The sequence below is a fragment of the Pituophis catenifer genome, unplaced genomic scaffold (genome assembly GCF_029215685.1).
Source record: "Pituophis catenifer annectens isolate HBS135680 unplaced genomic scaffold, rPitCat1.0.hap2 SCAF_1, whole genome shotgun sequence".
Classification (NCBI taxonomy): Eukaryota; Metazoa; Chordata; class Lepidosauria; order Squamata; family Colubridae; genus Pituophis; species Pituophis catenifer.
In genome coordinates, this window is record NW_027256881.1 from 110,403,476 (window position 1) to 110,475,564 (window position 72,089).

Here is a 72,089-nt window from a genome sequence, read left to right on the forward strand (position 1 = left end):
ATGGCCAATTAATGACTTTCCTTAATAAAACTCCAGATATTGGGTAAGATCTAGAAATTATTCTGCCATTGACATAAATGAGAAGAAAAATAACTGTCTACATAACATAATCCAATATGGTATAACGTGGCATTATGATGTGCAGCAAGACCTATACTAAGAAACTATATGTCAGTTAGAAGGTACCCAGCATGGGGGTTTGTTATTTTAGGTTCAGGTCATACTTTGTTTCAATCTCACAAGGCAGAAAAGTATATTACTGTGGCTCTAGCAATTTGAATGGAAGAATTCTATGTTCTAGAACAGGGGTGTCAAATTCACGTTGTCACAGTAGCATCACATGACGTAGCAGGACTTCTTCCCCCTTTGCTAAACCGGGCATGGGCAGCATGTGACACATCTGGACTGCGGGCCGGGAGTTTTACAGCCCTGTTTTAGAATGTGACCCATGGTCACTCTGACACATATGGACATTCTGACACATATGGATAAAATTCTGGTAACGGTGCAGTGTAGTGAATTTTCTCAAGGACCACACATACAATTTCTCAAAACATAAAATAAACGATTTAATTAACACATGCAAATAGAAAAGTGCATAAGAATCAAAGTATTCAAATGTTCTCTTTGGGGAAAATTAGCAAACAGATTTTCTTCTGGAGTCAGCTCATTCCAAATAAACATTCAAAAGAAGAAGAAGTATGCAAATAAAAACAAACAGATAAAACTAACAAATAAAGACAGAGTCTATGTTTGAATTAGATTACTTGGGATTCAAGAATCAAAATCCTGATCTTGTAGTAGGATCACAAACTGAGCAAGGCTTGCTATAATCAGAAGTGTCAGTCACTGTAGTAGCCATTTCTCATTTTGAGACATAAATCTGAGGAAATAATCTTAGCTACTGAAGAGACGTTCCCCCCCCCAAAAAAAGAGGGGGGTGTTTCTGCATTGGTCATCTTCATCTTGTCCCTTAGGAGCTAGTTTTGTTGAATTTTTTTTAAAAAAAATTGCCTTGTGAAGGGATATAAAAAATTTCCTCCAAACCAGATTCTATTACTTGATGAATCAGAATCAAGCAAAACAGAAGTTCTGGGTCCTCTGACAGCAACTGCACATACAAAAGGTCAAACTTATATAAAAGGGCTCTATGATGGCTACACATCTCATAACTCTGTAGGAATGCAAGAATTCAAGGGGAAAAAAGCTTTATTCCCCCACCCCCAAGAGCCAGAAATGAGAAGCAGTGCATGCTTAGCCTCAACTTTGGAACATTGTTTATCAAGCTTCTCCTTCATCACACTGACTCAGGGACCCTTGTTTTCTTGAATCTTGCCTCTTTTCTTTCAGGATTTTTATTGTTTTTTTTATTTGTATTCTACTCCCTTGATGTTGCCACCCAAGTGAGGAACTTTTCCTGTTTAACCTCTAAGTCAGGTGGCTCAATTTCCTTCTCTGCATCCACAGCTGGCTGATGATTTGAGAGCTCCAAACCTCCAAGCTTTCAACCTCCAATAAGTTTTCCTTTTTCTGAGCTCCATCTGCAACTATCCAAGGCCCACTTGCTTCTAAATGTTGAAGTCAAAACTTCTTAAGACCTGCTCCTTTAATTCAGAATGTCACTCAATAGACCCAAAACTGTCTATAAATTGGTATGTTGGGGAACATGACAAGAAAATATTGTTCAGTTTCCACTATGGTCCAATAAACAACAGTTTGCCAGGTTTGTCTGTCAGTAACTGCTTCTTTGAGTTCTTTTAAGCTGACATTTATGATCATACTCTTCTTTGAAAATTAGCTAGATAGTTTTTCCTGTCACCATTTCATTTTGTTTTTTTGCCTTTCCTCAGCTCTTTTCACATTCAAGAGATGAGCTACAGTCAGTACTGGACCTTGGTTTTCTTGAATGAATTGAGCTCCACCATCTTTGTTTGCAAAATATGTAGTCAAATGAAGTTGCTCCTGATGATGTCCATATGGAGAGTAATACTTAAGGCTGTTCAAAAAAGGTATTTTCTATAATCATGTAACCATCCTGATAAAAGAGTAGTATATTATCTGGTTTGTTTTGTATGCCAAGATCACATTTGCCCAATTCCAGATTCTATTTAATTTCCATTAAATTAAATATTCCATTAAATTATTAAATTAAATAATTTAATTTATTTAGGATAAATATAACATCTTCGATATTTACATTTCAAACAAAAATTGTTACAATTGTTACAATATTACAAATAATATTCATCCCATCAATCCCGTGGTTCTACGAAAGCATTGATTTGTATTTATTTTGTTTTATTTTATTTTATTTTATTTTATTTATTTATTTGTTAACAATTATGGCTACTCCATTTATTCTATTATTTTCTTGTCCACAGTAAAAGATTTAGATGTCACCATTCATTTTTAACGTTTTTGTTCTGACAACATCAAATTTACCTTGATTCATGATTCTGATATTCAACTTATCAATTGTATATATAACTCTGAAGAACTGGATTTTCCTTTTGCCTCTTAGCATATCAGTAGTTGGATTGTCTTCTGGATTTAGCCCAGAAATGTCAGTTTTGGTCCCTATATTTTTAGATTCCTTCTTGCCTTAATTTAGTATTTCTCAATCTCAACCTTGGTAACTTTAAGATGTGTGGCTTTCAATTCCCAGGATTCCCTAGCCAGCAAAGTTGGCTGAGAAATTCTGTGAGTTGAAATCCATATATCTTAAAGTTGCGAAGGTTGAAAAATATTGCCTTAGCTGTTATCTTCCACTATTTTAGTTGTAAATATTCATTTTAATTTTTGCCACCATACTGAAGTGGATGGCCATTTTCTCCTCCAGTAAGAAGGAACACCCTCCCCTCCAAAAAATGGCAATTTTAAAATATGTAACCTTGTGATGAATTTGTCAGTTTGGCAGGAGTTCAGCTTCAATTTGCTTATCTTTGACTAGGATCATTAATAAGTCACTCATGAAACTGTGTTCAAGTTTGCTTAAATTAGTTAACTTCAGAGATAAGTCAGAGATAACCCTGCATATATTTTATACTTTTCACAATCTTTGATTAAATAGGGAAATTATTCAGACAATGCACTGACAAAAAATCCTTTGTGTCAGGACATAAGCAATCTATTACCCAGCAAGTACTCTATGACATTACACACACACACACACACACACACACACATTTATAAAGTATATTTAGAAGAATGCATTTATCTACCATTACTTTCATTCCTATTGAACCACAAATTCAAATTTAGTATAATATATGTTTTTAAAAAGAATTCAAATAAAGTAATCTATAATTAAGTACGGGAATATTTCTCTCCATTAGTTACTCTTTAGTCTTATAATTTAAATTTTACAGTCTTTCTCCCAACTCAATTTACAAGACCAACCTCCCCGGCTGTGTTTTGTAAATGAGTATATTTTGAAAGCAAATCTTTCTTCCTTGACATCCGAAGTCCAGCATGTTGACAGATGTCTCCTTATTAGGCAAATATGTTGAGGCAAGTTCTCATCTTCATAGGAACAAGAAATCTCTAAGCAACTGTGATCTGCTCCATATTTTATTTGAAGTTTCAGTGAATTTCAACATCAGGTGGTTATTATATTCTAACATATAGGAATAATGTTGATATTGAAATCATAAACAACCCATATAGTATCTGTGCAATAAACTAGCTTTTAAATTTGAGAGAGAACCAGAAAATGCTAAAACAATTTTACATGGATATTCTACAGCAGGATCACACAATTACATCTACTAAGTATTTAAACAGCAGGACACCTGCCAATGATGGTGCAGGAACATATAAAATCCATTAATTATTAAATAAGAAATCCCATGGATATATAAACAATAACCAACTCAACATTGAGCTCACTAGAAGACTTTAGCTCAATTAATTTCTTTCAATTAATCTGCCTCTCAGTATTGCTACTGTGTGGATAACATGAGGAAAGACCCCTATTTATTCCTCTTTGAAAATTCAGAGAAAGGCATTATTTGTGTAGGTATTTATTTATTTATTTATTCATGCATTCATTCAATCATTCATTTTTCAAACTTCTTAACCACCCATCTCCTCATGGTATGAAAGAGAGAGTGCATGTGTGCATGGAGAAGCAGCATTTGGAGCTCTTCAAATGAGTTAAAATTACAATCCCTATGCCTTTCTAGTCGGCATTAATCCTAGAACAAACTGATTGATGGAATGTGGGATTTGTGACTCAACACATTTGAATGGTAGCAGATTCAGGTCAATTATTATAAACATTAGCAGCTAAAGTTGCTGAAACTTTACCCCTAATTTTCCATTCCTCTCCTCCATAGGAGCCTAAATGTTTTTCTCTAGTTCTCTGCCGCTTCATTTGACTGTGGAAGGTAAAGAAACCAACAGCTACTTAGCAGGGATGATTTAATCTACATTTCTACATTGAGCAGATGGTTAGACTCAGAAGCCTAGTGGTCCATCCAGCTCTGAGACAATGAAATAATTCTACGTGTTCTTAAATTATTTAATAGTGAATACAAGGAGGCTCTGCATCTATTCGACTTTCCTGGTAGAAGCACAACCAGGAGTATTAGCTCTATTTTTATTTTAAGTGTTAGAAATTCTATATATAGCCCTACAGAACAGACAGTGCACAGTCCATATGTGCTTTTCTGCTTAACTGCACAAGGAAGCAGGAAACTTTTATTCAGAGAAAAGACAGAGAGTATACCATAGATGCAATTGCAAACTTATAAACACTGCCATCTACTGGTTGAAGAATATACTGAATATATACTACTGGATACTGCTGTAGTTATACAAAATACATGAAAACTGTATTCCAGTATTAAGACAGAACTTTACATTAACACAATTTTGCATGACTTTGCATTTCTCATCCTCCTTTAACTTTCTGGAAAACTTGATAGGATCCCTTCTAAAACATTTCCAATGCTCCCTTCTCTTTCTGTAAGGATATATCTGTGATATATTTTATCTGATGGTGAGTCTGCAACTCTTCTTCCTATCTCCCAAAGTCATTCCCACTTTCCACTTACCATTACAGCAGCTAAGAAAGTTTGATTAGGATTTAATGGGAGAACTCCAGGAAATACAATGGTTGAAAGCTACAGTGGAAAAATAAAAAATAACTAGAACAAAGCAGTAACAACCACTTTCTAAGAGCATGCTTGAGTCCCATATAGAGAGTAAGAGTTAAATTCCATTTGAAGGAAGCTTTAGAGTACAGTGGAATGAAAGATGCAGTCTTTTCTAATCATACATAGCAGCTTATGCCAACTTACTGCACCCAATGTAACAGCAAGCATAACCATTAAAGTTTGAGTTATCTTCAGAATTATATGACTATGATGGGAGTGCTTTCAAGTTAAGCATTTATAATTGTACAGCCTCATTAATTGTACAGAAGATCCAGATAACACAGATTTTTCTGTCTTTTTTTTCCCCTTACCACAGTATTAAAGTGAATTGTCAACAGAAGAAAAGGTGGAAGAATTTTTGGTTAGCAGTCCTAGGAATTTTTCCATTAGAAAGAATGGAGGCTTATAATTTTATCACAGAATCTCAGTATTATTTATCTGGTACTACTGACACTACTGCATTTTAAAAATGAAAGAATAAAGAAAAAGCTATTGTGTTACAGACTGACTGGGCAACACAATTATATGTTTGTGTGTGTGAATTGCTTAGAAAACAACTTCAAAGATATCGTGAGCCTAAATCATAAGTCATGACATGGCAAGTTTGTTGGTTCAAACCAATTATCTCTTTCACAGCAGAATGGAAGTTGTTGAAATTCTCTGCTACCACCAAAGATGATATTTTACTCACAAACCAAGAGAGCGCATTTTCAAGCAGTTAGCAATCTCTCTGGAGGCCAATTGTTGGTTTTTAAGCACTCAGCACTTTGTGGCTCTTATTGACCATTATGCTTAAAGGTGAGTTTTGTTTGTTTGTCTGACATATAACCCTCAACAATTCAACCCATTTGTCCACAAAGGATGCCCTGTGTAAAAGCTCTCCTTCACTGATATAAAGTGCTGACTCCGTGATTTCCAGCTGTATAAAAAGATATTACAAACAGCATGTCAAATAAGTCTTTACAAGAACCACTGAGAATAGGGCATAAGGCCACTTTTTTTTAATCAGCCTATCCAATAAATACACATAGGCTACTACCAGTAGCATAAACAAAAAACCCTTTTTGTTCTACCCAATGTCATGGTTAAGATGAAAAGGGAAAACATTGTAAAATGTATGAACATGACCATACATCCTGTTTGTACTAGTACATAAAGAATCACTGTTGAGCAGCGGCAAGAATGGCATTTGCTCAACTGTGGAAAGATGCAGATACGCCCCCTGACCATCTGATAATAAACAAGATTCTCCGATGTGCTGAGATGGACAGGCTAACGTATATCTTAAAAGACAAGAAAGATTCAGTATATAATAGAAGTTGGGACAGATGCTTTGTCTGGCTCAAAAGAAGGTTAAACCTAGAAGGGTGATAAGATCGTCTAATTAGATTAACTAGATATTTACTAGCAGGGTGGATAAAAATCAATGGTTTTTTTTAAAAAATCAAAAAAATCAGGTTTTTTTGATTTAAATCGGATTTTTTTGATTTTTATCAAATTTATTTTAATAAAAAACTTTTGGGGTAAAAATCTATCGTAAGATAGTTTTCTGTTTAAGATACATAAATAATTTAGTTTATTCAGCATGAAATGGAGTTTAGTTATGTAGCATGAGGCTGTATATTCTGCAACACTGGGACTATCGGTGAGTCAACAGTGGGTCAAAGGAGTAGCAGAGATGACAGTTGCTCTTTAAAAATTATGATTTAAATCGAGTTGATTTAAATCAAGCCTTTTTACTAGTGATTTAAATCATGATTTAAATTGTGATTTAAATCAACTCGATTTAAATCAAATCCACCCTGTTTACTAGGCTATATAATTCTTTATAATTTTGATAAAAACAGGCCAATTGTTTTGTAGATAGTTAAAAGAACTTGATCGCATTGAAATGTTTGGCTAGGATGATATTAGTTAATATTAATTGGAGAGTGAATTTAACTCTCGGTTAATCATGTTTGTTGTCTCGTTTTAGTCTTGTGTTTATGTGTTTCTATATTTCACTTCTTATATTGCTTTCCAATCATTATTGTGTGTTAATTTTACTGTAAATATTTAATAAAGATATTTTTTTAAAAACAAAAAGAATCACTGTTGAGGACTTTGGCACATAATGCTAGCCTCAACCCATCCCCTCAGCTTACCAAAATATAACTTCTGCCCGTTTTTCTTCCTCTTTAAAAGGGTTTCAGCTTCTGCCACTGCACGCCAATCTGTTGCAAATCATTCCGAGTTGGGGAGGGCTGCCCTGTGCCATCTCACACTATGACAAACATGTCCCCTCCAGGTCTTTGTCCACAAATTTTTAATGTTGTCTGCCTTTTGGCAGTGAAGAACAGTTAGGGCTCTTCCATTATGGCAAAGCACCATGACTTCCACCTCCATGGCCAGTCCTTGAAGCAAGGAGAGGAAGACAAGCTTTTGCGCCACTTTGCCCCACTTCTCTTCCCACAAGAAAATGGAAGTAGTGTGGACACAGCTTCACATTATTCTAACACAAAGACAGGCACTGTTCTTTACTAGGATACAATTAAGTAATATGCAGTGAATTCCAACTGAATGGAAGATTTGGGCAAGGTGAATCAATCCAGATATTACTTTGTTTTTCATACTCCTCTTGGAAGATCTGCCAGTGCAGCAGAGTAGATAATATATTGGATTAGGACTGGGAAAGCCAATACCATCATACTAACTCCCCAGTTGGTCAATGGATATAGCCCTCTATTTTGACTTGGGCTACAATACCTTTTGCTTACACAGGGGCATCTGCCTGAATATCTGACCCTTGAGAAATGATGCTATCGTGAACTCTTCTTGCACACAAATCTACCAATCTTCTTTTAAAACCCTGCCTTTTTATTCAGCTATCTTCCAAAAAAACCCAATATCTCTGAACAAAATCAAACTCTGGAGGTGGTTAGTAAACTAAGAAGATCCCACCTCCATTTTGTTTTGTTGGAAGAAACATCCTTCTGGGTTCTGCTCCAAGTGGGGAAACAGACACTGGAAACATGGAGACTGCTTGGAAAGATGGTTTAATGGTGGACAGGATCACATGGCTTGAGTTCCTGAACAGAAAAAGGGCAGATACAGCAAGTTTTCCAGGTTTTATGCTCTCTCTGGCTCTGCATTTCTTGGGGCCCCGAAAGAGTATCCTGATTGGTTGTCAGACTCCCAGGGGGTGGGGGCCTTGCTGGCTGATGGTCACATGTGCTTCCCAGGTCACATGTGGTGAGTTTCTGCTGCTATTGTGTAGAGGGCTAATCCTATCTTTGGCAATTCCTACTATGGCTCTGCCTGAAGGAGGCAGATCTTTGTTATGTAGAATAGACTGGCCCAGGCCTTAATGGCCCATTGACAAAGGGTGGGGGGCAGGAAGGTGGGAGCTGCTTTGTCTGTAAAATATGCTTCTCACATTTCTCATCCAGGGAAATATAATATTCTGCCTTTTTCATATTTCCTAAAATATTTCACTCTTCCAGGAAAGGGGTGGGTGCTAACTTCCTACAGTTTATATATTGGTTCCTTTCTTAGCTAGGTTTTTTTTGTTGTTGTTAATTTTAATGTTTTAACTTTTAATGTTTTATAATGTTGTAAGTCAAAGTCATTCTATAGTAAAAAAGAAAAGGAAAGGAAACAAAGAAAGGGGAAAAGGGGAAAGGAAAGGCTAATACTGGGGAAAAGATCTTGCAGTACAAATTTTTCACTTGTTGCGAGGAGGTTGCCTAAGACCATCTCATACCGACTTTATTATTCATTGGTGATGGGACCAACACCATTTGGGGTTCTCCAATTTTGCCACAAAAGTACATTGAGTTGCCAGCTCCATCTTTCAATTCTATTGCCACAGGTCTCAAAGTGCAGTTGAATCTTTGCTACATAGTAATGTATTTCGTAAGATTGATAAATCAATGTCAAAAATGTTAAAATAGTTGGGGCATGGGAGGGATGTGGAAAGCAGCAGGACAAAACCCTGAAAATAGGTTTGCAAACCCTTCCCACTCGATAGGTTACTTTTCCCTTTTTTTATTACAGGGAATATTGATGTCGATGCAGCTATAGTGTGATCTTCAGAAGGTTCCTATTCCTGGAACAATTTATCTCCTGGCTTCCTTGTCAAGAGAGATGCAGCAGGGATTTGGGTATGATGGGAGGAAGGGGCTCTGCTCTTAAGCCTACAATCCATCTTTTGCTCCATTTTACAATCTCTTTCCTGTCCAGGGCCATCCCTACTCGTCTTTAATTCAGCAACTGTAAAAGGTTACTACAGTACACTTTTTGTCTCAGGCGCACGTCCACAGTCCCCAAGCAATAGAAAGCAGTCGACCCTTTTTGCTATTGGCGGTCGATACAGGGAGGGCGGGAAATGAAACCAGGGTCTCAGCCAATCACTGCACTGAAACACTCCCACGTTGAATCTGTAGGGGACTGCTCTCCTCAAGGCTGCGATGGCCGCGTGGTTTAAGTTGACGCGCTTTCTGCCAGTTCAGCAGCGGACCAACAACGGAGCAAGAGCGAAAAGGCCTTAAAAGTTTCATCTCCCTCGACCAGGGACCTTTGAGCTCTCTTTCCCTCTCAGTCTCCCCCTTTTTTTTTCCCACCGCATAACGTTGTTGCCGGGAGGTTCAACGTCCACAAAAAAGCCTCTCTCGTAGCTTTTTAAGTGAAATGCAATGCAGAAAATAAAGCCGTTTGATTGCCATTTCCGACTGGGGGGAAGAGAGAGGCAGCGAAAGAGGCGGGAGGATTTTTTTTTTTCTTTTTTTCCTTCTCCTGGCAGCCTGGGAGGAGTGAAAAGTGAAAAGCCACGAGATGGAGCACGGAAATGGGAGCTTTCATTTCTGCATTGCATTCCTCGGAAAGTTCCTTTTCCCTGCACAACCTCGTGGCTTTTCATTCCTCCCCGGCTGCTAGCAAAAAAAAAAAAATTCCTTCTGCCTCTTTTCGCTGCCTCTCTTCCCCTCCAAACAAATGGAGCTTTCATTTCTGCATTGCATTTCTCCGAAAGCTCCTTTTCCGTGCTCCATTATCGTGGCTTTTCACTCCTCCTCGGCTGCCAGGAGAAAAAAAAATCCCTTACGCTCCCCAGTTCGGAAATGGCAAACAAGCGAAAACCGAGACTCTCGTCCAAAGAGGTGTTGGAAAAGCGGCAGACCCTCGCCAAGTCTCTCCCCTCCCGAGCCAACCCGCCGAACAGCGGCGACGGCTTCTCTTTTCTGCCGCCTCTCGCTTTTCGCAGCCTTCGCTACCGCCGAAATGGAGCCTCCCCGGCTTCTTTTCCAGAGCGAGGGAGCGGCTCCGGGTATTCACAATCGCGTTTCCCGCTCCCGACTTCCCTCGGCGGCCTTCTGGGAGGTTTCGCAAAGGAGGAAGGCGGCGCAGTTTCAGGAAGAGGGAGGCGGGGAGGGAGGAAGAGGCGGGCCGCCGCTTCTGCTACCAGGCCGCGGTCCTGGTCGGGCCTTTTGCTGGCGGAACAAGAAGGGGGACCGGAGCCCCAAGAGTGAAGAGAATAGCCGGCCCTTTCTCATGCAACTTCCCCAATGTCAGACGCGGCGGCAACGGCGGCGGCTCAGCTCTGAGCGGCGGCTCCCATCCTCCCCATTCAACTCTCCCTCTTGGTCTCTCTTTTTTTTTTCCCCTGCTACAGGGGCGCGACTCCCAAACTGCGACCCCGGCCTGCCCGGTTAAAACAAAAAAAGAGGGGGAAAGAAGAGGATCCGTGGGTGGTTTCCAGCGCGAGTCGCAAAAATGACGAGCCGGGGTCCCCCGGCCTGGGCTTCCCGGCGGCCCCAATAAAGCCCGGGCGGAACAGCCTCGTATGAGGCTATTCCGCGGCCCAGGGGGTGCCTCCGCCAGGCTGCTGTGGTGGTGGTTGCTGAGCAGAGGAGCCGGAGACCCAGGCTGGCGAGGGGAGCCCCTCGAGATCCGCCTGGGTCTCTTCCGCCCAGTCCCCTGTCAGACGCGCCCCCCTTCTTGCACCCCGTGGGAAGGGAAGGCATGTCTTCTCCCAGCTCCGTGGACATGATTGAAAACCCCCCGGTGCTCAACTTCGAAGAAATCGACTACAAAGAGATAGAGGTGGAAGAGGTGAGAGGGTCTGCAATGGTGGGAGGGAGGAGGAAAGCTCGTCCCTGGGGTCCTAAGCGTAACTCTTTTGGAGAAACTCCTGTATTTCGAAGAAGCTTCCTCGGATGTCTGTGTGTATCTCTGATCCTCATTTGGAAGAAATGTCTACTCGGGATATTGGGGGGGAGAAAGGTAGTATTGCAAAAGTGCCACGGCTCAAGTCAAGATGCGTTCTTGACTTGAGTTTTTTTCTCAGTTATTCCGAGATGGGAGCAAACCAATTGTTTCCATTGGTGAAGAAAAGATAAGTCAGGATAAGGGCACTGCCTACGGTGCAAAATGTTGACCGCAAGAGGAAAAGATCAAGGGATAAATTCACACTTGGGAAACTCACTGGGTAATAGTGAGCCTCTGTTTCTCAGTTTGACAGAAAAAAATGGAGTTTTTTTTTTTTTTAAATGTGACAAAACCACATGTCCAATGGCTTTTATTTAAGTGCTTAGGGCCAGGCTTTTATCCTAAAATCTAGTTTTAAAGTTCACCTGTTGCAAATTGATATGACTGAACAGACAACAACATATTGCAGTTGCAGCTCCTATCATGAAAATTGCTTCATCTTGCAGTTACAGCATATATCTAAAACTTATAATTTTTAAAGAAAAGTCTGTTACATTTAATATAATAAGAACAAAACAGATGTTTGCTTTTAAAGAAGAAAAACTTCTGGATCTAAATGGCCAAACAAATGTATAGATCATACATTACCAGTAGAAATTATATGTACATAGAATTTTGAAAATCACTCAGGATAATAAACTCATTACTAAGACGGTACTTGTATGTCCTACAGAAATAAGTGACAACTACTTAAAAATATATCTGCATGCTGGTTTTAGCCAATTTAAAATGATTCCAAAACTATGTATGAGTAGATGTTTTTTCAGACAGATCTAATCAATATCTCCAAATCTATTTTCTACAAGGAAAGTGATGCCAAGGAAGATCTTAGTAATAGCATAAGTGAAGTCACACTTATAGATAAGCTGTATTATACGTATCTGATAGTAAATCTTTTAAACAGTGTACAATATTGTGGAATTAACAAATGACATAAGAAAAGCTTGTAAAGCTTTTTTATATAATGTTTTGAAAGGTGCAGATTTGACTGGTTTTAACACTTAAAATTTGCAACTTATAGTGTTACTCTACAATATTAACATTGTTAAAATTGTATGTTTATATTATAAACCACTTTCAGAAGTTCAGAATAACTCAGTTTCAGAAGTTAACTAAGAAATGTTTTAAATAAATTAATGCATATATATGCACAGCCCTATAACATGTTTGCCAGTTGTGTTACCTTCTCTATATTGAATTTGGAAATGTTAGAATCATCTAAGCCCATATGAAGAAATAATAACCATGCAGTTATGTTTTATAATAATGGCACTCCCCAATAAAATCCTTTTAATTTGTATAAAAAAACTTTTGGGGATGTTTTGCTATGTCAAATCTGATGCTCCTTTTGCTGTAAAGATACACTCCTATGAAACATTTTTGGTGAGTATATCCAGTGGTGGGATTCAAGTAATTTAACAACCGGTTCTCTGCCCTAATGATTTCTTCCAACAACTAGTTTGCCAAACTGTTCAGAAAGTTAACAACCGGTTCTCCCAAAGTGGTGCGAACTGGCTGAATCCCACCACTGAGTATATCTCATTAAATTCTGTGGGATTTAACTCTTCTTTCTGGGCTGGATCTGGCTAAGTACACATCATCATGCTAATTTTTTTGGATTTCATTTTATAAGATGTGAGAACCAGGCCAATATTGTTTGTTTGATAAATTATGGCTAAGTCTTGGTTTAATATGAAATGTGAATATAGTGTTAATTTCACACTATCTGAGTTGCAGTTTTCCACAGGCATACATTTTAGACCCACAATAAACAATGGCTAACAGAAATTAAATATTTTTGTGTTAAGCTTCCACACTGCAATGGATAAGAGAAAAGGAAAAGGCCTTGGTTAATATATTTCCAGCATGCTCCTCTCTTCTATGGTTCTTTTTGGGTTTGTTTCTAGACATCATAACAGAATCCTGCAAGTTATTCATCCCATCAATTGTGTCTAAAAGTTAAGTAAAAATCTCATGATTTTGTTGCTTGTCTTAGACTACCAAAACTGAAAGTTGTCAAATGCTTAGCAGGCTACTATAAAGAGCTTCTCAAGGTTGACAGATTATAAATTTGGACAGACCTTTTGCAGAATATAAATATGTATTTTTCTATGACATTGTAGAATATTAAGAAAAGTTGCAAGTTGTTTTTAATAGTTGCTTCAAAATTTCCAATTGTCTTTTTATTCAGGTTGTTGGACGAGGAGCCTTTGGAGTAGTTTGCAAAGCAAAATGGCGGGGAAAAGATGTGGCCATTAAGCAAATAGAAAGCGAATCTGAACGGAAAGCCTTCATTGTAGAGGTATAATTTCATTCTAGAATTTGTTCAAAAGAATTTGATAGGTACCAGAATAATTTAAAAAAAGATGTACAGTGAAAATTTTACTGTCTGTAAGCTGTAATTAGAACTGGTATTCATGGATTTATTCAGGGGAGATATATATATATATATATATATATATATTGTACATACATAGTGTTTTTGAAATGAATTTGAATTATAGATAAGAGGGTGAACTGGGAATAAGAATTCAAGAGTTCACTGAACTGTACATTCCCTGTGTACTTTCTCTTTTGAGGAATACTGCATTTTCTAAGTGATATCAGCATGGACTCAAATAAGTGTTCTGCTTCCTTGGTCATATTGACCCAAGCAAATTAATATTTTCCCTTTTGTTTTCAATAATTGCAGAAATCTCCTCTTCCTCCTCCTAGTGATTTGATATGCTTACTACTAGAACTGAACATTTGTAACTAATTCACACAGAATGTATGAACATGACAGTATTTTATTTATGTCATTTTTAAAAAATGTCATTTTTTCAGAGACTCCATTTAGGATCACCATAATCATAATTTCAGGTACACCTGAAATTGTTCAAGCAGTTTATCCAGAAATAAATCATATTTCTAACATACTGCTTAATATCTATGAGTGACCTACTTTCTTTCCATAAAATGTGAAGTATATTTACATAGGATTATTGCTATTTAAGTTATTGAGCAGAGACATTATTTGAAAATACATTAAGTAAAAAAGTTGAATACATTTAGGTTGACATTTAGGGGCAGAACTTTCCAATGGGAAATACTAATGCATACATCTTACTCTTAAAGCTATCCAATAAATTCTATTCCTTTCTGTCTAATACTTACGAGTACTTTATTATCATACCATTCAGTTAATTAATATTCTAAAAGGATTAGGACTATACTGTGCTTTGGATTTGAAAATAAAATGTTTGTACAGAGGCAGAAATATAGCACCTTTCTGTAACTCTTAGAGCAGCTATGGCTAGTGTGTGTCTTTTACAAAGTTTTAAAACACACTCAAAAAAGAATTAATGAATAGAATAGAATAGAATTTTTTTTATTGGCCAAGTGTGATTGGACACACAAGGAATTTGTGCATATGCTCTCAGTGTACATAAAAAGACAAGATACATTCGTCAAGAATCATAAGGTACATCACTTAATGATAGTCATAAGGTACAAATAGTCAAGAAACAATATCAATATAAATCGTAAGGATACAAGCAACAAAATTAGTCATACAGTCATATGTGGAAGGAGATGGGTGGTGGGAACGATGAGAAGATTAATAGTAGTGCAGACTTAGTAAATAGTTTGACAGTGTTGAGGGAATTATTTGTTTAGCAGAGTGATGGCATTCGGGAAAAAACTGTTCTGGTGTCTAGTTGTTCTGGTGTGCAGTGCTCTATAGCATCGTTTTGAGGGTAGGAGTTGAAACAGTTTATGTCCAGGATGTGAGGTGTCTGGAAATATTTTCACAGCCCTCTTTTTGACTTGTGCAGTATACAGGTCCTCAATGGAAGGCAGGTTGGTAGCAATTGTTTTTTCTGCAGTTCTAATTATCCTCTGAACTGTTCCAGAAACAACATATTATATAAAAGAAAATGCATCCCGCAGAGGCTCCGTCTCCATTTTGTTCGAAGTCTGGAAAAATAGCTAAATCTTTAAAAACTTCCTGAACATGGCACATTTGGATCTCTGTGAGGATATCATCCCAGAGGGCAGATATTGCAACAGGAAAAATGCAGATATTCTTGCTTTCAAAACTAAAATCTTTCATATTTCTAATTCATATATACATATATAACAAAATCAACAACGTAAAGGTTTATTTTAAATTATGTGAAGCAAATTGCTGGATCCAAGACACATGTCTCTTGTTAGCATCTTAAGCTTACAAATTCAACATCAGCCTGATGCGGCTGTATGCGAGTTGATCTGTAATGTTCATTTGAATTGATCTAAGTCAAAACTGATTGCCTGAATGTATGTTTTTTTCCCAGCCATAGTAGGGATCTGTAGTTAACCTTTTTTTTTTTCCATTATAAAAGATAGGAATCAGTCCTTAGTTTTATTTATAATCATAAAGCAGTGAGAAGGGTTTTTGCTGCTCTAGAAGCCTCAAAAAAAATAATGGAATGAAGTTGCTTTTTCCTTAAATCTTTTGGCAGTCTGAAAGGTGCCCAGTCCAGTAGCTTTCTTTGTATTTGAGTTTGCAGAAGCTCAGAATTAGGAGTATAGTATTGAAGGAAGTGAAAGGCAACCATTCTACCTTAAAATTATCTGCACTTGAAAAGAAGGCATGTGGTCTATCATTTTCTCTTGATAACAAGCCAAATATTCCCAGTCTTCCAAATTCCAAATTCTTTGTTGAAAATTTGTGGATGTAGGAGAGTCTTTCTAAAAGATGCTGTAGTTTATAAAACAATTGTACTACAGCATTATCTCAAGATAGAACTAAACATATTTCTGGAATCAAGTGTAGACACTGTTAATTATCCTGATCCTATGCTCCTAGCATAGAGAATAGATTGAGAGAGCGGAAAGACATAGGGAAGATTGTTGAACTGAAATATGAATCAAGGTAATATCATCATAGGCATTTTAAAAAATCACATCTGATAAATTAGCATACCCACATCCACTTATAGTGAGACAATTTGCCCAGTAATTTTTCAGAAATTCTTTTTAAAAGGTAGCTTCTACATTAGCCAATATACTCTGACTAATTTAAACATGGAACTGACATGCTGCTCTTATGCTGCAGAATATATATATATATAATTAATCTGCTTTTTATGATCATTTATACAATGAAAAGTTTTACATCAGAGAACTTAAAATACATTGCTTTTTAAAATTTCAGCTTCGACAGTTGTCACGTGTGAATCATCCTAATATCGTCAAGTTATATGGAGCTTGTTTAAATCCAGTAAGTAGCAACTTTTGGACAGTCTCTTTATTTAAATGAAATATTTGGCTTATTTACATATTGTTAAGTTGAATTTTTCATTTATGAGAAAAGTAGTCCTTTCTCATTCAGTTTGAAATATACAGGTTTCCAATTTCCATTCCAGCTTTGTTCTATAGATTTATTGATCAGTGTTTCACTACTCTATTCTGGTTCTAAATTAAATGAAGAGCTTCTAAAATTTATTTTCTTTATCAGCATGCATAAATGTTAACAACTGAAACATATTGTAGATGACCACAAGAGTATTACCAGGATTTTTAATATCCGTTAATGTGCATACTCAGTTGAATAAAGCAGAAAAGAAGAAGAAAAATAGAGCAATTACATCTCTGACCAAATCTGTACATGTAGTTGTTTCTGCACAGTCTAAGGATTAAAACAGAATTACTGTGTTTTTTGGTGTATAAGAAGCGCTTCCCTCCCCCCAAAAGTGAGTGGAAATATCTGTGTGTCTTATAGAGCGAATGTTGCTGAAGCCCCGCCCATCTGCCAGCCCCCACCCTTCGGCCTCTGCCTCCCAGCCATTTGCCTCCTTGCAGCAAACAGCCTGGTCAGCTTCAGCACAGCCTGATTTAGCACTAGCAGGTTATTGGGGTTGGACCTGTCTCCCGGAATACCGCCTATCAGCTGTTCCAGGCTGTGGGGATCGCCACCGCCCATCGCTGCTGCCAACTTCCGCCGCCTCTGCATGTCCCATTTTTGGCCTCCCGCACGTGCACCCCATTTTCGGTCTGTTCCAGGCAGCGGGGATAGGCGGCAGCAATCCCCGCTGCCTGGAACGGGCCAAAAATGGGGTGCATGAAGCCCCAAAACGGGAATCGGGGAGGCCAAAAATGGGGCACGCAGAAGCGATGATAAACAGCAGCGGTGATAGACAGCAATGGGCGGTGGCGATCCCCACAGCCTAGAACAGCTGATAGGTGGTATTCCAGGAGGCAGATCCAACCACCAATTAGCTGCTCGTGCTAAATCAGGCTGTGCTGAAGCTGACCAGATTGTTTGCTGCAAGGAGGCAAATTGCTAGGAGGCAGAGGCAGAATTTTATGTCTTGTTTTCCTTCCTATAAGGAGCGTCTTATAGTATGAAAAATATGGTATATATTATTAAAATATTAAAATAAGATGGAAACATTTCATAAGAATACTTGTTCAAATACTTATTTCATATTAAAAATAATAATAAATTGGTCTTCTGCTTTTTTCCTCATTAGGTATGTCTTGTAATGGAATATGCTGAAGGAGGTTCTCTCTATAATGGTGAGCATCATTTTTGAATTGCATTGTCCAGAACACTGCCTAAAATCTTGCCATGATGATCTCTGGAGGGCTCGGGACGGGTTGCTCCTCTGTCCTGGTCCTATTAGACCTGTCAGCGGCTTTTGATACCATTGACCATAGTATCATGCTCCACCGGTTGGAAGAGTTAGGGGTGGGGGGCACTGTGTTGCGGAGGTTCTCCTCCTTTCTCTCCGACCAGTGGAAGTCTGTGTTGGCAGGGGGGCAGAGGTCAACCCCGAGGCCCCTCATGTGGGGTGCCACAAGGGTCAGTCCTCTCTCCCCTCTTGTTCAACATTTATGTAAAGCCGAGATCATCCGTGGTTTCGGGGTGAAGTACCACCAGTATGCTGGTGACACCCAGCTGTACATCTCCACCCCGGACCACCCCAACGATGCCCTTGAAGTGATGTCTCGGTGTCTGGAGGCCGTGCGGATCTGGATGGGGAAGAACAGGCTCAGGCTCAACCCATCCAAGACCGAGTGGCTGTGGTTTCCGACGTCCCGATATAGTCAGATGACGCCATCGCTGACTATTGGGGGCGAATCGCTGGCCCCCACGGGGAGGGCTCCAACTTGGGCGTCCTCCTGGATTCACGGCTGTCTTTAGAAGAGCATTTGACGGCCGTGACCGGGAGGGTTTTTCATCAGGTTCGCCTGATTCGCCAGTTACGTTCCTTTCTCGATCGGGACTCCTTACACACAGTCACTCATGCCCTCGTCATTTCCCGCCTGGACTATTGCAACACTCTCTACATGGGGCTCCCCTTGAGGAGCACCCGGAGGCTCCAACTGGCGCAGAGTGCGGCCGCGCTGGTGGTTATGGGAGCGACATGGCGCTCCCATGTAACACCTCTCCTGTGCGAGCTGCACTGGCTCCCGGTGGTCTTCCGGGTGCTCTTCAAGGTTTTGGTTACCACCTTTAGAGCGCTCCATGGCTTAGGACCTGGCTACTTACGGGACCGCCTACTACCACAAATAGCCTCCCACCGGCCGGTACGCTCTCATAGAGAGGGGCTCCTCCAGGTGCCGTCAGCCAAACAGTATCAACTGGCGGCCCCAGGGGGAGGGCCTTCTCTGTGGGGGCACCCACTATCTGGAACGAGCTGCCCCCGGAGATACGGAGGATCCCGGATCTGCGCACTTTCCGCCATGCTCTTAAGACCTTCCTATTCCAGCAAGCTGGCCTGGCCTAACCTTTTTCCCCTTTTCTTTTAAATTGAAAATTTTAAATCTGTTTTAAATTATTGGGATATTTTAAATTTGTCTTGGGCTAAATTGTTTAATCTGGTTTTATTTCTGCTTTTAAATTTTGTATTTATGTATTTTATTTTTTGGCCTGTTCACCGCCCTGAGTCCTTCGGGAGTAGGGCGGTATATAAATCTAATAAAACAATCTCATTTCATGTTAATATATTATTGTATAAATGTCTTATTTATTATAATAATTTTATGACACTGTTCTGGGTTAAATTTTATTGTTACACTTTTGCTAAGCATTATGGTCTGCCTCATAGAGAAGTGTACTGGATGGATCGATGGAGAAATTTAGATTTTTACCCAATTCAGGCTGTAAGAATTCCTTTAAAATAAAGCTGACCATTTTTTTCCTGTTTGGGGCTGAGAGGTATTCTTGATCTTGTAGTGATGACTCAGCAGCAAATGAGCTTGAGATAAAAAATTATTCAAATGTTATTAACATGCTCAACAGATACTGCAAATCAGTTGTAATACAAAGAAAGGGGAAGTCAGAAATTAAATATTTACCTAGATTACTTTTTAAGAATTTTTTTTCTTTTTCTCTGTTCTATATATAAACAGATTATTTCTGGTCACACAGTTAATCATTTTCCCTTTAAGTCATACTGAACATTACAATTTGTGGCAATGTTTGGAGGTCTGTGATGGGTGCACCCAAGATTTTTGTTATAGAAGCATAGGAACAAAAATAAGTTCTGTTGTGTACTTCGTACGTCATGGAGCACTTTTCAGAAGTAGCATTCCCATTTTATATCTTCTGTAATGTACAATAAAATTCTTTTTAGTTTGTACCTTTGTTTTTCAGTCCTACACGGTGCTGAGCCTCTACCTTATTATACTGCTGCACATGCAATGAGTTGGTGTTTACAATGTTCCCAAGGAGTAGCATACCTTCACAGCATGAAACCGAAAGCACTCATACACAGGGACCTAAAACCACCAAAGTAGGTTTTCAAGAATTCTGTAAGACACTGTCATTCTTAAAGACTTTTTTCTAATAAGCCTAGAGAACATTGTGGTTTGTAATAGTAATTCTCAGATGCAGTATAAGTTATTTGAACGTTATGTAAATATTTACTATATTTCATCAGCAGGAAAGGCTATAATTTTTATTTTTTTTAATGAAATTTATATGCCGCCCATCTCACTATCAAGCAGCCTTTGATTATCTTGATAATCAGCTGTAATAACTGCAGGAGAGCTAAAGCTTGTTACTCTATGATATTGTGATTAAAATTAATAACACTGATGTATTAGACTCAGATAACAAGCTGGCAGTCTTTCAGTTAAAATATGAAAGGAGGAATTAGTTACAAAGGAAACACTGCTGAAGTTCAGGTCTATATTCTGGCCTGGATTGTTAAGAACAGTGGGCATCTGTGATCTGTTAAGCAAAGTTACCTTGTTTGTGAAATACATTTTTATTATTATATTTATCATTCGGATAAATCACTTGGACATATTTTCTGTGTCACTCACCAAAATAAAAGCAAGATAAAATAAAACATAAAATTATTCTTTTAAAAGTAAATAGAGTGGGATGGACCCATCAAATGACTCATTGTCGCCAGGTGTGGGGTGTTTTCACTAGAAGCGGGCTATTGCTTTTATATTGTTTTTATATTGCTTTTTTATACTTTATATCTTTGTAAGCCAGCCAGAGTCATTGAGAATGAGTTGGGCATATCCATTTGAATGAATGGATGGATGAATGGTTAAAACTAGATATGGAGCAAAATAGTTGTTCCTGTAAAATCAGTCTTGATCTTTATACATTGCAGTTAGTTATTTTTGCATTCAATAATGAATGGGTATAAATCTAGTTGCTCCATTCAATTTGATTGTGCTGCACAGTAGAATAAAAATTCCCTTCTCTCTTAGGGCACTAAAGCACATTGTAATTTCTTCAGTGTTGACCTCTGTCTTCCCAAATTCACTTTTCTGTCTTTTTTTTTTTACAATTACTAATAAAGATTGTCTACTTATTCCCTTTAAAAAGAAGTATATTGCTTTTAATTACAGTAAAAAATCTTACATCTACTTTTCACTTTTGTATATTAAATCTACAAACACTGTACATAAATTGCTTAGAGAATATTTTCTGTAATTCTTAACACTTCTTCTGGCAAAATACATATTGTAATTAAATTCTATTTGTTTTACAGTTTGCTCCTGGTGGCAGGAGGGACTGTTTTAAAAATATGTGATTTCGGTACAGCTTGTGATATTCAGACTCACATGACCAATAATAAGGGCAGTGCTGCTTGGATGGCACCTGAAGTTTTTGAAGGTAACAAAGTAATTTTGAAACTGACTACCATTCTCATGTGTATTATCAGATTTAGTAATTTTTGTAGTAATTTTGATACAGAGATTCATTTGGTGCAGATATACTTTTTGCTGTTGTTTACAGGGTAGATTTGATTTAAATCAAGTCAATTTAAATCACGATTTAAATCATGATTTAAATCACTAGTAAAAAAAGGCTAGATTTAAATCAACTCGATCTAAATCATAATTTTTAAAGAGCAACTGTCATCTCTGTCCTGCAGCGGCTCCTCCTCTGACCTGCTGTTGACTCACTGGCAGTCCCAATATTGCAGAATGTACAGTCTTATGCTACATAACTAAGCTCCATTTCATGCTGAATAAACTAAATTATTAATGTATCTTAAATAGAAAAATATCCTTAGATAGATTTTTAGTCCAAAAGCATTTTATTAAAATAAATTTGATAATAATCAAATCCAATTTAAATTTAAAAAAATGATTTTTGATTTTTTTAAAAAAATCGATTTTTATCCACCCTGGTTGTTTATAAAAGTATTTCAGAAGCCAGTAGAAAAGACACAGTCAACTGTCTAGTACCTTGATGACGAACCTATGGCACACGTGCCACAGGTGTCATGCATAGCCATATCAGTGGGCATGCCAGCTCAGCTCTGGGGTGCATGCGTGTGCCGGCCAGCTGATTTTCGGGCCTTCTGGGCCCACCAAAAGCAGGGAAACAAGCTGTTTCCTGCTTCTGCAGGGGCTGGGGGGGGAGGAAGGCCCGTTTTTCTTTCTTACCTGGCTCCAGATCCTCTCTGCATCTGCGGAGGGCAAAAACAGCCTTTCCCACTCCCTCGAAGGCCTGAAAGGGCCCGTTTCCCAACTCCCGGTGTTGTCCCCAGCCTCCAGAGACTCCTAGAGAGGCTCTGGAGACTGGGGACAGCAAAAAACATCACTTCCTGTCCCACCGGGAGTTGGAAAATGGGCCCTTTCAGGCCTCTGAAGGAGTGGGAAAGACTGTTTTCGCCCTTCCCAGATGCATAGAGAGGGTCTGGAGCCAGGTAAGAAAGAAAAATGGGCCTACTAAGCCATCGCATGCCAGGAGCGGGGAGAGGGGGGGTTGCGCACGCATGCACAGGGCATGGTGCATAGAATTATGGGTGTGGGCACGCACACGCGCGAACCTCCCCCACCCACCCCCTCTCCTGGCACACGATGGCAAAAAGGTTAGCCATCACTGATCTAGTATTATGTGACTTAAATTTTTGAAGGCTTGCCATTTGAATTAATGCAGTTTAAGCATCTGCATTATATATGAAGAATCATATATATGAATAAATGAATCTGTTTCTGTTGTAATGTATACCTGTATGTAGCCCGACAGTCATTGAATGGAAATATTACACTTGCTCAAAACTATTGAATTACAAACTTTTCTTAGCACTGAAGTGCCTTTCACTAAATTCTAAAAACTAAATATATTTTTTCAGTTCAAATAATCTATTAAGAAATAAATCAATTGTTATACTGGAAAACTAGAAATATTACAAAATATCAAATAAGATATTTTTCAAGCAATGGAATGGAATGGAATGGAATGGAATGGAATGGAATGGAATGGAATAGAATAGAATAGAATAGAATAGAATAGAATAGAATAGAATAGAATAGAATAGAATAGAATAGAATAGAATAGAATAGAATAGAATAGAATAACAGAGTTGGAAGGGACCTTGGAGGTCTTCTAGTCCAACCTCCTGCATAGGCAGGAAACCCTACACCACTTCAGACAAATGATTATCCAACATCTTCTCAAAAACTTCCAGTGTTAGAGCATTCACAATTTCTGGAGGCATTTTTCATTAATAAGTTAAATTGATGTAAAATTTAAATCAAGTGAAAGTTGTATAAGGGGTTTTGCATTCAATATTACAATTAAACAGGGTTATAATGGCAATCAGTCAGCATATGATCATAAAATTCCTCTCTTTTTGTACTTTGAGGTTTGATGCTATGAATCACATTGTGTAATTGAAGAAAAATAGAGATGGTTTTTCATTGAACAACATGTGCATGAATATGTAAGTCATTGAATTCACACCCGTATATTCTGTTAGAAAGCACATGTTTAAATCAAACTGTTTTATAGTATATTGAAGAATCAATTATAGAATTGGTTACAACAAGATTAATTTAATATTTTTATTATAATTAAGACAACACCTATAATCTTGTTAGAAATATTTTAGCATATTTAATTTTTTTAAAAAAAAACCGTATAAATGATCCTTTTCAGGTAGCAATTACAGTGAAAAATGTGATGTATTCAGTTGGGGTATTATTCTTTGGGAAGTAATTACTCGCAGAAAACCTTTCGATGAGATTGGTGGTCCTGCTTTCCGGATCATGTGGGCAGTTCATAATGGTAAGCTCAAATTTTAAGTGATGAACAAGTGTCTTTGTGGAAAATGCTGCTGAATTTTGCCACTGATTTTCTATATAATACTCTAGATGTGCTGATGCAAAAAATGACATATGTTTGCTTGCCTCCTCCGTCTTCAGTACATAACTTTGGTTGGCTAACAGATATATAGGGCTCCCTTAACATCCTGCCCTAATACCTGACGAAACCGACAGGTTTCAGTGGCCTTCTGAAAAGCCACTCTAGACATGTTGATGTAAAATCTGATTAAATTATTATTTGCCTCAGTTTCATAGAAAGCAGAGACTAAAGTTTAATAGAAAAAAAGATGAAATGCAAGCCCCTCTTCTTGCCTCTTGTTATTTTATTTAATACCCCATCTTCCTGCTTTCGTATAGATGGGGGGGAGCTAAATATAGAAAGGAACACTTTTTAATAGGGATTGGAATGAAACAGAAACTGGCTTTTGTTTTGAGTTTGGGGCAAAACAACCCCATTCAAAGTCTTCCATTGATACATGTCCATGTTGGATCTGCTTTGAAGAGACTAACTGAATATTTTGAGTGTTCATTCCAAGATTACAAAAGTAAGTGGGATGGTGTTTGTTATAACTACCATGTGTTCTTCCTTTCTCTCTCAAAAACATTAGAAGGTCCCCAAATGAAAATAGTGAAGTGGTTTGGGGTGGGCTGTTTATTTATTTATTTTTGCTTTTTCTCATCTTACATGCACAGTTAGCCAGTTTTTCTCCTTCATAGACTTTTGTGCCTGTTTGTGCTACTCTTATGGGAATAGCATTAGAATTCATTAATAAAACATACTGTAAATAACAATTTCCCCTTGATTTCAGTTTTAAAAAGGCAATAAAATTTCTTGCTAGACAGCAATGCTAAACCAACCAAAAGCAGGTTTAAATCTCCCCAGGAAAGTACACAAGAGGACACACAGAATATATACTCTAGCATATAGGAGCATGAGTGGCGTAGGAGGCTAATGCCTCCTACTAAGGCAGCATTTAACATCCAGCTGCCTGCAATTACTGCGAGTTCAATTCTCACCAGGCTCAAGGTCGACTCAGCCTTCCATCCTTTCTGAGGTGGGTAAAATGAGGACCCGGTTTGTGGGGGCAATAAGCTGACTTTGTATAAAATATACAAAAGTATGAAGGCTATTGCTTAACGCATTGTAAGCCGCCCTGAGTCTCCGGAAAAGGGCGGCATATAAAAATAAATAAAAATAAAATAAATAAATATACAAACTGAAGCCAACAAGTTTTCAAATCTAATACACTAGTCTTTATATTTATATAATATATTCTGAAAATTCAGAGATTAGAACATGAACAGAATACAAACACAGTGCAGTCTTCATAAATACAATTCATTACTTGAAAAAAGTTAACCTTATTAGAAATATTTATGTAATGCACATAATGAATGCATGCAACTTGCCTAAAAACAAAAAAAAAAGGTACATCAGATATAAATAAACATATAAAACACTACCCATTAAACCTAAATTCCTCAAAGTCCTTCTGGACTTTGGGCTTGAGGTCGAAAAAAATTAAACTTTGATTTTGGGTTTTGCTGATTAAATAGATTTGTTGTTATAGAAATGAGTAGTACATATTTCTATGTAAAAGTAAAAAGTTAACGTTATATGTTATTACCTTATTCTACTGTGCTAAAAAGAGTTGGAATTCAATGCTTTTCCCTCTTTTTTCCTTTTACCCTACACTTTTTCTTCTTCCCTTTTTCCTTTTCCACTTTCCCATTATTTTAATTTTTTTCTTTGTATTTTATATTTCGATAAAAGTTGAGAGGTTCAGAAACCTAAATTCCTCAAAGAAATATTTTTAAAAAGCAGTAAGCCTATATTTCCAGGCATGCTGGCTATTGAAGTTAGTCTTTATCAGTGCTTATTTTGGGATCAGCCTGACCTACTTCTAATGCATGTGCAGCCTCCCAACTAGTTTACATAAATTGATGGCTGTGATATAGCAGTGTAGTAATATTTTCTTTTAACCATAAATTTAGACACTGCATTCAGCCCCACCGCTTTATCCCTCCTGCCAATCTCAGCCAACAATGGCCAAGATGGAGCCTGTCTCTGCTGCTCTATTGGTTAAACTAGAAACACTTTGAGGGGGAAAACAGCACATTCATAGTATTGGCATAGCCTGAGCAGTCTAACTGCCTTCTTTTGAGTATAGGAGAGAACTATTTTTCCTCAAGCTTGGGATAAAATATGGAACACAGGTTCATCTTGCTTCAAGGTTGAAATATTGAAATGTAGTGCTTTTATCTGATATAATAATCCTGATATAATAATATAGCCATATTATGCTTATTTTTGTTCTTCATATATGAGAGTAACAGTTTGAAAAAGTAAAGTATTTCTCCAGACATTATCAGACTCCTACTTTCATTAATTCTAGTTGGACCAGCAATAAGAATTGTAGTCAAACAATGCCTAAAGATTAAGCATTGCAAGCACTGCTAGTTTAGAGGAGGTCTGGCATTTGCTCATTTGAATATGAATTCCAGTTCAAATTTTGTTTGGGAAACTAATCTCTTCTTCATCATGAGTACGTCAATAAAGGGGTAAAATATCTTTTTATGTTCAGGATTATGACAAGTTTTAATGTGTAAAGTGGGCTAGGGAAATAATAGTCTCAGCAAATATTTTATTGTCCTAAGTCTTCAAGGATAGGTTAGTTCAGTCAAATTAGAGCCAAATAATTTCTTTGAAAATGCATATAATTCTTTAAAATGTTACTGTTTATAAACATTGTATATTTTTAATAGGTACGCGGCCACCACTGATAAAAAATTTACCTAAGCCTATTGAGAGCTTAATGACTCGGTGTTGGTCTAAAGATCCTTCACAGAGACCTTCCATGGAGGAAATAGTCAAAATAATGACACATTTGATGCAGGTATAATATTTAAATCTTAAATATTGCTGAAATAGACTGGTTTCTAGAAGGAATGTAAAATAGAATATATGAATTTGATAGAGTGAAGACAAATTTTGGAAGTGAGTAGAATATCTTTCATGGCCTTCAGAAGGACCTAAAATAATAAACCCTCTGAACTTTGCAATGATATTTAACCAGCATTTAGCAAATTTAAAATACATGGCATTAACAAACACATTCCACAAAACAAAACACAATCTAGTGCTTTGTTTCAAAATCAAACTTGTTTTCTTATTCCTGCCCTTTCTTTCTTTCACACAGTTGTAATGAGGAATGCTCTAAAAGTATATTGAAGAAAGGACAGGAAAGTGTTATATGGATTTTTTTTTAACTAAGTGTAGTTATGGTGCTATAGTCCAAAAGATTTGGAGGATACCCAAGGTCTCTACCTATGTTTAACATAAGTGTGGCTTCTTAAAACGCCAGAAAAATAAATGATTTTGGTTAGAGAGGCAAATTAACCAGAGATACCCTTGTTCAAATGTAGCTTTTCATTTGTAGAATTAGAAATTTCTAATTCATTATAGCCATACTAGAAGAAGAGTGTATTTTAATTGATACAATAAATATCATTTTTTCAGTGCTATAGATAAAAGAAAAATTGCATTTGATTTAAAAACAAAAGTAATATTTTAGCCCTTTTTGTTAAGTACCTTTTGGTAATTGCTTATCCTGGTTTGGCTTTTCATGTTATAATTATTAAATAATAAATTCATTGATTAAATCACAATTTACAGCATTATCTTGGAAACAAATTGAATTTAGCAGCTTTTAGGTACTTTTCTTAAAAATGGTCCTTGTAATAAGGGAAATTACAAGATTCCAGTAATATATTTTTCTTTCATTGCAGTATTTTCCAGGAGCTGACGAACCTCTACAGTATCCCTGTCAGTATTCTGATGAAGGCCAAAGCAACTCTGCTACTAGTACAGGTAATCAGATTATATGTTTCAGACATCAAACCAGCAGTGAAATCCCCCCCAGTTCTATCCGGCTCGCCGAACCGGTAGCACCGGCGGCTGGAGGCTCCACCCACCCGCAGGGACGTCATTATGTCCCGGTTTTTTACGCACGAGCGCTTCCGCTCCCGAACCGGTAGCGAAAGTAAGTGGATTTCACCGCTACATCAAACTCATATTTTAAGTATTTTAAGCCAGGAAAGATAATCTTTTATTCGCAAGGAAACACATTGTTAGAGGGAAGAAGCTTCAGCACTGCAGTGGTGAGGGAAAGGATACCAGATACCAGGGCTGTGGCTTGTGGCACAAGTGCACAGAGCTGAGATTTTTCAGCGTTTATCTTTTATGGGTACATTGAGGATATTACCAGTTTTTTAAGAGCACATAATCATAACTTTAACTAAAAATATTTTTAAAAATCATAGGTTCATTTATGGACATGACTTCTACAAACACCAGTAACAAAAGTGATATCAACATAGAAGCAAATGATTTTCAAGGAACTGCTACGAATGATACCATTAAACGTTTGGAAACAAAATTGGCCCAACAGATGAAAAATTCAGCAAAGCAGGTGGTAAGAATGTAGAAATTTGTATTTGAGATCATTTCCTTAGAAGCAAAATGGTGTGATAATCCTTTATTTGTAAAGTTATGAACAGGATGGCACCCTCAAATATTTTCCATCCTTGAAATCAGACTGCCAAAATTTTGGTAACTTTCTGTCTATTATTGTTATTTGGCCTTAGCCACCCAAAACTTCTTCAGATTCCCACAAAACACAGAAGGAAATCCTAACTTCACCCATTTCAAGAACATTACCAAAACTTTGCTTTATCCATTGTGGTCCTTGTGGCAACAAAAGAACATTTAAAAAAAAAAACAAACCCTGCCACCCTACAAGCAGAAGGTGATTTGCCCCATGTATAAATGATATTAATAATCTTCATGACTTTTTTTAAAGCTTAGAATGAAAAAAGAAAATATATATTCACAGAGTTTTTCTGTGCTAATAGTAGGTTTGCAAAATGTTGAAAGCTTCCTTAACGGCCTTTCTCTTCCTGTGTTGTAAAGTTTATAGGTTTTCATAACACTTTCAGGATTAAAAAATGATAAATTAAAAATTATTGTAAATATGCAACTTTTATTTCTGAAATCAGGGAGAATCCGGCCGTTTGAGTTTACCTCCATCTCGTGGTAGTAGTGTGGAGAGCTTGTCAGAGGTTCGTGGGCGACCACAGTCAGCTCATGTTTCAGGAGAAGGCAAGCGAATGAGTGCTGACATGTCAGAAATTGAAGCAAGAATTGCTGCTTCTGCAGGTAAAGGTATTATTTTTAAACTTTCCAATTGTTTTTAAGGAGCACTTTTGGCATTTTGAGAGCATATTGTGCTCCTGCACAGTAGCTACATTCCATGGCTGTTGCCACAAAAACTTGCCACCCCATCTCACTCTCATCTCTCCAAAACAAAGCAGTCAAACTAAAAAGACATTAAGTTGTTGCAAAATTGAAATATGAATTGCAAACCAGATAACTTTTTTTTAAGATTGCAGCATTCTCCTTTAAATGCCAGTTTCACAGAAGCAAAGTGATGAGAGCCAGAGACCAGAAACTTGATGTGGGAAAAGAACAGAGTTTAAGGCAAATATTGGGGTAACATTCCAAAATGCCAAATCTCATCTTTGCCCCATCAGAAATAAGCAAAATCAAAATGTTTGAAGAAAGACAATGGACAAAATACATGAAGTATATTTGAAAATAATGATGGTACTGGAGGCCTATGTTCTGTAATGTAATAGGTTTTAAAGAACTTGTCCATGGACATCCTGCTGCTTGCAAACACCACATTATAATTTCCATCAGCTTCTAAGATTTAGATAAGAGCTAAAATAAGGAAAAACATACACAATTCTCTGCAAGTCAAGTTTTAGATTGCATTTTATGTTAATCCCTTCCCAAATGTTACAAAACATTAAGACCTTTGTGTGAACAAGGGTAAGCACATTGCCCTATAATACTTCCAGACATTGTCATCCTCCAATATAAACACTGACTTTTTCAATGGAGACCTTTTTCTTTCCATGAAGCTTCTCTGTGTGAATTTCATCTCTTGATTTGATAATGCTCAACAGTTTAAGAATATCCCATAAGCCTTTGGCACAAAGGAGGGAAGGAGATGCATTCTACACAAGAAGTAAGGAAGCCACTGAAATTTTCTATTTTTTGCATCAATAGGATATTTGTACTGAACCAGGCATCTTCCACACTCCTCCTGTCCCTGAGTAGTAGATTATGGTTTTTGTATAACATTTTTAATTTTGCAAATAATTGTTCATATTTCACTATTATTTGTTGATTAATTGACTGACCAAATTTAATGGATTGCCCACGTTACAAGAAGTGACTCTAGGCAGGGTACCCTTATGAGATAATTTTATCAATTGCTTTTGATTTAAGAGCTATGTATTCCTAGTGTTAATTTATTACAGCATAAACACGACTTAATTTGATGGCTATAATGTTAATAAGGCTCAAAATTACAGGCTACAATATGAATAACAAAAATCAAAATTAATTGTCTATCAATCTGTGTGGTGTATTTCAAATGCTAGACAATGTTCAAAATCCATTAACATGCCCTGAATAAGCAATCATTTCTTTTTATGAAGTAATCTTTCTCTTTTTATGTCTAGTGAACTATTGGCCAAACTTTCTAGAAGTTAATTAAATCTCTATCCCAGAGATTTAGTCTTTTCTTTTTATTCTAGGCATTACAGTAGTAGGTAAATACTTAGAATGTCTTCATACTTCGTTCATGAGCAGTCAGTGATCCTTGTATCAAGTGCATCACTTAATCAAATCCTGCTTGTAATTGATTGAATTGGGCAAGATTAAATGATCCAACTTCCCAAGGCAGCCTGCTGAATGGGAAGAAGAAAATAGAATATTCTGAAGAATGAGAGAACAAGGGGGTAAAAATTAAAGAAAAGCCAACAAAAATTGGTTCTGGACCTGCCCCTTCATCTCATAAGTCCAATTGCATTGCCACGTTTTGTGGGTCCCAGACTATTGTTAAATAACTCAACTACCTTTTACCTGTGTTGTAAAGCCATACACACACACACATTGGAACTGTTTCTGGTTTCTCATTCGTTTCACACCAACTTCTGACATCAGTGGGATATATATAGTGAAGATGAGAAGCAGTATTTTAGTGTTAGGATTGGGCAGTTTTGGCAACATAAACAAGTATAATTATCAGGAGAAATTTCCAGATAAAAGGATTTATATTCATATAAATCTGTTAGTAAACAAGTTTCTTGAATACTGCTTATCTAATAAAAAACATGCTCAGATGTGCAAAATAAAACCTATGGTAGCTGGAATATTTTAGGAATAAATTAAATTGTATTAGAAGACCAGTGGAAGAAGCAGATCTCACTTGTGTGCTATTATACAAATTGCTTAGAGTAAAGCAACACACCTTAAATCTGTAACTGCAAGATACAAAATTTGTTATTCAAATCCATTCTGTCAGTTCAACAATCTTGCCCAGAAAAGAGTGTCCTTAGTAGGTCATGTTAGGACTTCCTTAGGAGATGTTATTATCAGTTGCCATATTGATAGCATTCGCCTAATCTATAACAGGTTCTAATTTAATATTTAAACATCACCTCTGTATATCTTTTTATGTTAACTGGTATCATTAACAGCTATATTTAATTCCAGAGTTTACTTCTAGCTAGTATTTGTACTCCTTCCTAAATCTATTAATTATGTGATATTATCTTTAATATTCTGGCAATAGCTGATTGTGCTTCTTTCACAAGAGAAACAGATTACATTTAAAATGTCAAAAATATTGAATCTAATAATTTTCAAATTTTTTCAAAAAAGTATAGTCAAACTATTTGAGCCATAGTATGTAGCTTACATTTTGTTTTTTGCTTTTTAAAAAAGAAGTTGAGTTATGTTACATTTATTTTGCATCCCAAATTGTGAAAAGCTATCTATGGATTTAACATACATTTCCAGGGCAATCAGTAAAAAAATTCTAGTCGCTCATAGCTAGGGTTTGTTGTTGTTTCCTTGTTACTCTTTCTACTCTGTTCATTTGAATTTTGTGTCTCTAACTATAACTAATGATGTATTTTGTTATATTGTTGATCCTAGTTATGAATGTTGCTCTTAACAAATGCTTTACTGTTTTAAGCATGAATGGAAAGCTATGCAGTTCAGTCTGCATGTCCTTTGTTTGCATGTGTTTAACCAAATTAAATTTATAAAAAAGTAGTTCTAGTTCGAATGATTTTGTGTTACCATTATAGTCGTTTTGCATGTGTATTGTATGTGTATATATGTTTTTTCAGCCTTTTCCAAACCTAAACGAGGCCATCGTAAAACTGCTTCATTTGGCAACATTCTGGATGTCCCAGAGATCATCAAACCAGGTATTGCATGCCAGCTGTGTGAATCTATTGACACAGATGCTGGAGTAATGACTAAACCTTTAAATACTTTTTGCTCCTGTTCATGGGTGATTGATTACTTACTGGCCAAAAATAATTAAGGAAAGATTTTTTTTATCACGTGTTTATCTTTCATATTAATGAACAAATATATAGCAAGATTGGTTTTTGTTTTTTTTTTCAATGTAAGAAGATCTCGTCAGCATCTTTTTTCCCCCCTCGGGTATTGTGATCAGGCTGGAGGTCCAGAGAGCTTTGAAAATAAAGGATTATTTAGAGTGACTTGGGTGTCATATGGAGTGTACACAGAGATAGTGAACATGCTTGTCAGTGGCCTCTGGTAGAACAGTTGCAGCCCTGACAATCACATGATCACCATTTGCAACTTTCCTTGGTGGTTTCCTCAGAAAGTCAATGTGCCACTCGTACACCCTACCTAGCCCTCACCATGCCTTCTGCATACCTGATTTATGTCTGTTGCATAATTCCTGGTACCTCTTGCATCTGACCCACATCACATCTCATGCGTTTTCCCTGAACCACAATTCATCTCTCATGCATCCCTTGCACACTCTTTCCAACCCATGCCAAATCTCTCTCACAGCTCCTTGGACCTCTCTGACCTACCCTGCACTCCCACAAACACCCTCCCTCTCCCAGCAATGCCACCTCGGACTTGCGACTTCCTTCCAGCTTCCCCACCAACATTGGTCATGGGAAGCCGGCAGGACGTCTACTCACCTAATGACCATGGGATTAGCTTCATGATGGCAACTGAGACTGCAGGGAGTACCATTGCAAAGTAACGAGGTCACCCCTTATGGTTACATCACTTAGCAGCAGAATTTCACAATTGCCATCATAAATCAAGGATTACTTATACATATTAAAGTTGTGTGTTTTTAGCTGGTTCAGTTATTCAGTATTTTATGTATATCATCCATAATCAGAAGCAAATTTTTGTGGGAGAGAAAACTTAAGGAACAGTTTCCAACAGTATAGGAATTTCATTTTAGAAAAGAGGCTCCAAAATCCTGATGTGTTTTATTTATTTATTTATTAAAAGTATATGCTACCCATCTGAATATGTCAATCTTGAAACATTAATCCAGTATATTTCATACAGTATTCTTACCCCAATATTGTACAATCAGCTGGACTTGAAATATTTCTTTTTTACCATAGTCATCTTGGGTGTATTAATACCATTGTTTTAAATTCCATATGTAAACATTAAAATAAAAAATCACTTTCAAAATTAGAGCAATGTTGTAATTGAAACTCTACAGTATAGAAAGTTGTGCTTTTAAAGTCGGATTCCTCAACAATTACTATTGATTCAGGAGCAACAAGTATTTACTGTATAGATATTCTGTTTGTTTGGCTGTGTTTGAGCTGTTTGCCAAAAGCCTGTAATGGGTAGCAGAAATGAAAATGCTTTAGCCTAACCACCTGCTTCAGTTCATTCTGTTGGTTTGAGTTTGTCCTTTAAAGCAGTTCAGTCTGCACTTAGCACAACTTCCCTGAATGAAAATATATGTTTCCATTTATAATTCTATTTTAATCTGACTATTATTAATATTATTTGTGAGCATGATAAGTGTTTCTGCAATTCCTATTTTAGATTCTCTAAATTCAAAAATGTTATTAATCCAAGCTCAGTTTGAATATTCCAGCTACTTTTTACAAATTTATTTCAGATGAGCTATTTCTAGAAAGAGTGAATGTGGGCACCATTATTATATTAGTAATGGACAAGTCATCTTGAGGTTTTTCCTGAATTGCTAGGTTCTGTAAATCTGATTAAATCACCTTGAGGCCCATGCTGAATTGCTCAGACTGCAGAGCATTTGCATAGCTCTGCTAATGTTCTACTGCTTTAATAAAAAAAATGTTTTATGTATCAAAAAGTATAATATTTGGGGGGGAGGGGTTGATTTAGTTGCCGGAAAATGTGAGTACATGTCTTTCTTTATAGTTCTTCATACTTTCCAGAAGTTTAAATTTTGAACCCATATGCAAATTTCCCCATATAGCCAGTAATATGCATTGCTTTAGCATTTTGGTGGAAAAGTAACACAATTTTCAAGCATAACCCTAATGTAAAGTCTCGTAAGGGTTGCTAAGCCCTGAGGTTTTGTATTTATTTTATGTATCTTGTCCAGTCAAAATCTTTTGCGGAAAATGTGTAAAAGGCTGCTCATACCCACAACTAGGGGACCAAAAAAATCCTTTATCTCCAAATTTTCTTCAGTGTTCTCCAAAACGAACTGAGGGCATCTGACTCAACACAGCACCTTAAATACTTTGTAGCCTGCATTTGAAAAAGTAATTTGATTCAATCCCCTCCAATTCATACTTTCAAAGTTCTGCACAGCCTTGCTCTATAACAGGGAAAATTCACTGGTTAAACTGAATGAGCCGAGGTGGCGCAGTGGTTAGGGTGCAGTACTGCAGCTACTTCAGCTGACTGCTAGTTCAGCAGATCACTGGATCAAATCTCACCTGCTCAAGGTTGACTCAGCCTTCCATCCTTCTGAGGTGGGTAAAATGAGGACCCAGACTGTTGGGGGCAATATGTTATTTAGTATACTGTATTTGGTGTAAGCTGCCCAGAGTCCTTGGAGAGTGGGTGGCATAGAAATATGATAGATAGATAGATAGATAGATAGATAGATAGATAGATAGATAGATAGATAAACTGATTGCTTATAAAAGTAGGAGATGTGCCCCTTCCATCAATATTTTCCCACCCATCTTGTCCTTCTGGTAGCTCTTCAATACCATATCCTGGATAGGGAACGTGGCGACCCAGAAGGTTAAAACACTGGGCTGATGATCAGCAGCCTCATGTTCAAGATCGGTTGCTGCTCTGGGGTGGGGTGAGCTCCTGTCATATAGTCCAGCTCTTGCCAATCCAGGAGTTCAAAAGTGGGCAACTGCAAGTAGATAAATGAATGGCACTTTGGTAGGCAATTTCATGGGGACGTAAAAGGAGCCCTCAATTACTCATCCCCCCGGGCAATGGTGATGTCACCAGCAAATCCTTTCACCATGGAAGTACTTTGGTGCTTCTAATACGGAAGTATTTGTAGTAGTAGTACCCTAAAATTACATGATTTAAGAATATTCCATCTTGAATTAATTCTTCATATAACAGGAACAAAGCTTCATCTTTACCTTGGAGGATTTTTTTTAAATTTTTTTTATTTATTTAAAACAATACATCAAAAAAAAAAGAAATAGTCAAACAAATGATCACGACAAGAACTTTACATGATATTTACACTTTCTACGGTATGTAGGCTTCAGTCAGATTTAACATATATTAAACATAATCCTGGTTATACTTGACTTTTTGGGCGTCTGTTGTTCAACCAAACATACCATTTGTCCCAACATTGGAAATATACGGAGTCCTTTTGATCTCTCAATGCTTTAGTCAGTCTGTCGGCTTCCGCATAATCCAAAATTTTCTCCAAAATCAAATCTTCAGCTGGCAGGTCTTTCCCCTTCCAATGTTGGGCGAAACATATTCTTGCTGACGTGGTGATAAATACACACAGACACCATATATTTGTGCCTATGTTGTCTGGCACCTTGGAGGATTTTCGAGAGGGCAGAGAGATAGGAGGATAAGAAAGGGACAAATTTACTTTTCCATTCTTGCATCTATTGGACACATTCCAAAATATTAAGCAAGATATTGTTTATTTAAAAAAAGATACTTAATTGTTTACGGTACTCAAGCTTCCATTCCCTTCATCTCATTTAATGTTTTATTTGAATTTTAAAAAATACCTACACAGATACATTTATAGGTGAGTTTAAAAAGTAAGCCCTTAATACATTTGTAAAATGTTTTTACATATTTTAGAAGTTAGAATATTTTAAAAATATTTTTCACTAAAGTAAAAGGAAGTCAGACATTGTGAAAAGCTGTATGAGGAACATTGGGAAATCATGCAAATGATAGCCATAATTGAATTCCTTGCTAGAATAGTTGCTACTGGTCTGTTCATGTAACACAGTCTTCAAAGACTAAGTTTCTAGAGAGTTATGTCAGCTGTTAATTGCAACTTTGGGATGTTTTCTTTTTGGACAGCTGATATAACATCCCAAGAACAAAGAACATTATAATACCAAAAGGCAGAGAAAATTTTTCTTTGCCTTGTCAGTCATCATATTTTTTTTAATGGATCTGTTGACAATTTTTTTAATACATTTGGTAATATTCAGAGCTGTGACTAAAAGCAAGTTAGCTTTTTAAAACTTTAGTGCAGATTTGAAGAGCTATTTCTTTCTGCATTGGATCCAATCAGTGCAATGGATTCTTTCTCAAATAAGAAATCTAGGAACACCACTAGTTGAACAGAAATCAAGTTGACATCTCGTAAACCATTTTCGAAGCTGCATTTTTTCATTGATTAAACAAAGAAACTATATAACTGGCAACCTTACATGAGAAATCCCCATAACATAACCTCCTTGAAATAGATGTCATCATCAGTGCCAAAGCCACCCCCACACTTGCCCATCTAACACTTAAGCCTATTAAAGCACAACTGACAGAAGATGGTGAAGAAAAGCGTAGACGCTATTCATGGGACATGAGGATTTATTGCCTTAGGATATGCTTTCTGTTGACAAGCTGGGTGGGTAGGTGTGGCAGCTGTCTCTGCTCTCCCCTCTCCTTCCTATATACAAACAGACTCTTTATCTCCTTGCTGGATTTGTACACACTCTTGCAACATTCTTACTTGATGTAAATTCAGTAGTTTCTTTTTCCTTCTCATCCTAGCAGGCAACGGACAACAGAGGCGCAGATCCGTTCAAGATCTTAGTGTAGCTGGAACAGATTCCAACCAGGTAAATGCACAATGTGGACAATTCATTTAAAATTGCCTGAATTTTATAAATTTAAGAAATGTATGTCACCTATCAAATTGAATATCTAAAAATTGGAATATATAAATATATCTAAGAAGAACTAGGATTGGGAATACATAATGTAAATTATGAAAGCTTTTTTCCTTTCCATTTAACAAAAAGAGTATGCAACCATTTTTCTTTCAGCTTGGCCTTTACCAAGCTTATAATTCTGTTAATAATCCATTGAAAGATATACAAGAGTTAGTTCTAGGTAAATTATATTTAAAAGACTACATGATTTTCATATTGGAAATCCCAGATATGGTTATCAAACTGTTGTGAACTATGTATTTCTTGGATTCAGTAAAGTTTTGATCTTTCTCTCTTGGAAATATATGCAAATGTGTTCAGTGACGCTTGTGTCAAATAAGGATGCTTAGAACTACAACTTTGATTAATTTAACAGTTGTGTTTCTTTACTGCTAAATACTAAGCATTGATGTATATTGAAAGTGTTACTAGGACTTAGTGATTAAGGAAAATAAATAAGCTAAAATGTTACAAAATTCTATTTCTTATATGAATGTGTACAGATACAGAGTATCTCATTTGTATTAGTTGATGGTTGAAAGTGAAAGCACTGAAGGAAGAAGAGTAAAACCGCTAGCTATTATAAACAGTTCGTTTTTATATAGAACTTACGCTTTCGGTAACATTTTTAAATGGTAATTTTTAGAATGTGAATGCAGGGTTTATATGCAGTTATATGTGGATATGACTGTAATTTCATGATGAGTAGGGATTAAATTTGAGATAGGAGAGTGTCTGTGTACATATATTTACACTCAAAATCCTGATATCTTGATTTAGCAAATCAAGAATAATAAAAGTTGCAGTAGAAATCAGATTCAGCATATAAATTTAAAAACGGCTCTGTAAGCCTTCAAAACAATGTGGCTACTTTAGTGCTTCAGGGAAAAAAGTTTTGTTTATGCCCATACATGGTGCAAAGTATCTTTTTCAGGTTTGTTTGCCAGCCTGTTATATTTATTAAGAAAGTAGCCCTTAGATTAATCAAAATCTATTTTAGTTTAGAATGACTGTGGCTGGTGACATAATCAACCAAAAAAAAAACTCCATACTTCCAGTGGCAACAATTCAGATGGCAAAAAAAAGAGTGTTTCAGATAAAAAGTCGAGCCACTCTGAATGCCTGACATGCAGTGTTCACCATATTGTTGGGTAAATCATCCCATGACATGTTGCCTTCCCTGCTATATCATGTTCATTTCAGTGCTTATTACACACTTTTTTCTCAAAGTCTTGTTCCTTTTATTTATGCAGTGTTAAACAGGTGTCAAGACTTAGGGCCAAACTAAACATGATAATAATCTTTCTTTAATGAGTTAATGCTGGGAGGCAGGTCCTCCCCTTGGTGCTCCTCCCACACTCATGGTCACTGTTTTAACAAGCAAGTGGAAGCCATGGCTAGGAGGGCTTTTGCTCAGTTTCAGCTGGTGCACTATCATTGCTGTACCTGTGTTACCTGCCCTCATCATCATTTTTCTATAGACTACTATGTTTTTTAAAAAAAATGAGAAACTTGATTTGGTGCAAAATACAGTGGCACAGGCGCTCATGGGCATTCACTGCTGAGAGTATGTGACACCAGTATTACAGGCCCTGCACTACTTGCCTATTAGTTTCCAAGATTGATTTTAACTTCTGGTGCTAATCTATAAAAGCCCTTATTGCCTAGCTTGCAGGTTATTTACAAGACTGTATCTCCCCATTGGAATCAGACCAATGTCTATGATCAGGAAAGGCAGCTCGTTGTCCCGCATTATCAGGAGACTTGGGGGGGGGGCATTAGTACCATTTTTTTTGAAATGGCTTCCCACTTCAGATAGCCCCAATCTTCATTGCCTATTGGAGGAAGCTAAACTGTTGTGACCTGTCAGCCACCGGCCTCTCCAGCAGCCGCATCAGAGGAGGAGGCGTGGGAGTCAGGGTCAGCATCAAGGCAGCCTGAGAGCTCCGAGGGGGAAGAGGGAGTGGAGCTGGCAGAGAGACAGAGACAGAGACAGAGACAGAGAGACAGAGCCGGAACCTGGGCCGTCCCTCAGCCCTCAGATGGAGAGTCAAGAGCCCCCAGGTCTGGAGGTGGCTGATGAGGAAGAAGAGAAACAGCTGAGTCCAGTGCCTGACGCATGGATGTGCAGAAGGCAGAGGAGAGAAGAGCGGTGGAAATCCGTGGGCCAATCCTTGGGAAGGAAGAGCCACTGCTGTTAGCGAAGCCCCATCCTAGCTCTGGGGATAAAAGGCAGGGGGTGGAAATGAATAGATGTGGCAGACAACTATTCAGCTTCCGGCCAGATGGACTTGTTAGCCTGCGATGAGAGAGAAACTTTTTGCCAGGGCTGCCGTCACTCCTAATTAAAGGAATCTTTGAGTTCACTTCAGAGGGTTTGTTGGGTTTGGGGAGCTGGATCAGAACATAAAGACTGAGCTGTTCTGTAGGCCCAGATGAATAGGAAGTCTATATTTTATACCTGTTTTCAGTTACTTTTCATATTTTGTTACTATGTCCATTATTTCTAAGCTTCCAAGAGTCTGATTAAAATGCAACAAGGTGACAGTCTAATAAATAATGAATATATACTCACTGGCAGTGCTATTTAGAACATGCTGCTTTTGAAGCTGGTATACAGCCATCAAGACTAATAGTCCTTAGCAACAGCGGTCGCACTTAGACTTATATACCGCTTCGTAGAGCTTTACAGCCCTCTCTGAGCGGTTTACACAGTCAGCATATTGCTCCCAACAATCTGGCTCTTCATTTTACTGACCTTGGAAAGATGGAAGGCTGAGTCTGTCAGGGCATTTATTAATCCCATGTTTGGCTCTGGGACTAATTACCCTGGTTTAGATTAGAGGAGATGAATCGAGGCTTATTCCAAGTTGCAATATTCTGAAAAGAAACGCGAGAAAGTTTCTAATAAAACTCATTTATTTGTTATAAAGAAAATAAAACACCTCACTAACTGAGAAAAGTTAATTGCTACATTTTTGAAAGTGAGGTCTCCTGCCGGTCCAAGCCGGACCTTGCTGGCAGGAGAACAAAGGAAAGAGTGAAGGAATGTGGGTGGATGGACATGCGTAGTAGCTTTTGATAACAATTCTTGGCAAGGTACGGAAAGTCTGATGGTCCAGAAATGAGAAGCTCAGCTGGTAAATAAAATAACGCAGTGACAGAGTCAACCTTGAGCCAATGAGAATTTAACTCTGGCAGTTTGCAGTGGTATTCTAACCACTGCAGCTCTAATTCTTTCATGAATTTTTCTAGTCTCTTTCAAAACTAGTAGCCATCAACATACCTGATGGGAGCAAGTTCAAAAAGTTCAGCATTTTTTAAAAGTTGTTCCATGTATTGGTCCTGAATCTCCCTACATTTAATTTCCATGAATAAACATATTTTTAGGAGTCAGATAGAGAGAAAAATTTATATTTACTTCTTTTCCTTATTTGATTTTATGCACTGTGCATCCTCTGGCCCAATTTCCTTATAAACTAGAAAGCACCACACTATAATAAACCTCCTGAATTGGTTTTCTCTTCCCCCATTTTGGTACTTTTTGAACTATATAATGCAGCTTTTAAGATGCAACAAAGCATAGCTATACTAGGCAGAAGTTCTAATAGACGGTCACTAAAATGTCTGATTGCTAAGTCGCTTTCCCACCGTGTCCAATTTGAGGAGCTTCTAGTCTTCCTAGTGAGATTGTAGCCCCCCTGGATCGACCAGTATGTGTTCCTCTTGTTGGTTGTCTCTGCAGGACAACTTAGAGCACAAAGGACCCTCAGACATCGGGGATATCGACGACTCTTTAGGAGCCCCTCTAAAGAGTCCGTCGTGCCATTGCTTTGGCCACGCCCACTCTCTTGGACCACAGTTTGGTTTTGCTTTTAGGTGAGGTAAAGATAGCAAAATCTTTGTGTGATTAATTAATCCACAGAAGAACTTTGTATTTACAGTATTGTCATTTGTTTGCGTTAATAGTAAGAGTTTGTTTATTTATAATTATTGCTACAGAATAGCAGAAACAGCAGTAGATCATCTAGTCCTAGTGTGAGAATGATCACTACCTCGGGACCAACCTCAGAAAAGCCTGCTCGTAATCTACCATGGACCCCTGATGATTCTGCAGGTAAAACAATCCCTGACCCTATGGTTGTTTATCATTTAATGCTTTAAGGAGTGTTGGTAATTAACATGGTAATGTATATTAACCCGGCCTGAAAAATTACAATTTTAGATTGTAACTCTAAAGTTGTTGATAAACATTGCTGAACATCTGTCATAGGGTAAATTAGGGTAAATGAGGATATTGCTATAGCCGCACCATGTTTGTTTGGTTCATGTATGCTTCACACCCCTGTAAACAGAGTGCAAAAAAGTAATGACAAGTGCCATCATGTACTATTTAAGAGTCCCATTGCTACTCATAGTCATGAAGAGAGATAAGGCAGATGCTGACCTGCTCTTTTACAAATGGTGCTGCATCATGAAAGGGTATTTTAAGAGAACCTGCAAAGTTATCTCCCAAATTTTGAAGTTAGGTGTTTACTTTTTGTTACAAAATATATTTGGTAAACTACATTGCATTCAGAAAGTCTTCACTTTTGTCAATTTTATTATGCTACAGCCTGATTCTACAGTCGTTGAAATTCATTTTTTTTCTCTCATTAATGTACAAGTGTTGTTGCAAAGGGTCTGAATACTTATGCCAATGTGATATTTCAGTTTTTTATTTTTAATAAACTTATATTTCTAAAATTCTGTTTTCTCTTTGTCATTATGGGGTACTGAGTATAGATTAATGAGAAAAAAATGAATTTCAACAACTGCAGAATCAGGCTGCAGCATAACAAAATCGACAAAAGTGAAGGCGGTCTGAATACTTTCTGAATCCGCACTATTTTAACATAAGATAAGCAAAGGCATTGATGTATGAATTAGAATAATTGTATATATTTTCATTTAAGGCAGACTAGAAAGCAGAGTTCATGCAACGTTCATGAATTTTTTTCCATTGACAGACATAAAATCTAGTATTAGAAGTTATTATTTTATATTCTGTCTTGTGATATAAATATTTATATTGAGTACAATGAAACAAATTACATATAAGCTATTTCAAGTAACAAAATAGTTTCAAGAATGACTCTTAATAAAAATTGACCAACACAGAACAATAGAAGACTGGTGATAATTAACATCATGAAGACCAGTCATTGGGTAATTAATAAGTTTCAACAAAATGAATCATGACATATATTTTGCTGTCTAATGCCTTTAAATTTAGACAAACATTCCTAGCCCAAAAGTGCACCATTGGGATTTGTGGAAAGAATCATTTTATTGTGGGCTTTGGACTTCAAAACATAAACGAAGGTCAAGCACTTTTTTGGAATTAGGAGGTGCAATTTCTTGTTCGTTCATATGTCCCTTTGAAGCAGTATGGGAGCAATGAGTTTCCCACTTAGCATATAAGCAACACAGAAACCAAAAAAATAGAATCCTGAAAAATAAACAGGTTGATAGTCAAACATCCTTTTCTTTTTTAAAAAAAATAATCATATTTGCCCCCATAAATATCTTTAAGATAAATGCTTGTTAAACAGCTTTGAGAAACTACTACAGGATGCAATTGCTGAAAACATCTGATGAGTTTATGAAAATTTCAGATTTAGCCTTGCTTTTATTCTTTCCTAAAGAAACTTGCATTACTTAGCAACATATACAGTACATATACAACATACAGCCCTGCAGTTGAAAAAAATGATTTTTTTTGTTCAAAAAATAATTTAGTTTCACAATATCAAATCCAAAAGCCATATGTTGCATATTCAAAAGATACTTTAGCACCAAACAGAAACTCATTTGAACATACGTTTAATGGAATGGAATTAATGTATTATGCCCATTAGCAGGATGCATGTTTTTACTGTATATGTTTAAAATAAAATATATCTTACATTGGGTATAGATAAAAGTGAAAACCAATGTTTAATACCTTATATTTCCCCTTTAGCTATCTTCTTCAGTTACCATTCTAGCTCTTTATTTTTCTACCATAGCAAATTCTTCATGGTAACTAGAACTATATTGTGCATCTAGTGAACTGTCATTCGTATAATAAAAATTAACATAGTATACTAACATAGTACATTCAACATTGCAGCACTTCAGCTATCATATTGTTTTACGTGATTATAGTAGTTTAGTTACTAATTAGCACAAGTACTTATGGTAGACCTGTGAATGTATCATTATACAATAAGAGGACAAGTAGATGTACCTAGCATGTTTTTAAACACTACAATTCAGACTATCTGTATTTTTCCAACAGATACCAATGGGTCTGATAACTCCATCCCAATGGCATATCTTACATTAGATCATCAGTTGCAGGTAAATTACTATGTTATTCCATTGTCGAATTCCCTTGGATAGTTATATTAATTTGTATGTGTAATGCAATCCTGATGTGAGGTCATCACAGTTTTTTAAAAGTAATAATAATAGAGTGCATACTTTTAATTTGTTTGCTTGGCACAGAAGCTAACTATTGACAATATGATTCCTGTGTTAAGTCAGAATTAGTGATCTGATAGAACGAATTGCAGTTTTAATTTAACACCTCCCAAGATCAGGTTGCAACATGCCAGCATTGCCACAGTGCATCTCATACTCCGAACTCAACACTTAACACGGTTCACTGGAATCTGTATGGTGCTCCATTCCAGGGAAAGAACAGGAAACCTGTGGTGAGAGCTGCCCATTTAAAATGCATTTCTTCAAGAATGACAAGTTCAAAAGGAAAGGTTTTGTCTAGCTACTTTTGAACTTTTTGCTAGAAACCAAATGAAATGCTATATTAATTTGGGGATTTGACAGTTAGAACTGCTTATGATTGTAGAAATACTTTTTAATATTGAATTTTTATATTTATAACTGTTGAAAAAGTTATTTTTCTATTTTTTCATTATTCATTTGCATCTTCACCTCCCCTATTTTCTTTTTAATTCTTTTTTCTTGTTTTTATATTGTTTTTTATATTTTATATTTATATGCAGAAAGGTTCAGACAGTATCATGTTTATCTACCATTACATATTATATAGATCATTTGATACTCTTTGCCTGGGACAGATATTCTTTTATTAATAAAGAAATACCTTTATTTTGCTTGCATTTCTGGCAACAAGATATTGTCAGGGTTCCAAGTAACACCCCCAACAAAAGAAGAATCCGAGGCTAGACGTTCCTCAAAGTTTCATTTTATTAGAGATGTCATATTGGCACATCTGGGAAAAGCCAAATCTGAAAGCTTCCAGGTTTTCCCCACCCAAAAGAAAGTCCAAGACCCTGCCCCAGCACCCACATGTCCATCAAATGGTCCAATCAATGCACCATCCCAACTGGAGATGCTTCCCAGACACGCCACTCCAGGTGCAGGCCTGAATGTCCTTGACTCTCAGAGAAAAGAATGTTATGGCTAGATATCTCCCCAACTCCATACGATCCCCCCCCCCAGTTTCCCACAGCACTAAATGTGGCAGCCCTGAAGATCCAAAGTAAAAGATGGCTTCCAGGGCTGCCAGATATATTATGGACAAAGTTTAATTCTCAAGCTTCCAAAAGTTGGAATAATTTATTAAAAATATATTTACATGTATGTTCATATTAACAGTTGATTTGGTTTTTAATCTGTATGTTTGATTTTATTTTCAGCCTCTAGCACCATGTCCAAACTCAAAAGAATCTATGGCTGTGTTTGAACAGCACTGTAAAATGGCCCAAGAATATATGAAAGTTCAAACAGAAATTGCCTTATTGCTGCAAAGAAAGTAAGTTTTAAAATATATTCAATTCTGTTGGTAATTTCATTCATAAATTTGACAAAGCACAACATTTTCATTTCATAGTGAGCAAGATGTATCCGCAGTCCTGAACCACTAATCTGAAGGTGCCAGGTTCAGGAAGGCTAATCTTATGTTTGAAATTCTGTTTCCAGACTCATAATGAACCCTTGTTTCCAAAATAGAAAATTTGTTTTACTATTTTCATAACATTTTCCTCAGTTCTCTTCACTCTCTTTCAACCATCAGTCTTAGGCAAAGTACATTACATTAATGTATGACTGATGGGAGCAGAAGTACTTTTAACTCTTAGTGTAGTGAAAAAAGAGTTCAACATTCAAATTGCTTGCCAGTATTTCCTGTTTTTATAAGTAGGTTCCCCAAAATACATGGCTTAAGTGGACTATGTACAAGGTGTCGTGGAGTCCTAGAGAAAACAAATAATTCAACACAGTTCTACTAGAAATATTTAGTAATCTAAAATAGAGAGTTAAAGTGTTTTGAATGCTTACCTCATCTATTAAATGAAGGGACACTCATGAGGGGAGAAATCAACATGACTCTTACTTTTGCTATTTTAGCAACTATTCATCTCACCATAGAACATAAGCTATTGTAGGAATGGCATAAAAATGACAAAACCTGAATGTGTACCAAAATAATTCGATATAGATAGTTAGGTGTCCTTTTTAGCAGTTTTGTGAAAACATAGAAAAGCGTTGAAGGCTGTCACAAATTGTTCACTGATGTAATAGGAAAAATATTTTCTATTTTATTAAGTATTTCATGTCATTACGTAAAATGAATCTTTCCATTTATCTCAAGATAATGTTACTTCCAGTAATACTTTCATTATGTTATGATTTCCCATATTTCTCTGTCAAGCATAATTTCACTAAGGCAGTTATTCCTTTACCCTATCTTTCTCCACACCATGGGCTCAGATAGGAGGAGGGAGATATGCATACATTCACACAGACAAACACAGAGATACAACACCCCCCCCCCAATTAAACATAAAGCTACATACTAAAAGGATACTAGGAGATTGCAACAAGGATGGGTATCTTTCCTCTTTTATTGTCAAATATTTTGCATTATGCATAGATTAGTGCACACATAGATTACATACACACAGAAAAAAATATGTGTGAATATGTTACGTTGCATAGCAGTCTGTTGTATTCCAGTTACTCCTGACTATAGTTCCTACAGTGCTTGTCATTGGGTTGGCTAAAAATAACAGATGTTAAAAATTTAGAGGGCATTCAGATTTATAAATATGTAGGCAAAAATAGGTATTTTGCACCTTAATAGGTCTGTGATCCAGCCTGTATATCACACATCTAGTGTCTTTTTTTCTGGCAAATAATTAATCAACTTACTGAATTTAGCTACCAATGAATTTGCCAATGAATATTTGTTAATATTGTGAATTAATTAAGTAACCTTCTTATTTAATATAGGCAAGAACTAATAGCAGAACTGGACCAGGATGAAAAAGACCAGCAAAATACATCACGTCTAGTACAAGAGCATAAAAAGCTTTTAGATGAAAATAAAAGTCTCTCCACCTACTACCAGCAATGCAAAAAACAGTTAGAGGTCATCCGAAATCAACAACAGAAACGTCAAGGGACATCATGATTCATGGGACCCCAGATTGACAGTGAAGCACAGGAACTTCTTTTTTTTTTTTAATTATCCCATAATAATATGACAACTTCCTTATTGGTGTGTGCTGAATGTGTAGATATACCTGCTGCTCTTCCAAAACCAATGCAGTATGGTTTTCTTTGGGTGAACATTGAGTTGTTTGAGAAAGTTAAGAGCGGCTACATGAATAATCAACAGCACTAACCATGAAGCAAAATATAATGAACTCTGGCTGTTTGCATGCCCCTTGTGTGATGGCTATTCTACCAAAACTGATTAAGTGGCTGCTATATTGTAAGATCATTAGGTTTTCATGCAATAGGAGCAGTATAGAATTTTTCTATTTTTAAAATGTTTTTGTTCTTCTTTCCTTTTGAACTGTTTGCCAAAGCAGTCATTTTCCAGGGCTCCTGAGTACATCACGTTCAAGAGATAATGCTGATGAAGCAATGTTGTTCTTCATGCATTTGGCTCCTCTATATCAAAGGGATTTTTTAGGCATATCTCTTCTTAAATATTCTGATGCAGTGGGAGAGACATCAAGAGGTAGTCCCTTTCAGGCCCTCCCAGTTCTTTTATATGATCCCTTCCTTGATTTATCATCATGAACAACCTTCCAGACCTCTAGTTAGCGGTTGACAATAATAGTAGTTTCATCGTCTTATACTTTAGAGATTAAGTGAATTTGCTTGCAAAATCCAAGCATTTCTGTTCCATCTTTTGGAAGCAATAATTAGAACTTGGTTGAAAAATAACTTGTGTTAACAGCATACATCCTCAATTTAGTAAGTTCTCCCATTTACCTTCTTTTTTTGTTTCTTTTATAACAAGACCCACAACAAAATGATGATTTCATATATGACACTGTGCCCCAAATTTCAAAAGTACTGTGGAAAATTACATAGGAGTTTTGCAAATCAAGTCTTCGAAACAAGTCTAATTAAAAAACCAAATTTATCAAATAATTAAAAATATACCTATCAATCTGTACTTAGAATTGTTTGATAGAAATACATTAAATTTCATCTTCAGATGCCAGGGGTAAGCAATTTCTTGTAGCCAGAGATGCCACTTTTCCTTGTTTAAATATTTTTCCCTCCTATGTGGGCTGGAAGGAACATGGCAATCATAACACAGGCATAAATGACATTTTTGGCCTGGAATGTTTGTGGGGTGAGGGGGAGGAATATTAGATGGAAAATGTATTAGGTCTAATGAAACCTTAAGTATACTTTTGCTTTTTTTTCATGCCCACCAAAATCTTATAACTAAAATTTTGGCGGCACAATCTGGACTGGGCTTGCCCCTGGTGGAAGTTATAAACTCAAATGTTTACATTGAAAGGTAGCTATGAGTAGCGGGAGCTATATTTTTTGTTCTGTATGAAATATGAAGCCAAGTCCTTCGCCTGTTCCTTGCAAATAGGACCTGCATTCAACACAGCCTTTTCTCATGAAGAAAATATATGGTTGTAGCCTCAACATGGCAATACATTTCTTAAGCATTTGGAACAACTTTGGGTATTGAATGACTTGAAACTTTACAGCAGTGATTGCTATTGTTAAACTACCCAAGCGTTCTTTGAAATCTTGGTGTTCAGTTCAGATTTGCATCATATAAAATTGTCCTTTATAGAACAATCTGAAACATTTGATCTGTGTTAGCTATTCTCTCAAAGAATGAAAGAAAACATAAGATATTTCAAATCCACATGTTGACCCTCAAATACTATTTTAATGTAACTTTGGCTTCACAAAACTGTGGTATGCATAGAGTTAGAATGTGACATTCTATTGTCTACTCATCAACAAGTACTGCTATATTTACTAGAGCCCAGTGGTTAGAATGCAGTATTGCAAGCAAACACTGTCCACAACCTGGAGTTTCATCTTGACGGGACTCAAGATTGACTCAGCCTTCCATCCTTCCGAGGTTGGTAAAATGAGGACTCAGATTGTTAGGGGCAATATGCTAACATTGTAAACTGCCCAGAGAGTGCTGTAAAGCAGTATGGAGTGGTATATAAGTCTAAGTACTATTGCTATTACTAGGCTCTTTTCCCCCAGTAAGAGTTTGTTCATATAGAATTGAAGCCTTGCTATCTGGCCATATCTGAACTCAGTAGAGCTGACATAAGAGTAAGTAATTATAGGATTGCAATATTTTCTCTTGTGTGTTTCTTTAAACTGAGAGATTGCTGAAAAACATCAGGGTCTGTGCTTTGAAAACAGTCTTTAAAATAAATTTATTCTTGGCAAGTTATAAGAGGTAAAACCAAAATTATTTTACATAAATGAAGGACAAACATAATTCCTGAAACCCATATTAGCAAATTTGATTTGGTGGCTGAAATAGACATTACTATCAATTTAAGGGTATGCATATTTATAGTCACTGGCAAGGAGAAAACAAGAATAGGAAAAAACAAGAATAGGAATAGCAGAAGCTATCTGTAGCACTGCTGTTTACTGCATATATCTCAGGTTAGCCAAATGGATGCAGTTGTGATGCTCTGCTTTTCCAAAGAGAAAACATTAAAGCCTGACCTGTTACATCATAGGCTACAATTACAAGTGAAGATCTGCAATAATCTTGTCTATTGTGTGCTATGTGTTGAGCTATACTCACTATATTGAAAGGAGGAAAACTAGAGTCACAGTTTTGTGGTCCACAAGGAATGACTGCACCATTGGTGAGAAATTATATTCTAGATTTTCAGAAACTGTTATATGCCAGTAGAACAGAATTGGGAGTCTAGAAGACATAAGAAATGGAATGAATGAGGACAAAGGCCGATTTTGCTCTTCTGCCTCTAAGCAAGAACCAGAACTTTGTATCTCCTTCGAAAGCTAAACTAAAGCAAAAATAAAAATAGTATATATTCTTTCATTCATTCTGGGTCTGTAGCCCACTTACATTTGTTTCCAGCTTGGTCACCTAATTCTAAGTAAACGAGTGGAAAACGCTAGTTATAATTCTTGATTCACAAGCTACTATGATAATTCTCCTAAAATAGTCAGCCAAAACAATAACATTAGGGTTCAGAGTTTTGTATGAATCAAGTCAGTTTTTAAGATAGTCACAATTTCTGTATTGTTAATGCTCTCAATGTGGTACACATACAAAAATAAAAAGTATCCTCTTTGCCAAAAGACTATTTGGCTTGAAGATTGCCAGAGCTAATCCTTGAAAGTTTCTACATGGCTAACCTTGTCTGGGTAAGAAACAAAGTGGACTTAACCCTAGTTAACATTTGGATAACCAACAGAAACTTTCATGCCTACAGGATGAATTGGGAAATTGAAAAACAACCAGGAAAAAAATAATTGCAAACCAGCCCTGTATTTCTACCACAAAACCTGCTTGAACAAATCAGTGAAGGAATTGTGCTTGACTCAAAAGAAATTTTGATTTATATTTAAAATGCACTTCAAGGTACAGTTCATTTTTTTTTCAATTTGATCTTGGAGAACGCAAAGATTTTATTTTATGTTTTCTTCCATTTCTTACCTCATATTAGCCCTAAAGAAAGGCTAATAAAGCACATGCCAATAGGAAGTAAGATTAAGCAACCTTTGATTCAGAGAAGGGCAACCCTCACCCCCAGAGATACGTGGTAATCCTCAAGCCTCTTTCTGGAGTGAGAAGTTATCTCAGCTTCAGGCAGGAAGCCTATGCACTAGACTAGAACAATTGTTTATTTTTTATTAAACTTTTTTTCCCTAAATGAGAACATATTCCACTGAAACCAATGTTTTCTCACAGTAAATGGAAAGAGATTTTCACTTCAGCTTTTTAAGTTTCTACATTAATTGCCATGTGACAGAAAACATTAAATATTCTTTGTTCTGAGTGTTTAGAGGTTAACGGTAAAATCTTGAATTCCAGCATTTATTAAGAACCTTTTCTGAGGAAATCAATCGCTTCAAGAAGTTTGTACTATATTTGTCTAACAACCTTTTTTTCAATACTTGTACTCTACTTATTTTACTGACTAGAAATGTTTGGAAGTAAGTGCTGCCCCTCCCAAAAAAAGTAAAAAATTTCAAGGGGCATAAAAGAACAAAGAAATGTTATAAAAGGAAGGAAATAATAGTAAACTCCTTTATTAAAATAATCATTTAAAATATTAGACGTGATGGAAGAAAGTAGAAAGCAATTGTATCACTTTTAAATTTTTAAGTAAGTAAATGAAAAGTTCTTTGGTTTTAGTTCCAATTTTAAATAAGTCTCATTCACTTATTTCATAATTGTATTTTTTTAATATTTTTTTTCACATATTTTGTTTTGAGGAAGGATTTTTTTCTGATGTTAAGGCATTGGTTTTTTAATATAACATAGGGATTCTGAATCCAAGCAGAACCAATGATTCCTTTGTACTGTAATTTGTCTGTGAGCCAATGTTACTTGCCAAGAGTTAATAGCTAGTAGTTATCTGATGAATGGCTGGGATATTTAATGTTCCACAGAGAATACCTTGCAATGGAACTTTTACATATGGTGTAGATTATTTCAGTGAATAGCTTCAGCACTTTGCATATGCAGACCAATATGTCTGTAGATTAAGTGGAAATGCAGTCTCTTATTCTCCCTCTCTCTCTCTTTGTCTTTGGCCAATATAAAGCCCCATTGGTGGTTATCAGCAGTGGTGAGAGAAGTCTAAAATATAACATTGGACCATGTGGATTAGTTAAAAGATAAACATTTCTCTCCCACAACTTTAATGTCCAAAAAGCCTTAAAGAGACCATTTCCAAATGGATTTAGAAATATAAAAAAGAATAAATAAGGAATAATCCACAGTCATAAAAGAAAGCTCCATTCTATTTTGGAGTTTTGTGCATTTCTACCCCCTATAGAAACTGCTTTCATTGTCTATCCCTGCAACTATTTCCCTATTCCCAAAACCCTGCCCTGAATGATGAAGGATCCTCCTGAACAATGAGGTAGAAGGATACACAACGGAGGCTTACTTTGCCTTCAGCTGCCATGATCTGGTCTATTGTTCCCAACAGAGAAGGTGGTTTTGTATTTGCAGAAATATTTTTTGTAAAAACGTGTTTGGCCACATCGTAGTGATTTCAACCAAGAGGACTTTTAATTGAATCCTATGGTGGCTAGAAATGAAAATTCTCAACTGAGAACTTCAAATAAAGATGAACGTATTGTGGAAAGTGAAAATGTTGCTGAAAATGAGTTTCTTAAATCACTGAATGAAGAATCTAAAAGAATATTGGAACACAAAGCCTATTGCCTTCCTTGCCTATGCACTAATATTCAGAATGTGAGAAGTAAATAAGATGAATTTGAGTTCTTAGCTCAGAAAGACCAAATCAAGTGGTGGGATGACCACTATGAGTCGAATTGAAGGATATTATGCATTCAAAAGGAACAGGAACAATAGAAAGGGAGAAGTTACACTGCATGTTTAAAATATCCATTCTAGCTCACAAACTAAAATGAGTGAATTAGACATTACTGTAGAATGAATCATCTGGAATATAATCAATGGAGGAAAAATAAAAGCAAAATAATTGTTGCTTTCTACTATTGCCTGTCCAACCAAAGAGAATTACCCGCTAACGCTCCATCCATGTTACCGGCAGGACCACATTCCCTTTTAGATTGCTCAGCAGGAACAAGTCCAAGATGCTGTTGACATCTTGTTGTTGGCATATGATATTCAACTAATCATTATCAGGAGAAGCAGTCTAGACATCATAGCTCATGATAACCTTCAGTTTAAAAGAATTATTCCTTTGTAATCAATGTAGTAGTTGTTCTTTCAACCATTATTCCACTAAGTGTCCATTAAATACCACCTGATGTCTCTGCCAAGAATATAATAGGCTTAATATTCAAAATAGCACATTTGCTTACATATAGATGTTCGGTTTCAAAACACCGAAGACGAATAGGGCTTCCAGGATTGAAGGTGGACTTTAATCCAGGTTTCCTCAGTCCTGAGCACCTAGTTCAAAACCTAATTCTTTTGACGTTAACCATGTTGCTCTCCTATTAGGCTGCTTCCCCTTTGGTAAATCTAAACTGGTATCTTCTAAATGAGTTGAAGCAACATCTCCTGAACTTTCATCTGAAGCAGAGGACGATTGTAGGTCCTGGGGTTTGCGGGAGATCATGCAAGTTCATCCGACTCACTTTGAGCAGCAACATAGTTCCCCCCAACTATCTCTGTAGCAACCACAGGAATGACAGAGAAGATAGCAGTTATAGCACCAAGTCCTGCTGTCTTGAAGAATCAAGTGAATATTTTTACACATGCACAACATGCCTCATGGGCTTATAATGGGTGGTGGGATTCAGCCAGTTCGCACAACTTCAGGAGAACTGGTTGTTGACTTTCTGACCAGTTGGTGAACTGGTTGTTGGAAGAAATCATTAGGGCAGAGAACCAGTTGTTAAATTATTTGAATCCCACCACTGCTTATAATACATGTGCAAAAAGTAACTTTCCAGATTTAACAGACACCGCTCCACCTTGAATGGTCTGTTAAATTGCTCTACAATCAGGTTTTAGTCAAGTGTTTTATCAAACATCCTAGATAAGCAAAACACGTACATACACACACACACACACACACACACACACCACACAAAGCTTTGAGCAAAAATTAACAAGAGCTCCTGGATGTAAAATTTATGAATATGAAGCTATACATCCTTGGACTTAGTGTTTGAAGAAATAAAGAAAACCTAGGTTTTATGTGACTCCAAAGGTGTAGAAGTATCATTGCTTCCTGAGCAGGCCATCCACAGGAGAATGGCTACCATGCATGATGGTAGCCATGACAATGAAAATGAAGTCACCAGTGACTTAAGTAGATTAGTGGGATTCTTCCTTTCAGATGACACTCTTGTGAGTTATTGAATGCTCCAAACATCTCTAACTCTTGCATAAACATTTACATGCTCTTATTGCAAAAATGTTGTGTTCCATTAGGTGGAAAACCCCGAGAGCACAGTCTTTAAAAAACTGTTTAACAACGAGAATGCCAATGCCTAAGAGCGCATTAGCTCTATAACAACTGGAAATTGTTTTTTCTGGGGTTGTGTGTTCATTGAGAGTCATGCAGTTCTTTGAAATGAAAGCTGGTTTCAAGTCTACTCAGTTCAACCAATGGACTGACTGATCCCAATCGGTCTCTTCAAATTTCAATCATGTTGGAAGGACAAAACTGCTTTGCTTTAAATTTTAACAATTGTTGCAAAAACCCATGTAGAAAATATAAATGCACCAGTCAAAATGATCTTGCAGTGCGAGTCATAGCCTCTATTAATGCATTCCCATTTGTAATTCTTTACACAGTATGAGATTGGAAAGCTGTGATTAAAATTAATTAGGTTAAGTAAAGTTTACCTTCTCTTCCCTCCACCCCCGCCCCGAACACTGCTATTTGAAGGAAGGGAGGGTAAAACACTAGCTGCATCTGGCCCTGCGGGAAGCAACAGCTTCTTTCACACACACAAGAGTAAGGCTGCTTTGCTAGACATTCAGTACCGTCTCTTTGGCCCATCTTCTGCAAGATAAACTTCTTTCCAAGAGCTAATGAAGTCCAAAGTCCTTGTTGACACCTTGCAAAACAGGAACTGTGATCCAAAGTTATGAACATCTCAAATGAAAAATAACCATTTTAGGGGGAAAGAGACTGCTTTCCACTTGCCTATGTTCAGGTGCTTTCCATCTCTACAAAGAAATAGAAAGATGCTGCATTGAAATAAAAGGATTATTATTTATTAATATTATTTCTTTTATTCATTAAACATGAAACTCAGTCAACTGAACATTTAAAGATGTGTCATAAATACCATTGACTGGTGCTAATGGTTGATACGGGTTGCTGCCAGCGTCCTGAGTATCAACTAAGTATCTTCTTAAAATATATGATGTTCCAAGTAGCACAGTTTTTTTTGCAGTTCCTCTGGTGTTATTGCAGGAAGCTGCAATTTCTTTTCTTTTTTAAAAAAAGTTTTTTTTATTTTATAGACAAACAAACATTTAATACATCAATCATCCCTCCCGTGTGACATCTTGGAGTTTTCTCCGTGATTTCATCTGTTTTTTGTTTTTGTTATTTCTTCTAACTTCATTTTCTTTTTTTTCTTTTTTTTAATATACTTTATTAGATTTTTTCATTACAAAAAAGAAAAAAATATATATAAAATCTCTACGACCTTCAGAGGCACAGTGTTTATACATATTAAGAAATCGTACATCGAATATACTTCATCCTTAGCTATTCAAAGTTATATTTACAAGTTATGCGTCCGGTATATTTCACCTTTTAGATACGTAAACTAATCATATCCTAAAATCATGCTTTTATCCTGTTCTTTAACCATTTATACCAATTTCCCCATACTTCATGATATTTAGATTTCTCATCATTATTTAATTCACTCGTCAGTTTTGCCATTTCTGCACACTCTAAGATTTTATTTATTAACATTCCTTCTGGTGGTATGGTTTTATTTTTCCAGTATTTCGCGAAGACTAGTCTAGCCGCTGTTATTATCTGGATTATAAATTGGGTTTTGTTGTTGTTGAAGCCGTCTCCAATTATACCCAAAAGAAATATTTCTGGAGATAAGACTACTTCCTGTCCCATTATTTCACATAGCCAGTATCAAATTTTGGACCAAAATATTTTTGTCTCTGGGCAGGTCCACCACATATGATAGAAGGTGCCGACCTCTTTACCACACTTCCAACACATAGCTGAGAGATTGGGAAACATTTTCGCTAATCTAGCTGGTGCTAGGTGCCACCTGTGTAGCATTTTATAATGATTTTCCCTGAATGTTGCTGATTTTGTCATTTTATAGTTCCTATTCCAGGCCTCCTCCCAATCATTAAAATTTAGTCTGTATCCAAAAACTTTTTCCCAGATACTTAACTGGTTTTTTGCTATGACCTCTGCCCTATCCTCATCTAATAAAAGGTTGTATATTTTTGCTAGCATTTTCTTATCCACTCCCCATATAATTTTATCAAAATTTCCATATTTTACTTCTATGCCATATTGGTCTCTATCTTTCAGATATCTTGAGTTAATCTGCAGGTAATTCCACCAATCTAGGTTGAAACCGTGGTCTCTCAATATGTCTAGAGATTTGAGCTTCCCCTTTTCATCTAAATATCTTTATATGTGCCAAATTTGTAGTCATCTCTTCTATTTGGGGCGGCCAAAGCTTCCATAATGGAAAGCCAGTTAGGTACTTTAACATAAATCCTCTGCCTAATTTCCTCCCACGTTTGTATAAGTATCTCCCTAATTTTATGTTTGTGGAAGTAACTTCATTTTCACCTTTCTCCAAAGGTACAGTATTCTAATTATATCATTTTTTACATAACTATTAATTTCTATATCTCTTTTCTAACCAATAGTGAAATTGATCCCATATCTTAAAATATTCTGAATCCTCTCTTTCTTTAATCTTCGACATTAATCTATTCATATCTGCACAGTCTAATTTTTTTTTAATTATTTCTCCTTCCAGAGCTATTTTCTCTGCTTTCCATTTTTGTGCAAAAACAATCCTTGCAGCTGTTATTACATGTATAATCAAATAAGTATTTTCTTTACTAATTTTCTCTGGGAGGATACCTAGTAGGAATAGTTTTGATTTTAAATCAATTCATTGTTATATAATCTCCTCTAAGCATATCTTAATTTTATTCCAATAGTTTTTAGCTTCTGGACATGTCCACCACATAGGAAGCTGCAATTTCTTGATGTGTTTTGTAAAATTCGTGGACATGGTACCAAGTGCCCTGATGACAATGGTATCATGGTACATGTTTCTTCCATAGCCTTGTAATTTTGATGACCAGGCCACAATATTTCATGATTTTTTCCAGTTCTTTTTCTTCGACTCTGGCATCTCCTAATACAGCGATATCAATAAACCGTATGCTTCGGTCCTTGACAACTGTGATATCTGGCGTGTTATGTTCCAAATGATGATCCATCTGTATTTGATCTTTATTGTCTCATTTTTGATAACTTTTTCCACTTTGTGCTTCCATGACTTTTTGGATACAGATATGTTGTATTTTTTACATAATGACCAGTGGACTAATTTAGCAACTTGAAAGGCAAGTGCCAGAAAAATATCTGTTTGATTTCAGTACCTTTTTGCCCTCAAATCTGAAGCAACATGATTCAGTGTTGAATCGCCAATTCAGTGATTTTTGAAGATGGATGATGAAGATGTATCTCATTTACACAAATCATTTTAAACCATTCATTACATACCCACAGCAGATGTTGGAAAGTCATTAGGTTCAACTCCCTTCTTAGAACAAGAATTCAAGTGAAAGCGTACCAGGTAAAAACTGTCCAGCATCTATATAAATGCATCCAAAGAGGAAAGCTCACCACCTCTGTGAGTGGTTAAACTACTATTACCATAATGGGGTTGGGGGTCTAATAATCAGTAGGAATCAGCTCCATATAACATAAAGCGAGGATTCTGTATCCTGTACTCCTGGATGATAGAGAACAAGACAGACGGCTGTTGTGGTTAAGGTACTACTGGACCAGAACCAGGGACACCCATATTCAAGTCTACATTCAGTCATAGAAGTTCTCTGGCTGACTGACCCAATCAGTGTCTCCACTCAATTTACTCACAGGATTGATGTTATGAGAGAAAATTGGAGAAGTACTATATGCATATAGCCTTGAGCTATTGAGGAAAGATGGAATATCAACCGAACCAATACATAAATAAATCTTGATTTTCTTATATGTGCCATCTTTCCAGGATTATATGAAGAATGCTGTCATATCTTCTTTTCATAAGGCTAAACATGTCCAGCTCCTTCAATCTCTCTTGAAGGAGACTGAATCTTCCCAATTGGCACTTTGCTCTGTAGTGGAGCAAAGTCAATCTATAATGCCTGAAGGCTCTGTCATTTCATTAAAATGCATAGCTTGCTTTTGATGAAAAAAACTGGGTAACAGAAAAGAGTGGTCTTTCTTTTGTAATCATAGAATAAGAGATAACTTTGTACCTATATCTGCTGCGAAGAAAATTAAAAGCTTCTTTCTATTTCTTTTTATTCTTTCTTTCTGCACATCTTTCTTTCCCTTCCTTTCTCCCTTTTCTGCCTTTACTTGTTATTAGTTGGTATTAATTTTTATGCTGTTTGTAAAACTTGGGGGAAAAAACTATCAAAGACAAAAGATTCCCTGCTATAGACATAGCTCAACACCATTCATTTTCCTATCTCTGCCACTATTTTTCGGTTTTTAAACCATTATAATTGATGAAACCCTAAAGCTGAAAAAGATTACAAAAATTCAGCTAAAGACACTATAGTTAAAAGAGATGTTTCTTTGAATCTGTGATTTTGGACTTTTTCACAGTTAGCAGGATTTTTATAATTTTTTTCATTATATTTCCTAGTTAGACACAAAGATAATCTCCTACAATATACTTTAAATAGTTTGAACACTAGATGGCAATATAAGAATGAAATTATTCTACAAGATCAGAAAAAAAATGTAAGTGTACAAAAATCGATTTATTTTTGCACATACAGGTTGCCCTTGCTTAATAACCATTCATTCAGCAACCTTCAACGTTTCAGCAGCATTGAATGAATGATATTTATGCCCAGTACCCAAAGTAACAGCGGTTGCAGGGTCCCTGTAATCACATGATCAAAATTTGGTTGATTGGCAGCCTAACAGTCTCCCCTCAGATCTCTACACTTTTGGCTGCCCTGCATAGTGGCATTCCTTGACAGTGATGGCAGTGGCACTGGGTCTGAAGTAGAGGCCTAAGGGCTTCAGCAGTCTCAGCTGGCTGGCTGCCACCATCTCTGGGTTTTTACTTCAGATCCAATACCTCCAGTACCACCACCACTGCCAAGGGATGCTTCTTAAAGCCCTTCACTTTTGCCAGTCAACCCAGCACAGCAGCAAAAGCCCCATTTATCCATGCCGCTCTTCATAGTGCCTCTTCACTGGTAGTGCCATGCTTAGCTACCCTTTGCTATTTTATTTCTCTGGCTGCTGACAAAATGCAACTGGCCTGGCCCTATACAAGGTAGCTACTGGCCACACCAGACCTTATCCCGAAGGCTATGTGCGCTGTTCTCCACATCATGTGTGCCATTCTCAGAAGCCTTCAGAAGAATTGTGAAAACAACATATGTGATTTGGAGAAAGGCTCACACAATGTAGAGAAAGGCAGGTGCGGCCTTCTCACTAAGTTTCAGAAGGCCTCAGAAACCTTCCAAAGCACATGAGAACAGTGCTCACAGCTTCAGGAAAAAGGCCTGGCATGAACAGCAGCTGCCTCACATAGGGTCAAAAGCAATGCTTATCTTGTCAGTAAGGAAAGATGGTGACAGTCAGCTGGAAGCGGTGGGGCCAATGGAGCACAGGGCACTGGAGGTAGTTGGGGCTTTTTGCTGTGGTACTAGAGTGGTTCGTCATGATGTGGGCTTGTGGGAGCACTCCTTGGCAGCAGTGGGAACACCAATAGCAGTAGAGTTAAGGGTAGCAGTGGCTAGTCAAGAGTGCTGAAGGCCCTAGGCCTCCATTTCAATTCTAGTATTGGCCTCATCACTTCTGCCAAGGAGTGCTATTGTACAGGCTGACCAAAGACCAGAGATGTAGGGGAGAAAGGTGGGTAGGGGGAGTTCAAGAAGAGGCAATCTCTTATCTTACTGAGGCTCATGGCTGACAGGGACCAAGTCAGGAATAGGTTGGATCAGGGTAGGTCCTCACCTAATGACCAGTAAGATTTGGATAATAATAGTAATGGAAATTGCTGGGGTATCAGCTGCTAAGAAATGCGATCATGTGTTGTTGCATTTTATGACCACATTGCTTAGCAAGAGAAATTCTGGTCCCAGTTACACTTGTTAACTAATTACTGTCATACATACAATCAGAGATATAGATAGTAGATGGAGGAATCCCCCATATCATAGCAAGTTATTGCTACTATAACCATTGAACCATATGTTAGTATGACGAGTACTGAACTGTGAACCATTTGTAGAAATCTACTAATCTACATTTGACCAGTATAAGACATTATGGTTCACAAATTTCAATAATTCACAACTGGAAAACATGCTAAATGTTAGATCCCTTTGAGATGAATCAAAATTTATGAGCTGGAATAAATCATATGGGGTATAATTGGATAATGTGCATTTAATGTAAAGATGTGAAATTGCTTGAGTTTAAATATGGTCATTTATTATATTACCACAGAATAAGAATTGAATCAGCAGGTAGACTGGGTAGATTACAAGTAGGCTGAGTAGAATTCAACAAATAAATAAATAGTCTCTCTAACAGTTAAATTATCTCAGTACTATTCTTCAATGTACACATATGGATCCACGAAACCTCAATTGATGGAGAAATGAAATAATTCTACAAAATGATTATACATGAAATGAACCAGAAGAAACATACTTTCAAAATCATTATGTATGACATGAAATTCAAGGAATGGAGACAAATATCCCCACAACACATATCAGAAATTTTGGATTTGGTAATTGAGATGGACATGAATCAAGTTTCACAAAATTTGCAGAAGAATAACATATTTCATCATAAATTGGTATTCCAAAAATATTACAGCCCAAATGGACTCAGAAAAGTCCAAATGGCAGTACTAGTAAAGTAAATTTTATTTTGTCCAATAATCAATCTATTTCTATGGATTGGTTCATCTCAACTAATCCAGTATTGGGATTGATCGTTGATTAGTGTGCACAACACTAAAAATCAACATTGAACAGGAGAGGAGAATATTGCTGCAAAATCAATTGTATCAGCTATATCAATTATAAAATACTCAAGAGTTACAAGGATGAATTTCATGTGAAACTATCAGATTGTTCCTGCGCACTCAATCACTTGAATGAGAACTTAGCTGAAGCCACTTGCTGTATAACTAAAACTGCGCTGTTTGCTAAAACAGATCTGAAATTGACGGTACCAAGAAACAGTCCCAAAAGCAAAATATCAGAAAAGATTAAACAAATGATGCAGACAATGAACAGTCAACCTGAAACAATGTAGAATATACTGAGTTAACATGACTGTTTTAAAGCAATTGAAAGAAGATATTAGAAAGTACAACTGTCAGCTTATACACAGATGCTCATTAAAAAAGAACAAAAGACTTCCGAAAATAATACAAGAACTATAGCTGGACAGTGTTGTGATTCCGACCCCCGAGTCCGTCTTATCAGAGGGAGAAGACTTCGAAAGTGAAGAAGAGAAGTTGGCAAGGCCTCCCTCTCCAGGACCCTCCTCTCTGGCAATGCCTCAGGTGTCCTCCGAAGGCCAAGAGATAGGCCAGGAGCCAGGCACTTCCGAGCAGCCGCAGTTAGACAGCGATGGAGATAAGTCTTGGCTGGATCCCCGACAGCGTCGGAAAGATAAGCATGCGCAGCAGAGAAAGAGGAGTGCCAGAGATTAAGCTGAGTCACTGGACCACACCCCACAGGGGATAAAAGGGGGTGTGGTGGCCATTCAGGCCTTGTGACGGACAAAACTGAAAAGCTAGCAAGTCATACTGTGTTTCTGGAACTTCGTTATATGCCCTCCTTGGATTTATTATGGACTGGGCTTGACAATTCTTTGGCTTTGTGGACTTATTTTGGTGTAGCGGACGGAGGAGAAAAACCTCCCTTTGTGAGTAAAATCTTTGGCAGACAGCTACTGGGTTGCTGCCAATTCTGTTATCTCAAAGGAATTCCTGACTACTGGTTTTATTAACTCCTGGCTGACTGTTTGTGTGCGTGTGTGAGACAGGGACAGAACAGACAGAAGCAGTTCTTCAAAGTCAAGAATAGGATGACTCAATCACAACATATCAGCAAGAAATCTTAAGAGTGCATCAAAGATTTCTACTCTTATTTACACGCTAGCAATGTAGACAACAGAATACTATCAGGTATCTGAATGCTGACATCCCAATACAAGGCCACCATAAGCAGAATTCACAACCTTAAAAATGGCACAGCAACTGGCCAAGGTGGAAGAACCACATGATCTCAGGTCTTATGAAAGAGAAGCACAAAATATTGGCAAAATTGTTTACCTGCTGTTTACCAAAATAATAATAATCCCATCACCATGGAAAGATGCCAATGTCATTATCAGACATCAAAAAGATGATTAAAAAGATATTTTTAAAAACTACAAACCATTAAGCTTTCTTCGGGTTCGCTACACATTTTTACACACATATTATTTATTAAATTTCTATGCTACCGATCTCACTGATACAGCCACTCTGTATAAATATTTATATTTATGTATGTAGATATAAATATCTATAAATAAATCCTTTATTCCTTAAAGGATTGAAATATCAATAGATTTTTCCCAACCAAGAAAACAAGTTGCTTTCAGGAATGAATTTAGATTATATAGAAGTAGTTTAGCATTTTATCAAAAATTGCAATGATTGGTACAGTAGTTATCATTTTAACTAGGCTTCAACTTTGAAAAAAACGTTCTATTATACTGAATGTAATATTCAAAGTCTTACAGAGATAAGATGTGAGAAAACTCTACAGCATCCTCTTGAAATCAGTACAGTGCAGAACTATCATTCACATAAATGCAAATATTGCCACTATCAATATACAAAAGGAAGTTTGACAATTTCACCAAAACTATTTTCAGCAAACCTAGTTAGAGATATTCAACTGATTGAACTGGTCCATTCTGTAACCTGAAATAGTCAATAGTGAATGTCTTAACCACCTACATTTTGCCAATCTCCTTCTCCCTTTCTCTAACAAGGTTGAAAACTTCCAAAGATTAATAAACAGAATTAAATGACAGCAGCAAGTTGTTAGGCTTGAAAATGAACTCAAAGAAGACAACAGAAATCATATTCAACAACTGTTCCCAACCTGTGCCAATAAAAATTGAAAATTACAAGCAGGATGTCAACAGTTGCATCTACTTTGGTCAAAAGATTACCATGCAAATTATTACAAGAGGATCCTCAAAAAGCAAAATAAATAAGCCAGCTTTTTCATGAATGGTCATCTTGACAACCCCTTAATACAGGTAGTCCTCAAGTTACGACCACAATTGAGCTCAAAATTTATGTTGCTAAGTGAAAGATTTCTTAAGTGAGTTTGTCCCATTTTATGACTTTTCACATTTGTTAAGTGAATCACCCTAGTTGTTAAATTAGTAATACAGTTGTTAAGGGAATCTGGTTTTCCCATTGACTTTGCCTGTCAGAAGATCTCAAAAGGGGAACACATGACCCCAGGACACTGCAACCATCATAAATGTGAATCAGTTGTCAAGCATCCAAATGTAAATCACGTGACCATGGAGATGCTGCAGTGGTCATAAGTGAAAAATTGTCATAAATCACTTTTTTCACTTCTGTTGTAACTTCGAACGGTCACTAAGCGAACTGTTGTAAGTTGAGGACTCCCTGTGCCAGCAGGAAAATCTTTGGAAACCTTTATTTAAAAGATGTGACCTCACTACATTGTTTTTGTCTCATTCCCAGGCAACTTTGAGGCAACCTATATCTTCTAACTACAGTATTTCAATTTGAAATAGTGTTCTCCCTCTTCTAATGACACATACAATAGATATAATCTAGTTCATTCTTGTCAGGATCACATTTTAAGTTCCAATTAAACTGATTTATTGTTCATGACCATGCACAAAAATCTAGACAACTAATGGTCAGCACTAAATTGACACTAAGAGTTAATCAGAGAGGGGTTGGACTTGGATCGCTTATGGGAATGTAATGACTCCAGGCCGATTCCTCTCTTGACTCTGCCCCCAGGCTCTTCTTCTTCTCCTACAATTTCATTGATTATGTGGCCAGAAAGGGAGATTAGTCTAGCTCCGTGATGGCGAACCTATGGCACGTGTGCCGGAAGTGGCACACAAAGCCATCACTCCATGCACGTCAGCCATCGCCTTTTGCTCTTCCTTGTTGCAGTGCGCACATGTACTCCGGCCAGCAGGTCTTCGCACACGTGGGAGCGCTGGAAACCAGAAGAGCAGCTCCCTGGTGCGCATGTGTGCGCAGCAGGAAGCTGAGCTTCTGATTTCCGGCACGTGCATGTACACCGCCCAGCTGGCATGTATGCATGCCAGAAATTGGAAGACCAGGTGACCGGCACACATGTCCACGCCGGAAATCAGAAGTTCAGCTTCCCAGGGTGCACATGCGCACTGGGGAACTGCTCTTTTAATTTCCGGCAGTCCTGCGCATGTGTGCCGGGGAGCTGCTATTCGGGTTTCCAGTGCCCCCCCCCATGCGTGCTTCCATTTCAGCACTCGGTGCCAAAAAGGTTCACCAACACTGGTCTAGCTCCTATTAATCACTTTTGGCTGTCAAGGGCAAGCCCCTGACCTTTAGTCCCTAAGTATTGTTCTCCAGAGTCATTTCTCAGTGGTGGAATGTAAAATTTGTTACTACCGGTTCTGTGGGCGTGGCTTCATGGGGGGTAATGTGACTGTCTGGGCATGGCCAGCTGAGCTGCGCGATCTTCAGAGGCTTTTTTTTTTTACTTTTAAAAGCATTAGAAAAAATGCTTTTAAAAGTAAAAAAAAAAACCTCTGATAATCGCGGGGCTCAGCTGGGTATGGCCAGGGATTTTTGCTATTGGTTCTCCAAACCACTTGCCGCCATCGCTACCGGATCGGGCGAGCCAGTCCGAACTGGGAGCATTTCATCCCTAATCATTCTCCTTACAACTATGGGGGACTCTGCTTTTTTCAAACTGGATTTTCCCCTTATATTTAGAAAATCTCCAATTGCACAGATCAGTTCTGTGAGATTTGGGAACTGGTGGTAAAGAGCTATCTAGGCCCACTGCGGGCCAAACCCTCCCAAGTCTCTAATCAGTTCAGAAGCTTATTTATATTCATTATATAAAACCCCTAAAAGACGTTTAAAAGATTGTGAGAACTTTTCTTGATATTTGAAACAGCACAATGTAAAACAAACTGTGTTAAAAAAAATTTTTTTTTTAGATGCAGAGAAAGCTTTTGGCAATTTGAACTGGATTTTCTTATTTAAAGTTTTGGATGATATGCATTTTGGATTTTGCCATAAAAAAGTTGATTTATACTTCATAAAAAACACAAATGTTAACAGAGATTTAACAAACTATGCATGAGGAACAAAACTGTCCACTGTCTCAATTTCTGTTTATTTTGGTCCTTGGAATTTTGAATAGAGACATAAAACAAGAGGGGAAGATTGTAGATATAATGTTATGAATTAAGAGCTTTTGATTTGATGCCAGTTTTGGAAAATCCAATTGAAATATTAATAGGAAGAGTAAAAGAATTTGGTGTATTTTCAGGTTTCAGAATTAAGAAACAGAAAACAAAGATGTTAACAAAAATATGAAGATATAAGATCAAACAGAATTGATGAACAAAACGAGCTTTAAGAACGAGAAGATGGTAAAGTGCTTGGCTGTTAATATGAGAAATATGAATTGCATTTTATTTCATAATAATTATGTTAAAACATGGAATGAAGTTTAAACAGATACGTTAAGATGGGAGAAAATACAACTGTCGTTGCTGGGGAAAATTTCTGTGATTAATATGTTTGCCTGGAATGTTGTTTTTGTTTTAGACAATACCCGTTTTGACAACTAACGAACCAATTAAACAATGACAGAAAGATATATCTAAATTTGTGTGGTGGAGAAAAAAATGTGAGTTAAATATAAGATGTTACAAGAAATAAAAGAAAGAGGAGGCTTGGGGTTACCTGAATTGGAATTATATTTTGCAGTTTGTTATTTAATTTGGATGAAAGAGTAGATGTTGCTGAGAAACAAAACTTTTGAAGCCAGAAGGACGTAACTTGAGCTTTGGGTGGCAAGGATATTTATGATACGACAAAGCTAAGGTAGATTTTTAAAATCATTTTGTTAGACATGCCATACTGAGAATATGGAACAGATATGTACCTGAAAATACTTTTGTGGTTGCCAGCATAAGAAGCATTTTATAGAAGAGAAATGATAAGTAAACACAAATGGCTAACGTATTGTGACATGCTATGAATTTTGTCAAGAATAACAACAAAATAACAGAATTGGAAAGGACCTTGGAGGTCTTCTAGTACAACCCCCTGTTCAGCAGGAACCTTATACCATTTCAGACAAATGGTTGTCTAATCTCTTCTTTAAAACTTCCAGTGTCGAGCACCCATAACTCTGGAGACAAGTCGTTCCACTGATTAATTGTACTAACTGCCAGGAAATTCCTCCTTAATTCTACGTTGGATCTTTCCTTGATTAGTTTCCATCCATTGATTCTTGTCCTGCCTTCAAGTACTTTGGAGAATAGATTGGCCTCCTATTGCATAAGAATGCAAAATAAAATCAAGAGAAAACCTAGTGACAGAAGGATATACTTGTATACAACTACTAGAAAGATTTAAATAAATAAAAGAACTTTTGATTGTGAGCATTCTAAAATCTGAAATAGAATTGTATATAAATGATAAACAAGTTATTGCCAAATTTTCATTTTAGGAGATGAATATGAAAGGGGCTGTTATATCACGGCTATAAAAATCAAAGGTTTTTTTTTCTTTCTTTACTACCATCTATTGATTACCGGTAATTCAATTTTAGCAGCATGGATATGGCAGACCAGGATATGAATGAGTTTTTATGAGGTTTGGCAAAATAACATAGTCTGTTACCTCTGAAATGCCATTTGTCTCATAATTATTAACTGTTTTTATTTCCTCAATGGCTTGCCAGGTATGACACTATCTTTTGCAAAATATAATATCACGGGCCCAAAGTACATTGCACCATTTGGTTCTGTAATGACTTTTTCTGCCTGTGAAATCAGATAAGTAACCCAGGTTCATGGATTTTTCTGGTGTTTAGAAAATAATGTAATGAAAACCAGCCTGAAAACTATTTGTTAAGTTGACCTAAGAGCAGTGGTGAAATGTAAAATTTGTTACTACTGGTTATGTGGGCGTGGCTTGAAGGGGAAATGTGACTGGGTGGGCGTGGCCATTTTTTTTTAACTTTTAAAAGCATTTTTTCTACAACCATTTTGGCCGAAGAAAAAAAAATGTTTTTAAAAGCCACTGATGATCAGGCAACTCAGCTGGGATCGTCAGAGGTTTTTAAAAGCATGCAGAAAAAAGTGTTTTTAAACCCTCTGACAATTCCAACTGAACCGCGTGATCATCAGAGGCTTTTTTTTTTACTTTTAAAAACATTTTTTCAGCCGAAGTGGTTGCAGAAAAAATGCTTTTAAAAGTTAAAAAAACAGCCTCTGATGATCGCGTGGCTCACCTGGGCATGGGAGGGGTGCAGGGATTTTTGCTACCAGTTCTCCGAACCACCCACCACCGTCGCTACTGGATCAGGCGATCCGGTCCGAACCGGGAGCATTTCACCCCTGCCTAATATAGGAGCTGCTTATATTTCCTCCTTTTGTATTGTTATTACATTTGGGCTGCCAGAAACCAGATACTCTTAGATAGCTGCAGAGAATTAATGCTTTCTGTACCTAGTGGTTGCTTACATTTTTGCAACTCAGATCTGTTGGCCATAGATGAGAGCAAAGGATAGAAAAGCGGAAAAGCAGGGAAGAAAATGTTGTGGGGGAAAAAACCTATATACATTCATTGTACAATGTTTGTACAATGTCAAATCCATCTATAGAATTATCCTGAGCATGTCATCATAATTTGAATTTTGGTGGACACTTAAAAGGAAACACTGTTATGGAATTGCCCTCTGGCTAGTCCAGAAACCTCCAACATTTTTGGTTGTGTAGCCACATTTAGAATTTTATGGCCCAGTTACTCAAATATAGGGAAATAGATTGCCCAGTCATAACATTGTTGTCTTGAAGGTTATGGGCAGTTATAAAATACTGATTGTCCAAATTCCAATTTGAAATACTCTTGGCCCTTCTTCTCCAGGACTCTACTATCTTTGCTTATCTTGACCTTTTTCTTGGGCATGCTTCCAAATTAAATACTGATCAGCAGGCATTCATTATTTTAAGCTGAGAGAAATTCTTAATAATAAAGATGGTGACAGGGCTTTCATTTCCACTTTTGGAAGTTTTTTATATATATATATATATATATATATATATATATATATATATATATATATATATGTGTGTGTGTGTGTGTGTGTGTGTGTGTGTGTGTGTGTGTGTGTGTAAAAATGTAGGTGGGGTATGGATTCTAATATAAGTAGGTGTTCATGAGCATAAGTGAAACTGTTGAATAAAATGTCTGAATTCCCTAAGGTTTTTTTAAATATATATCTTTAGCAGGATGTGTGATAGCATGACAATCTTATTGATAGGTCAAGAACAAGATCTTGAATTGGAAATTTAAAATGTAAAATATACCATCATCTGCACAAGAAAGATTTTGGTGAAGGAGAGTACTGTAACATATAATCCAAACATGGTAAATGTTGCTTAAGGAGAGAGAATTCCTATCAGGTTTGCTACAAAACCAACTGAAAGCAGCTAATGAAATCTGCAATTTTAAGGGAAATGAAAGAACAAAGACAGCATTGACTTAAAGATTATAATTATTATTTAAGTGCCAGGGAATTAATGAAAGAACATCTCTGTAAAATGAATTCTTTGCACATCAGTCAACTGTGAAAATATTGAAAAATACGGGCTTTATTCAACATTTTTAATGTATTTAGATAGACAACTTGACCATGTCTGTTATTTCAATGATAAAGGTTGAAGTATTTGTTGGGACTTACGTTGAAGAAACATTCCATGTTATCCAACACTTTATAATGAGCCTTAATCATCCACTCTATGTAAAAAGGAGTGATTGCACAAGTATGGGGGGTTTAGCAGGAACCAAATGGAAATGCATATGAGGGGAAAGCTGTAGGATACTGAAGACAAGGAACAATTTTCTGAAGAGCATTGAAGGTTCCTTTGGGCCCTCCCATTTACCTGGGAAAGAAATGGTAGTTAAGTTTGAATTTTTGGAGGGGGGGAAGATGGATGGTAGAGAAAAACCAAGCATGTGAATGGAAAAGTATAGGGTGCTAAAATCAAGGCAAATGAGAGAAAGAATAGCAAACAGAAGCATGATTGAAAGATTTGGGTAGAAAAGAATCACTGTGTTATTAATCAGGTTACAAAGGATTACGAAGGATGAGTTATTCTCATTTTTATCAGTTATTCCCTGTTTTAGGTTTAACAGCTGTCTTGTTCATTTCCAAAATAGCATTCTGAAAGCCTATATGATAAATAAATTATGTATCATATCACTTCCTTATTTACTGTAAACATGCAAATTATTATTATATACGCTACAATGTAAAAGCACAACTGCAAATTCTTTAGCCCAATGGTTCTCAACCTGTGGTCTGTGCAAGGTCTGCAGACACCTGTGGGGACCCAATGTCATCACAGGGGGCCCATGAAGGCTTAAAGAAATGTTATGATTAAAATATTGAATTAAGTCTTGGGGATCCATGGCCATGGTCCGTGGCCACAAAAAGTATTTAAAGGGGGTCCATGGTGAAGAAAAGGTTGAGGACCACTGCTTAGCAAATATTAGCCTGCGCCTGGTGGCGCAGCAGATTAATAGCCTGTTATTAACATTCAGCTGCCTGCAATTACTGCAAGTTCGAATCTCCCCAGGCTCAAGGTTGACTCAGCCTTCCATCCTTTCTAAGGTAGGTAAATTGAGGACCCAGTTTGTGGGGGCAATAAGATGACTTAGTATAAATATACAAAAAGTATGAAGGCTATTGCTTAACGCATTGTAAGCCGCCCTGAGTCTCCGGAGAAGGGCGGCATATAAATCAAATTTTTTTAAAAAAATTCATCAAGTTCTTTCCAATAACCTAGGATGCCATGATGTATTGACAAAATATATGTGTGGAGCCTTTTGTAATTTCCCAGAGGGAAATTTTGTCACTGTGCATATTTTTGAAGGATTCTGCAAGTTTTTTTGGAATGACACCTAGTGTACCAATAATCACTGGGAGCACCATGGCCAGTTTATGACATAATATTTCAACCTCAATTTTCAGATCTTGATATTTTGTGATGATCTCCAATTCTTTGTCTTCTGTTTTACTATCTCCTGGTATTGCTACTTCAGTGAGCCACACTTTCTTCTTTTCAAATGTTTGATGTGATACGTGCCAAGAATTTATCAATTTGTATTTTTAAAAATCCCACAATATTTGGGATTTTTTTGCTCACTTTTTATTACTTTTTCAACTATATGTCCCGACTCCCCACCCATTTTTCGGTAATGGCAAATGATCAGTTTTATACACATTCCAGTCAATCATTTTGGCAACTGTATTATGTCATTGTTTATAATTTGTGCAATCTCCTTGCATGAGCTGAGCACACGATTGACTATTTCTTCTGCTTTTTTGCACAATCTGCACTTTCAATCATTTGATGATTTTTCAGTTCTGTCCTTGTTTGCATTAGCTTTTTTAAAAAACTTAGTCTTAAGCAGCCAAATCAAGCCTTCAGTTTCTTTTTTAATGTTCCAGTTCAAGCCATTTCCAAATTTTATCTTTATCTACTTTCCCCTTGATCTTTTGTAGAAAGCAACCATGTAATGCTTTTCCTTGTTATCATTCTGTTCATGTTTTTATAACATTATTTTGATATTCATGTTTTGTTTCCCATGCTTCTTATTATGCCTTCAAGTCAGTGCTGAGTTCTAATGAAAGCCTCTTCTCCCCCCCCACCCCTCTCTCTTGCCATGTAAATAATTTCTAATTTTTAAGTCCTACCTGTTCGTTAAGAGAATTGGGCAGGACCAGGTGGCAAGGAAGAAAAAGAATTATTGATTACTTTACAGTGTATAGGCTAGGTTACAAGAATCAAAGCATTGATTTCACTTCTTAAAACACTTTTAATAAAAAAAGACATGTATAAATAAACAGAAATAAAGTCCACAATATGAAGGGTTTTTAATCAATAGAATTCTGCTGATTAAAAATAGTATATATATTAAATAATAATAATATAAATGTGTATCATGCAATTTGCCCTCAAAAACTGTGGCTATAGCAACAGCACTAGCTGAGGAGGACATGATAGAAAAGATTCTTCTTTTAAGTTAGTTTCTTAATTTAGAAACACAGTATGTTGCATTTCCACATACTACTTTTCATATTTCTTTAACTATTTGCACATTTCACTTAACCTCAAATTTAAGCTTAGATTTTCTAGCTTTCCACATATAAAAGACTAATTCACACAGCATACTAAACCATGCATTAACTGTATGAAGACATCAGAAACCCCATTTGAGGTTTTATTTATTTATACTTATGTATTTGGGTTTTTTTATCCCATCTTAATCCCTTGATAAGTAGCAGCAAACACATCTAATACTCTTTCCACCTCCTATTTTCCTCACAACTGTCACTCTGTGCGGTGGGTTAGGCTGACAGAAAGTGACTGGTCCAAAGGTATCCAGCCTACTTGCAAGGCAGGATTAGAACTCACAGAGTTCTGGTTTCTAGGCTAGCACTAATCTCTCTCTCTCTCTCTCTCTCTCCTTCTCCCTTCCTCAATAAAAACCACTGCTGATATTTTTACAGCAACTGAGTTTTATATTCTTTCCTGTCCCAGAGTGGACTATTTTCCTCCTCTTTCTCTTTCTCTCTCTGCTCTCAAGAAAGGATAATCTTCTGGGATAAACCCCAAGCAACCACAGCACAGCAAAATGAATGTGTTACATATAACATCAGAAAACAAAGTTTATCGCCATGGAGGAAATTGAATGGGAGAAGTAAATACAGGTAGTCATCAACTTATGTTCACAGTTGAGCCCAAAATTCCTGATGCAAAGCGAGACAGCTGTTAAATGAATTTTGCCCCATTTTTCGACTTTTCTTGCCAGAGATGTTAAGTGAATCCGGCTTCCCTATTGACTTTGCTTGTCAGAAAGTTGCAAATGGTGATCACATCACCTCAGAACACTGCAATCATCATAAATACATGTCAGTTGCCACGCGTCTGAATTTTGATCACGTGACCATGGAGATGTTGCAACAGTCGTAAGTGTGAAAACCAGTCAGAAGTCAGTTTTTTCAGTGCCATTATTACTTCAAATGGTCATTAAATGAATAAGTCGAGGAATTTCCTGCATGGGGAGTAGGTAGTTTTTACACGTTTATGAAATGCTGTATTGTAATTATAACAGAAGGAGGGAGAATTATAATAAATAAATATAATAGAGAAGAGCAAAATATGGAAATATTTGTGTTATGTGTTG

General features: G+C 36.8%; 1 protein-coding gene across 7 annotated transcripts; it reads left to right on the plus strand.

The window, feature by feature from the left end:
- Positions 1–10,585: 10,585 nt before the first annotated feature.
- On the plus strand, positions 10,586–49,928 carry MAP3K7 (mitogen-activated protein kinase kinase kinase 7). 7 transcript variants are annotated; one of them, XM_070932842.1, is made up of 17 exons: positions 10,586–11,246; positions 13,594–13,704; positions 16,582–16,647; positions 17,900–17,945; positions 20,029–20,167; positions 21,389–21,513; positions 23,791–23,919; positions 26,724–26,854; positions 27,747–27,828; positions 28,281–28,432; positions 29,016–29,181; positions 32,226–32,306; positions 37,126–37,193; positions 41,289–41,403; positions 43,609–43,670; positions 44,993–45,108; positions 46,587–49,928. In XM_070932842.1, exons 1-17 carry the CDS (start codon positions 11,157–11,159, stop codon positions 46,765–46,767), a joined length of 1,860 nt encoding a protein of 619 aa, XP_070788943.1. In that variant the 5' UTR covers positions 10,586–11,156; the 3' UTR covers positions 46,768–49,928. The 7 variants fall into 7 exon arrangements, with proteins under 7 accessions (XP_070788943.1, XP_070788945.1, XP_070788944.1 ...); XM_070932844.1 differs by having other exon boundaries at positions 29,016–29,175; XM_070932843.1 differs by having other exon boundaries at positions 28,281–28,429.
- The last annotated feature ends 22,161 nt before the right edge of the window (positions 49,929–72,089 follow it).

Excerpts from the sequence above, each read along its gene's own strand:
- MAP3K7 (XM_070932842.1), top strand. The coding sequence starts at position 11,157 with ATGTCTTCTCCCAGCTCCGTGGACATGATTGAAAACCCCCCGGTGCTC. Across the intron at positions 17,946-20,028 it reads AGGAGGTTCTCTCTATAATG|TCCTACACGGTGCTGAGCCT; the intron begins GTGAGCATCATT and ends TTTGTTTTTCAG. Across the intron at positions 26,855-27,746 it reads TAATGACACATTTGATGCAG|TATTTTCCAGGAGCTGACGA; the intron begins GTATAATATTTA and ends CTTTCATTGCAG.